Source organism: Dermacentor andersoni, chromosome 2 (assembly GCF_023375885.2).
Source record: "Dermacentor andersoni chromosome 2, qqDerAnde1_hic_scaffold, whole genome shotgun sequence".
Lineage (NCBI taxonomy): Eukaryota > Metazoa > Arthropoda > Arachnida > Ixodida > Ixodidae > Dermacentor > Dermacentor andersoni.
The window spans coordinates 216,709,931-216,782,019 of record NC_092815.1 but is presented as its reverse complement, the minus strand read 5'-3'; positions in this window follow the sequence as shown (position 1 = coordinate 216,782,019).

The window sequence follows — 72,089 nt, the reverse complement described above, 5'->3', positions numbered from 1 at the left end:
TGTTCCACAGTTTACGTTGCCCGCCGTGCCGCAATGGTCGGTGTGGCGACGTGTCATGCGTGGCTGTTCTCGATAAACGCATATACGCCCAACGACCTAGTGAACATCACCTGATCCGTGGCCTTGTTTCTAGGACACTCGGCAGGAATGGATCAGGGAGGTAGAGGCGTCAGCCTACAGCCGGCGGTTGGCGGGGACCAGCCTGTGTACCGGTGCGCTTGTGAAAGGGCGCGCAGGTCGGGTCAGAGCCCGCAGCTGCTTTGACAAGTACTCATCCTTTTTGACGGATTGCGAAATTTTGGTGGCAGCCTCGTTCTTCGTCGCTGCCGTATTCTTTTTTTTTTCAATGTTATTGGCATTGTGTCACATTTTCAGCCACCTTCCTTTGTGCATCTAGTCCCATTGACATGCGCGCTGACCCAAATTGTCCGCTGGCTTCCGGAACTAAGAATGTGTTGGCTGCTATCTTGCTCTGCAGACGATAGGGTTCTCTGAGAATGTGGCTTGTGAGACATCTTGGGAAACATTCAAAGGGACAAGCTCACAATTATTCTGAACACACCTACAATGAAGGCTTACCTCGCCGATTTCAGTGGATCGGCGGCGCATTCTTCTTGCTTACGTTTTGGCCTAAGTTAATGTATAGGTTGTACTGAAGACAGTTGAATACCAGCGTCATGGTGACGACGCAATGAATACCATGGAGCTACCACACGCTGACGTCAACGGCTTGAAACGCGGGTGATGGGGACGCTGTGACGAGATGATCGAACGATGCTGATTCCATACGAAGACCGAAGAAGTTGGGCGCGTCAGAATTCCCAAGTTGCCAATTCTCACCAATGTACCCAATGGCACAAGGTCTATCGGAAGTGGTTTATATCTCAGGCTATTTGTACGACCGCGTTCCACGCCGTGTTCGATTGCCGGCCTTCTGTGCCGCTCATCTTTTTGACGTTTCTTCGTTTGTTCCACAGTTTACGTTGCCCGCCGTGCCGCAATTGTCAGTGTGGCGACGTGTCATGCGTGGCTGTTCGCGATAAACACATATACGCCCAACGACCTCGTGAGCATCACCTGATCCGTGGCCTTGTGTCTAGGACACTGGGCAGGAATGGATCAGGGAGGTAGAGGAGTCAGCCTGCTGCCGGAAGTTGGCGGGGACCAGCTTGTGTAGCGGTGCGCTTGTGAAAGGGCGCGCAGGTCGGGTCAGAGCCCGCAGCTGCTTTGACAAGTACTCATCCTTTTTGACGGATTGCGAAACTTTGGTGGCAGCCTCGTTTTCGTCGCTGCCGTCTTCCTTTTTCAATGTTATTGGCATTGTGCGAAATTTTCAGCGACCTTCCTCTGTGCATCTAGTTCCATTGCCTTTCGCGTTGACCCAAGTTGTCCGCGTGCTTCTGGAACTAAGTGTGTGTTGGCTGCTATCTTGCTCTGCAGACGATAGGGTTCTCTGACAATATAGCTTGTGAGACATCTGGGGAGACATTTTAAGGGACGAACCCACAATTAATGTGAACACACCTACAATGAAGGCTTACCTCGCCGATTTCAATATATCCGCAGGGCATTCTTCTTGCTTACGTTTTGGCCTAGGTTAATGTATAGGTTGTACTGAAGACTGTTGAATACCAGCGTCATGGTGACGACGCGATGAATACCATGGAGCCACCACACGCTGACGTCAACGGCGTGAAACGCGGGTGATGGTGACGCTGTGACGAGAGGATCGAACGATGCTGATTCCATGCGAACACCGAAGAAGTTGGGCGCGTCACAATTTCCAAGTTGCCTATTCTGACCAATGTACCCAATGACACAAGGCCAATCGGAAGTGGTTTATGGCTCAGGCTATTTGTACGACCGCGTGCCACGCCGTGTTCGATTGCCGGCCTTCTGTGCCGCTTATCTTTTGACGTTTCTTCGTTTATTCCACAGTTTACGTTGCCCGCCGTGCCGCAATGGTCAGTGTGGCGACGTGTCATGCGTGGCTGTTCTCGATAAACGCATATACGCCCAACGACCTAGTGAACATCACCTGATCCGTGGCCTTGTTTCTAGGACACTCGGCAGGAATGGATCAGGGAGGTAGAGGCGTCAGCCTACAGCCGGCGGTTGGCGGGGACCAGCCTGTGTACCGGTGCGCTTGTGAAAGGCGCGCAGGTCGGGTCAGAGCCCGCAGCTGCTTTGACAAGTACTCATCCTTTTTGACGGATTGCGAAATTTTGGTGGCAGCCTCGTTCTTCGTCGCTGCCGTATTCTTTTTTTTTTCAATGTTATTGGCATTGTGTCACATTTTCAGCCACCTTCCTTTGTGCATCTAGTCCCATTGACATGCGCGCTGACCCAAATTGTCCGCTGGCTTCCGGAACTAAGAATGTGTTGGCTGCTATCTTGCTCTGCAGACGATAGGGTTCTCTGAGAATGTGGCTTGTGAGACATCTTGGGAAACATTCAAAGGGACAAGCTCACAATTATTCTGAACACACCTACAATGAAGGCTTACCTCGCCGATTTCAGTGGATCGGCGGCGCATTCTTCTTGCTTACGTTTTGGCCTAAGTTAATGTATAGGTTGTACTGAAGACAGTTGAATACCAGCGTCATGGTGACGACGCAATGAATACCATGGAGCTACCACACGCTGACGTCAACGGCTTGAAACGCGGGTGATGGGGACGCTGTGACGAGATGATCGAACGATGCTGATTCCATACGAAGACCGAAGAAGTTGGGCGCGTCAGAATTCCCAAGTTGCCAATTCTCACCAATGTACCCAATGGCACAAGGTCTATCGGAAGTGGTTTATATCTCAGGCTATTTGTACGACCGCGTTCCACGCCGTGTTCGATTGCCGGCCTTCTGTGCCGCTCATCTTTTTGACGTTTCTTCGTTTGTTCCACAGTTTACGTTGCCCGCCGTGCCGCAATTGTCAGTGTGGCGACGTGTCATGCGTGGCTGTTCGCGATAAACACATATACGCCCAACGACCTCGTGAGCATCACCTGATCCGTGGCCTTGTGTCTAGGACACTGGGCAGGAATGGATCAGGGAGGTAGAGGAGTCAGCCTGCTGCCGGAAGTTGGCGGGGACCAGCTTGTGTAGCGGTGCGCTTGTGAAAGGGCGCGCAGGTCGGGTCAGAGCCCGCAGCTGCTTTGACAAGTACTCATCCTTTTTGACGGATTGCGAAACTTTGGTGGCAGCCTCGTTTTCGTCGCTGCCGTCTTCCTTTTTCAATGTTATTGGCATTGTGCGAAATTTTCAGCGACCTTCCTCTGTGCATCTAGTTCCATTGCCTTTCGCGTTGACCCAAGTTGTCCGCGTGCTTCTGGAACTAAGTGTGTGTTGGCTGCTATCTTGCTCTGCAGACGATAGGGTTCTCTGACAATATAGCTTGTGAGACATCTGGGGAGACATTTTAAGGGACGAACCCACAATTAATGTGAACACACCTACAATGAAGGCTTACCTCGCCGATTTCAATATATCCGCAGGGCATTCTTCTTGCTTACGTTTTGGCCTAGGTTAATGTATAGGTTGTACTGAAGACTGTTGAATACCAGCGTCATGGTGACGACGCGATGAATACCATGGAGCCACCACACGCTGACGTCAACGGCGTGAAACGCGGGTGATGGTGACGCTGTGACGAGAGGATCGAACGATGCTGATTCCATGCGAACACCGAAGAAGTTGGGCGCGTCACAATTTCCAAGTTGCCTATTCTGACCAATGTACCCAATGACACAAGGCCAATCGGAAGTGGTTTATGGCTCAGGCTATTTGTACGACCGCGTGCCACGCCGTGTTCGATTGCCGGCCTTCTGTGCCGCTTATCTTTTGACGTTTCTTCGTTTATTCCACAGTTTACGTTGCCCGCCGTGCCGCAATGGTCAGTGTGGCGACGTGTCATGCGTGGCTGTTCTCGATAAACGCATATACGCCCAACGACCTAGTGAACATCACCTGATCCGTGGCCTTGTTTCTAGGACACTCGGCAGGAATGGATCAGGGAGGTAGAGGCGTCAGCCTACAGCCGGCGGTTGGCGGGGACCAGCCTGTGTACCGGTGCGCTTGTGAAAGGGCGCGCAGGTCGGGTCAGAGCCCGCAGCTGCTTTGGCAAGTACTCATCCTTTTTGACGGATTGCGAAATTTTGGTGGCAGCCTCGTTCTTCGTCGCTGCCGTATTCTTTTTTTTTTCAATGTTATTGGCATTGTGTCACATTTTCAGCCACCTTCCTTTGTGCATCTAGTCCCATTGACATGCGCGCTGACCCAAATTGTCCGCTGGCTTCCGGAACTAAGAATGTGTTGGCTGCTATCTTGCTCTGCAGACGATAGGGTTCTCTGAGAATGTGGCTTGTGAGACATCTTGGGAAACATTCAAAGGGACAAGCTCACAATTATTCTGAACACACCTACAATGAAGGCTTACCTCGCCGATTTCAGTGGATCGGCGGCGCATTCTTCTTGCTTACGTTTTGGCCTAAGTTAATGTATAGGTTGTACTGAAGACAGTTGAATACCAGCGTCATGGTGACGACGCAATGAATACCATGGAGCTACCACACGCTGACGTCAACGGCTTGAAACGCGGGTGATGGGGACGCTGTGACGAGATGATCGAACGATGCTGATTCCATACGAAGACCGAAGAAGTTGGGCGCGTCAGAATTCCCAAGTTGCCAATTCTCACCAATGTACCCAATGGCACAAGGTCTATCGGAAGTGGTTTATATCTCAGGCTATTTGTACGACCGCGTTCCACGCCGTGTTCGATTGCCGGCCTTCTGTGCCGCTCATCTTTTTGACGTTTCTTCGTTTGTTCCACAGTTTACGTTGCCCGCCGTGCCGCAATTGTCAGTGTGGCGACGTGTCATGCGTGGCTGTTCGCGATAAACACATATACGCCCAACGACCTCGTGAGCATCACCTGATCCGTGGCCTTGTGTCTAGGACACTGGGCAGGAATGGATCAGGGAGGTAGAGGAGTCAGCCTGCTGCCGGAAGTTGGCGGGGACCAGCTTGTGTAGCGGTGCGCTTGTGAAAGGGCGCGCAGGTCGGGTCAGAGCCCGCAGCTGCTTTGACAAGTACTCATCCTTTTTGACGGATTGCGAAACTTTGGTGGCAGCCTCGTTTTCGTCGCTGCCGTCTTCCTTTTTAAATGTTATTGGCATTGTGCGAAATTTTCAGCGACCTTCCTCTGTGCATCTAGTTCCATTGCCTTTCGCGTTGACCCAAGTTGTCCGCGTGCTTCTGGAACTAAGTGTGTGTTGGCTGCTATCTTGCTCTGCAGACGATAGGGTTCTCTGACAATATAGCTTGTGAGACATCTGGGGAGACATTTTAAGGGACGAACCCACAATTAATGTGAACACACCTACAATGAAGGCTTACCTCGCCGATTTCAATATATCCGCAGGGCATTCTTCTTGCTTACGTTTTGGCCTAGGTTAATGTATAGGTTGTACTGAAGACTGTTGAATACCAGCGTCATGGTGACGACGCGATGAATACCATGGAGCCACCACACGCTGACGTCAACGGCGTGAAACGCGGGTGATGGTGACGCTGTGACGAGAGGATCGAACGATGCTGATTCCATGCGAACACCGAAGAAGTTGGGCGCGTCACAATTTCCAAGTTGCCTATTCTGACCAATGTACCCAATGACACAAGGCCAATCGGAAGTGGTTTATGGCTCAGGCTATTTGTACGACCGCGTGCCACGCCGTGTTCGATTGCCGGCCTTCTGTGCCGCTTATCTTTTGACGTTTCTTCGTTTATTCCACAGTTTACGTTGCCCGCCGTGCCGCAATGGTCAGTGTGGCGACGTGTCATGCGTGGCTGTTCTCGATAAACGCATATACGCCCAACGACCTAGTGAACATCACCTGATCCGTGGCCTTGTTTCTAGGACACTCGGCAGGAATGGATCAGGGAGGTAGAGGCGTCAGCCTACAGCCGGCGGTTGGCGGGGACCAGCCTGTGTACCGGTGCGCTTGTGAAAGGGCGCGCAGGTCGGGTCAGAGCCCGCAGCTGCTTTGACAAGTACTCATCCTTTTTGACGGATTGCGAAATTTTGGTGGCAGCCTCGTTCTTCGTCGCTGCCGTATTCTTTTTTTTTTCAATGTTATTGGCATTGTGTCACATTTTCAGCCACCTTCCTTTGTGCATCTAGTCCCATTGACATGCGCGCTGACCCAAATTGTCCGCTGGCTTCCGGAACTAAGAATGTGTTGGCTGCTATCTTGCTCTGCAGACGATAGGGTTCTCTGAGAATGTGGCTTGTGAGACATCTTGGGAAACATTCAAAGGGACAAGCTCACAATTATTGTGAACACACCTACAATGAAGGCTTACCTCGCCGATTTCAGTGGATCGGCGGCGCATTCTTCTTGCTTACGTTTTGGCCTAAGTTAATGTATAGGTTGTACTGAAGACAGTTGAATACCAGCGTCATGGTGACGACGCAATGAATACCATGGAGCTACCACACGCTGATGTCAACGGCTTGAAACGCGGGTGATGGGGACGCTGTGACGAGATGATCGAACGATGCTGATTCCATACGAAGACCGAAGAAGTTGGGCGCGTCAGAATTCCCAAGTTGCCAATTCTCACCAATGTACCCAATGGCACAAGGTCTATCGGAAGTGGTTTATATCTCAGGCTATTTGTACGACCGCGTTCCACGCCGTGTTCGATTGCCGGCCTTCTGTGCCGCTCATCTTTTTGACGTTTCTTCGTTTGTTCCACAGTTTACGTTGCCTGCCGTGCCGCAATTGTCAGTGTGGCGACGTGTCATGCGTGGCTGTTCGCGATAAACACATATACGCCCAACGACCTCGTGACCATCATATGATCCGTGGCCTTGTGTCTAGGACACTGGGCAGGAATGGATCAGGGAGGTAGAGGAGTCAGCCTGCTGCCGGAAGTTGGCGGGGACCAGCTTGTGTAGCGGTGCGCTTGTGAAAGGGCGCGCAGGTCGGGTCAGAGCCAGCAGCTGCTTTGACAAGTACTCATCCTTTTTGACGGATTGCGAAACTTTGGTGGCAGCCTCGTTTTCGTCGCTGCCGTCTTCCTTTTTCAATGTTATTGGCATTGTGCGACATTTTCAGCGACCTTCCTCTGTGCATCTAGTTCCATTGCCTTTCGCGTTGACCCAAGTTGTCCGCGTGCTTCTGGAACTAAGTGTGTTTTGGCTGCTATCTTGCTCTGCAGACGATAGGGTTCTCTGACAATATAGCTTGTGAGACATCTGGGGAGACATTTTAAGGGACGAACCCACAATTAATGTGAACACACCTACAATGAAGGCTTACCTCGCCGATTTCAATATATCCGCAGGGCATTCTTCTTGCTTACGTTTTGGCCTAGGTTAATGTATAGGTTGTACTGAAGACTGTTGAATACCAGCGTCATGGTGACGACGCGATGAATACCATGGAGCCACCACACGCTGACGTCAACGGCGTGAAACGCGGGTGATGGTGACGCTGTGACGAGAGGATCGAACGATGCTGATTCCATGCGAACACCGAAGAAGTTGGGCGCGTCACAATTTCCAAGTTGCCTATTCTGACCAATGTACCCAATGACACAAGGCCAATCGGAAGTGGTTTATGGCTCAGGCTATTTGTACGACCGCGTGCCACGCCGTGTTCGATTGCCGGCCTTCTGTGCCGCTCATCTTTTTGACGTTTCTTCGTTTGTTCCACAGTTTACGTTGCCCGCCGTGCCGCAGTTGTCAGTGTGACGACGTGTCATGCGTGGCTGTTCTCTATAAACACATATACGCCCAACGACCTAGTGAACATCACCTGATCCGTGGCCTTCCATCTAGGACATTCGGCAGGAATGGATCAGGGAGGTAGAGGCGTCAGCCTGCTGCCGGCGGTTGGCGGGGACCAGCTTGTGTACCGGTGCGCTTGTGAAAGGGCGCACAGGTCGGGTCAGAGCCCGGAAATGCTTTAAAAAGTACTCACCCTTTTCGACGGATTGCGAAACTTTGGTGGCAGCCTCGTTTTCGTCGCTGCCGTCTTCCTTTTTTCAATGTTATTGGCATTGTGTGACATTTTCAGCGACCTTCCTCTGTGCATCTAGTCCCATTCACATGCGCGTTGACCCAAGTTGTCCGCGTGCTTCTGGAACTAAGTGTGTGTTGGCTGCTATCTTGCTCTGCAGACGATAGGGTTCTCTGACAATGTGGCTTGTGAGACATCTGGGGAGACATTTTAAGGGACAAAGCCACAATTACAGTGAACACACCTACAATGAAGGCTTACCTCGCCGATTTCAATGGATCCGCGGCGCATCCTCGTTGCTTAGGTTTTGGCTTATGTTAATGTATGGGTTGTACTGAAGACTGTTGAATACCAGCGTCATGGTGACGACGCGATGAATACCATGGGGCCACCACACGCTGACGTCAACGGCGTGAAACCCGCGTGATGGGGACGCTGTGACGAGACGATCGAACGATGCTGATTCCATGCGAAGACCAAAGAAGTTGGGCGCGTCACAATTCCCAAGTTGCCAATTCTCGCCAATGTACCCAATGGCACAAGGTCTATCGGAAGTGGTTTCTAGCTCAGGCTATTTGTACGACCGCGTGCCACGCCGTATTCGATTGCCGGCCTTCTGTGCCGCTCATCTTTTTGACGTTTCTTCGTTTGTTCCACAGTTTACGTTGCCCGCCGTGCCGCAGTTGTCAGTGTGACGACTAGTCATGCGTGGCTGTTTTCGACAAACACATATACGCCCAACGACCTAGTAAACATCACCTGATCCGTGACCTTGCGTCTAGGACACTCGGCAGGAATGGATCAGGGAGGTAGAGGCGTCAGCCCGCTGCCGGCGGTTGGCGGGGACTAGCCTGTGTACCGGTGCGTTTGTGAAAGGGCGCGCAGGTCGGCTCAGAGCCTGGAACTGCTTTGAAAAGTACTCACCCTTTTTGACGGATTGTGAAATTTTGGTGGCAGCCTCGTTTTCGTCGCTGCCGTCTTCTTTTTTTTTAATGTTATTGGCATTGTGTGACATTTTCAACCACCTTCCTCTGGTATCTAGTCCCATTGACATGCGCGTTGACCCAAGATGTCCGCTGGCTTCTGTAACTAAGTGTGTGTTGGCTGCTATCTTGCTCTGCAGACGATAGGGTTCTCTGACAATATGACTTGTGAGACATCTGGGGAGACATTTTAAGGGACAAACCCACAATTAATGTGAACACACCTACAATGAAGGCTTACCTCGCCGATTTGAATGGATCCGCGGCGCATCCTCGTTGCTTAGGTTTTGGCATATGTTAATGTATAGCTTGTACTGAAGACTGTTGAATACCAGCGTCATGGTGACGACGCAGTGAATACCACGGAGCCACCACACGCTGACGTCAACGGGGTGAAGCGCGGGTGATGGTGACGCTGTGACGAGACGATCGAACGATGCTGATTCCATGCGAAGACCGAAGAAGTTGGGCGCGTCACAATTCCCAAGTTGCCTATTCTGACCAATGTACCTGCTGGCACAAGGCGAATGGGAAATGGTTTATGGCTGAGGCTATTTGTACGACCGCGTTACACGCCGTGTTCGATTGCCGGCCTTCTGTGCCGCGCATCTTTTTGACGTTTCTTCGTTTATTCCACAAATTACGTCGCCCGCCGTGCCCCAATTGGCAGTGTGACGACGTGTCATGCGTGGCTGTTCTCGATAAACACACATGCGCCCAACGACCTAGTGAACACCACCTGATCCGTGGTCTTGCGTCTAGGACACTCGGCAGGAATGGATGAGGCAGGTAGAGGCGTCAGCCTGCTGCCGGCGGTTGGCGGGAAGCAGCTTGTGTACTGGTGCGCTTGTGAAAGGGCGCGCAGGTCGGCTCAGAGCCTGGAACTGCTTTGAAAAGTACTCACCCTTTTTGACGGATTGTGAAATTTTGGTGGCAGCCTCGTTTTCGTCGCTGCCGTCTTCTTTTTTTTTAATGTTATTGGCATTGTGTGACATTTTCAACCACCTTCCTCTGGTATCTAGTCCCATTGACATGCGCGTTGACCCAAGATGTCCGCTGGCTTCTGTAACTAAGTGTGTGTTGGCTGCTATCTTGCTCTGCAGACGATAGGGTTCTCTGACAATATGACTTGTGAGACATCTGGGGAGACATTTTAAGGGACAAACCCACAATTAATGTGAACACACCTACAATGAAGGCTTACCTCGCCGATTTGAATGGATCCGCGGCGCATCCTCGTTGCTTAGGTTTTGGCATATGTTAATGTATAGCTTGTACTGAAGACTGTTGAATACCAGCGTCATGGTGACGACGCAGTGAATACCACGGAGCCACCACACGCTGACGTCAACGGGGTGAAGCGCGGGTGATGGTGACGCTGTGACGAGACGATCGAACGATGCTGATTCCATGCGAAGACCGAAGAAGTTGGGCGCGTCACAATTCCCAAGTTGCCTATTCTGACCAATGTACCTGCTGGCACAAGGCGAATGGGAAATGGTTTATGGCTGAGGCTATTTGTACGACCGCGTTACACGCCGTGTTCGATTGCCGGCCTTCTGTGCCGCGCATCTTTTTGACGTTTCTTCGTTTATTCCACAGTTTACGTCGCCCGCCGTGCCGCAATTGGCAGTGTGACGACGTGTCATGCGTGGCTGTTCTCGATAAACACACATGCGCCCAACGACCTAGTGAACACCACCTGATCCGTGGTCTTGCGTCTAGGACACTCGGCAGGAATGGATGAGGCAGGTAGAGGCGTCAGCCTGCTGCCGGCGGTTGGCGGGAAGCAGCTTGTGTACTGGTGCGCTTGTGAAAGGGCGCGCAGGTCGGGTCAGAGCCCAGAACTGCTTTAAAAAGTACTCACCCTTTTCGACGGATTGTGAAATTTTGGTGGCAGCCTCGTTTTCGTCGCTGCCGTCTTCTTTTTTTTCAGTGTTATTGGCATTGTGTGACACTTTCAACCACCTTCCTCTGTGTATCTAGTCCCATTGGCATGCGCGTTCACCCAAGATGTCCGCTGTCTTCTGGAACTAAGTGTGTGTTGGCTGCTATCTTGCTCTGCAGACGATAGGGTTCTCTGAGAATGTGGCTTGTGAGACATCTTGGGAATCATTTTAAGGGACAAAGCCACAATTAATGTGAACACACCTACAATGAAGGTTTACCTCGCCGATTTCAATGGATGCGCGATGCATTCTACTTGCTTAGGTTTTGGCCTAGGTTAATGTATAGTTTGTACTGAAGACTGTTGAATACCAGCGTCATTGTGACGACGCGATGAATACCATGGAGCCACCACACGCTGACGTCAACGGCGTGAAACGCGGGTGATGGGGACGCTGTGACGAGACGATCGAACGATGCTGCTTCCATGCGAACACCGAAGAAGTTGGGCACGTCACAATTTCCAAGTTGCCTATTCTGACCAATGTACCCAATGACACAAGGCCAATCGGAAGTGGTTTATGGCTCAGGCTATTTGTACGACCGCGTGCCACGCCGTGTTCGATTGCCGGCCTTCTGTGCAGCTCATCTTTTTGAGGTTTCTTCGTTTGTTCCACAGTTTACGTTGCCCGCCGTGCCGCAATTGTCAGTGTGACGACGTGTCATGCGTGGCTGTTCTCTATAAACACATATACGCCCAACGACCTAGTGAACATCACCTGATCCGTGGCCTTGCGTCTAGGACATTCGGCAGGAATGGATCAGGGAGGTAGAGGCGTCAGCCTGCTGCCGGCGGTTGGCGGGGACCAGCTTGTGTACCGGTGCGCTTGTGAAAGGGCGCGCAGGTCGGGTCAGAGCCCGGAACTGCTTTAAAAATTACCCTTTTTGACGGATTGCGAAACTTTGGTGGCAGCCTCGTTTTCGTGGCTGCCGTCTTCCTTTTTTCAATGTTATTGGCATTGTGCGACATTTTCAGCGACCTTCCTCTGTGCATCTAGTCCCATTCACATGCGCGTTGACCCAAGTTGTCCGCGTGCTTCTGGAACTAAGTGTGTGTTGGCTGCTATCTTGCTCTGCAGACGATAGGGTTCTCTGACAATGTGGCTTGTGAGACATCTGGGGAGACATTTTAAGGGACAAAGCCACAATTACAGTGAACACACCTACAATGAAGGCTTACCTCGCCGATTTCAATGGATCCGCGGCGCATCCTCGTTGCTTAGGTTTTGGCTTATGTTAATGTATAGGTTGTACTGAAGACTGTTGAATACCAGCGTCATGGTGACGACGCGATGAATACCATGGGGCCACCACACGCTGACGTCAACGGCGTGAAACGCGCGTGATGGGGACGCTGTGACGAGACGATCGAACGATGCTGATTCCATGCGAAGACCAAAGAAGTTGGGCGCGTCACAATTCCCAAGTTGCCAATTCTCGCCAATGTACCCAATGGAACAAGGTCTATCGGAAGTGGTTTCTAGCTCAGGCTATTTGTACGACCGCGTGCCACGCCGTGTTCGATTGCCGGCCTTCTGTGCCGCTCATCTTTTTGACGTTTCTTCGTTTGTTCCACAGTTTACGTTGCCCGCCGTGCCGCAGTTGTCAGTGTGGCGACGTGTCATGCGTTGCTGTTCTCGATAAACACATATACGCCCAACGACCAAGTGAACATCACCTGATCCGTGGCCTTGTGTCTAGGACACTCGGCAAGAATAGATCAGGGAGGTAGAGGCGTCAGCCTGCTGCCGCCAGTTGGCGGGGACCAGCTCGTGTACCGGTGCGGTTGTGAAAGGGCGCGCAGGTCGGGTCTGAGCCCTGAACTGCTTTGAAAAGTACACATCCTTTTTGACGGATTGCGAAATTTTGGTGACAGTCTCGTTTTCGTCGCTGCCGCCTTCTTTTTTTCAATTTTATTGGCATTGTGTGGCATTTTCAGCCACATTACTCTGTGCATCTAGTCCTATTCACATGCGCGTTGACCGAAGTTGTCCGCTTGCTTCTGGAACTAAGTGTGTGTTGGCTGCTATCTTGCTCTGCAGACGATAGGGTTCTCTGAGAATGTGGCTTGTGAGACATCTTGGGAAATATTCTAAGGGACAAGCTCACAATTAATGTGAACACACCTACAATGAAGGCTTACCTCGCCGATTTCAATGGATCCGCAGGGCATTCTTCTTGCTTACGTTTTGGCCTAGGTTAATGTATAGGTTGTACTGAAGACTGTTGAATACCAGCGTCATGGTGACGACGCGATGAATACCATGGAGCCACCACACGCTGACGTCAACGGCGTGAAACGCGGGTGATGGGGACGCTGTGACGAGACGATCGAACGATGCTGCTTCCATGCGAACACCGAAGAAGTTGGGCGCGTCACAATTTCCAAGTTGCCTATTCTGACCAATGTACCCAATGACACAAGGCCAATCGGAAGTGGTTTATGGCTCAGGCTATTTGTACGACCGCGTGCCACGCCGTGTTCGATTGCCGGCCTTCTGTGCCGCTCATCTTTTTGACGTTTCTTCGTTTGTTCCACAGTTTACGTTGCCCGCCGTGCCGCAGTTGTCAGTGTGACGACTAGTCATGCGTGGCTGTTTTCGACAAACACATATACGTCCAACGACCTAGTAAACATCACCTGATCCTTGACCTTGCGTCTAGGACACTCGGCAGGAATGGATCAGGCAGGTAGAGGCGTCAGCCTGCTGCCGGCGGTTGGCGGGAAGCAGCTTGTGTACTGGTGCGCTTGTGAAAGGGCGCGCAGGTCGGGTCAGAGCCCAGAACTGCTTTAAAAAGTACTCACCCTTTTCGACGGATTGTGAAATTTTGGTGGCAGCCTCGTTTTCGTCGCTGCCGTCTTCTTTTTTTTCAGTGTTATCGGCATTGTGTGACATTTTCAACCACCTTCCTCTGTGTATCTAGTCCCATTGGCATGCGCGTTCACCCAAGATGTCCGCTGTCTTCTGGAACTAAGTGTGTGTTGGCTGCTATGTTGCTCTGCAGACGATAGGGTTCTCTGAGAATGTGGCTTGTGAGACATCTTGGGAATCATTTTAAGGGACAAAGCCACAATTAATGTGAACACACCTACAATGAAGGTTTACCTCGCCGATTTCAATGGATCCGCGGTGCATTCTTCTTGCTTAGGTTTTGGCCTAGGTTAATGTATAGGTTGTACTGAAGACTGTTGAATACCAGCGTCATGGTGACGACGCAATGAATACCATGGAGCCACCACACGCTGACGTCAACGGGGTGAAGCGCGGGTGATGGTGACGCTGTGACGAGACGATCGAACGATGCGGATTGCATGCGAAGACCGAATAAGTTGGGCGCGTCACAATTCCCAAGTTGCCAATTCTCACCAATGTACCCAGTGGCACAAGGCCAATCGGTAATGCTTTATGGCTCAGGCTATTTGTACGACCGCGTGCCACGCCGTGTTCGATTGCCGGCCTTCTGTGCCGCTTATCTTTTTGACGTTTCTTCCTTTGTTCCACAGTTTACGTTGCCGGCCGTGCCGCAATTGTCAGTGTGGCGACGTGTCATGCGTGGCTGTTCGCGATAAACACATATACGCCCAACGACCTAGTGAACATCACCTGATCCGTGCCCTCGTGTCTAGGACACTCGGCAGGAATGGATCAGGGAGGTAGAGGCGTCAGCCTGCTGCCGCCACTTGGCGGGGACCAGCTTGTGTACCGGTGCGCTTGTGAAAGGGCGCGCAGGTCAGGTCAGAGCCCGGAACTGCTTTGAAAGTACTCATCCTTTTTGACGGATTGCGAAATTTTGGTGACAGCCTCGTTTTCGTCGCTGCCGTCTTCTTTTTTTCAATTTTATTGGCATTGTGTGGCATTTTCAGCCACATTACTCTGTGCATCTAGTCCAATTCACATGCGCGTTGACCGAAGTTGTCCGCTTGCTTCTGGAACTAAGTGTGTGTTGGGTGCTATCTTGCTCTGCAGACGATAGGGTTCTCTGCGAATGTGGCTTGTGAGACATCTTGGGAAATATTCTAAGGGACAAGCTCACAATTAATGTGAACACACCTACAATGAAGGCTTACCTCGCCGATTTCAATGGATCCGCGGCGCATTCTTCTTGCTTACGTTTTGGCCTAAGTTAATGTATAGGTTGTACTGAAGACTGTTGAATACCAGCGTCATGCTGACGACGCAATGAATACCATGGAGCCACCACACGTTGATGTCAACGGCGTGAAACGCGGGTGATGGTGACGCTGTGACGAGACGATCGAACGATGCTGATTCCATGCGAAGACCGAAAAAGTTGGGCGCGTCACAATTGCCAAGTTGCCAATTCTGACCAATGTAGCCAATGGCACAAGCCCAATCGGAAATGGTTTATGGCTCAGGCCATTTGTACGACCGCGTGCCACGATGTGTTCGATTGCCGGCCTTCTGTGCCGCTTATCTTTTTGACGTTTCTTCGTTTGTTCCACAGTTTACGTTGCCCGCCGTTCCGCAATTGTCAGTGTGGCGACGTGTCATGCGTGCCTCTTCGCGATAAACACATATACGCCCAACGACCTAGTGAACATCACCTGATCCGTGGCCTTGTGTCTAGGACACTCGGCAGGAATGGATCAGGGAAGTAGAGGCGTGAGCCTGCTGCCGGCAGTTGGCGGGAACCAGCTTGTGTACCGGTGCGCTTGTGAAAGGGCGCGCAGGTTGCGTCAGAGCCCGGAACTGCTTTGAAAAGTACTCTCCCTTTTTGACGGATTGCGAAATTTAGGTGGCAGCCTCGTTTTCGTCGCTGGCGTCTTCTTTTTTTTTTCAATGTTATTGGTATTGGGTGACATTTTCAGCCACCTTACTCTTTGCATCTAGTCCCTTTCACGTGCGCGTTCACCCATGTTTTCCGTTGGCTTATGGAACTAAGAGTGTGTTGGCTGCTATCTTGCTCTGCAGACGAGAGGGTTCTCTGAGAATGTGGCATGTGAGACATCTGGGGAAACATTTTATGGGACAAACCAAAAATTAATGTGAGCACACATACAATGAAGGTTTACCTCGCCGATTTCAATGGATCCACGGCGCATTCTTCTTGCTTACCTTTTGGCATAGGTTAATGTAAAGGTTGTACTGAAGACTGTTGAATACCAGCGCCATGCTGACGACGCAATGCATACTATGGAGCCACCACGCGCTGACGTCAACGGCGTGAAACGCGGGGGATGGTGACGCGCTGACGAGACGATCGAACGATGCTGATTCCATGCGAAGACAGAAAATTTGGGCGCGTCACAATTGCCAACTTGCCAATTCTGACCAATGTACCCAATGGCACAAGCCCAATCGGAAATGGTTTATGGCTCAGGCCATTTGTACGACCACGTGCCACGCCGTGTTCCATTGCCGGCCTTCTGTGCCGCTTATCTTTTTGACGTTTCTTCGTTTGTTCCACAGTTTACGTTGCCCGCCGTGCCGCAATTGTCAGTGTGGCGACGTGTCATGCGTGGCTGTTCTCGATAAACACATATACGCCCAACGACCTAGTGAACATCACCTGATCCCTGGCCTTGTGTCTATGACACTCGGCAGAAATGGATCAGGGAGGCAGAGGCGTCAGCCTGCTGCCGGCGGTTGGCGGGGACCAGCTTGTGGACCAGTGCGCTTGTGAAAGGGCGCGCAGGTCAGGTCAGAGCCCGGAACTGCTTTCAAAAGTACTCATCCTTTTTGATGGATTGCGAAATTTCGGTGGCAGCCTCGTTTTTGGTCGCTGCCGTCTTCTTTTTTTCCAATGTTATTTACATTGTGTAACATTTTCAGCGACCTTCCTCTGTGCATCTAGTCCTATTCACCTGCGCGTTGACCCAAGTTCTCCGCTTGCTTCTGTAACTAAGTGTGTGTTGGCTGCTATCTTGCTCTGCAGACGATAGGGTTCTCTGAGAATGTGGCTTGTGAGACATCTTGGGAAACATTTTAAGGGACAAACCCACAATTAATGTGAACACACCTACAATGAAGGCTCACGTCGCCGATTTCAATGGATCCACGGCGCATTCTTCTTGCATACAATGTGGCCTAGGTTCATGTATAGGTTGCACTGAAGACTGCTGAATACCAGCGTCATGGTGACGACGCAATGAATACCATGGAGCCACCACACGCTGACGTCAACGGCGTGAAACGCGGGTGATGGTGACGCTGCGACGAGACGATCGAACGATGCTGATTCCATGCGAAGACCGAAGAAGTTTGGCGCGTCACAATTTCCAAGTTGCCTATTCTGACCAATGTACCCAATGGCACAAGGCCAATCAGAAATGGTTTATGGCTCAGGCTATTTGTACGACCGCTTGCCACGCCGTGTTCGATTGCCGGCCTTCTGTGCCGCTCATCTTTTTGACGTTTCTTCGTTTGTTCCACAGTTTACGTTACCCGCCGTGCCGCAATTGTCAGTGTGATGACGTGTCATGCGTCGCTGTTCTCGATAAACACATATACGCCCAACGACCTAGATAACATCACCTGATCCGTGGCCTTCCGTCTAGGACACTCGGCTGGAACGGATGAGGGAGGTAGAGGCGTCAGCCTGCTGACGCGGTTGGCGGAGACCAGCTTGTGGATCAGTGCGCTTGTGAAAATGCGCGCAGGTCAGGTCAGAGCCCGGAACTGCTTTCAAAAGTACTCATCCTTTTTGATGGATAGCGAAATTTCGGTGGCAGCCTCGTTTTTGGTCGCTGCCGTCTTCTTTTTTTCCAATGTTATTTACATTGTGTAACATTTCCAGCCACCTTACTCTTTGCATCTAGTCCCATTGACATGCGCGTTGACCCAAGCTGTCCGCTGGCTTCTGCAATTAAGAATGTGTTGGCTGCTATCTTGCTCTGCAGACGATAGGGTTCTCTGACAATGTGGCTTGTGAGACATCTGGGGAAACATTTTAAGGGACAAACCCAAAATTAATGTGAACACACATACAATGAAGGTTTACCTCGCCGATTTCAATGGATCCGCAGCGCATTCTTCTTGCTTACCTTTTGGCCTAGGTTAATGGATAGATTGTACTGAAGATTCTTGAATACCAGCGCCATGCTGACGACGCAATGAATACCATGGAGCCACCACACGCTGACGTCAACGGCGTGAAACGCGGGTGATGGTGACGCTGTAACGAGACGATCGAACGATGCTGATTCCATGCGAAGACCGAAAAAGTTGAGCGCGTCACAATTGCCACTTTTGACCAATGTACCCAATGGCACAAGCCCAATCGGAAATGGTTTATGGCTCAGGCCACTTGTACGACCGCGCGTGTTCGACTGCCGGCGTTCTGGTCCGCTCATCTTTTTGACGTTTCTTCGTTTGTTCCACAGTTTACGTTGCCCGCCGTGCCGCAATTGTCAGTGTGACGACGTGTCATGCGTGGCTGTTCTCGATAAACACATATACGCCCAACGACCTAGTGGACATCACCTGATCCCTGGCCTTGTGTCTATGACACTCGGCAGAAATGGATCAGGGAGGTAGAGGCGTCAGCCTGCTGCCGGCGGTTGGCGGGGACCAGCTTGTGGACCAGTGCGCTTGTGAAAGGGCGCGCAGGTCAGGTCAGAGCCCGGAACTGCTTTCAAAAGTACTCATCCTTTTTGATGGATTGCGAAATTTCGGTGGCAGCCTCGTTTTTGGTCGCTGCCGTCTTCTTTTTTTCCAATGTTATTTACATTGTGTAACATTTTCAGCGACCTTCCTCTGTGCATCTAGTCCTATTCACCTGCGCGTTGACCCAAGTTGACCGCTTGCATCTGTAACTAAGTGTGTGTTGGCTGCTATCTTGCTCTGCAGACGATAGGGTTCTATGAGAATGTGGCTTGTGAGACATCTTGGGAAACATTTTAAGGGACAAACCCACAAACAATGTGAACACACCTACAATGAAGGCTTACGTCGCCGATTTCAATGGATCCGCAGGGCATTCTTCTTGCTTACGTTTTGGCCTAGGTTAATGTATAGGTTCTACTGAAGACTGATTTATACCAGCGTCATGCTGACGACGCAGTGAATACCATGGAGCCACCACACGCTGACGTCAACGGCGTGAAACCCGGGTGATGGTGACGCTGTGAGGAGACGATCGAACGATGCTGATTCCATGCGAAGACCGAAAAAGTTTGGCGTGTCACAATTGCCAAGTTGCCAATTCTGACCAATGTACCCAATGGCACGAGCCCAATCGGAAATGGTTTATGGCCAAGGCCGTTTGTACGACTGCGTGCCACGCCGTGTTCGATTGCCGGCCTCATATGCCGCCTATATTTTTGACGTTTCTTTGTTTGTGCCACAGTTTACGTTGCCCGCCGTGCCACAATGGTCAGTGTGGCGACGTGTCATGCGTGGCTGTTCTCGGTAAACACATATACGCCCAAGGACCTAGTGAACATCACGTGATCCGTGGCCTTGTGTCTAGGACACTCGGCAGGAATGAATCAGGGAGGTGGAGGCGTCAGCCTGCTGCCGGCAGTTGGCGGGGACCAGCTTGTGTACCGGTGCGCTTGTGAAAGGGCGCGCAGGTCAGGTCAGAGCCCTGGACTGCTTTAAAAAGTACTCATTCTTTTTGACGGATAGCGAAATTTCGGTGGCAGCCTCGTTTTTGGTCGCTGCCGTATTCTTTTTTTCCAATGTTATTGGCATTGTGTCACATTTTCAGCCACCTTCCTCTCTGCATCTAGTCCCATTGACATGCGCGCTGACCCAAGTTGTCCGCTGGCTTCTGGAACTAAGAGTGTGTTGGCTGCTATCTTGCTCTGCAGACGATAGGGTTCTCTGACAATGTGGCTTGTGAGAAATCTGGGGAAACATTTTAAAGGACAAACCAAAAATTAATATGAACACACATACAATGAAGGTTTACCTCGCCGATATCAATGGATCCACGGCGCTTTCATCTTGCCTGTGTTTTGGCCTGTGTTAATGTATAGGTTGTACTGAAGACTATGAATACCAGCGTCATGCTGACGACGCAATGTATACCATGGAGCCACTACACACGGACGTTAACGGCGTGAAACGCGGATGATGGTTGCGCTGTGACGAGACGACGGAACGATGCTCATTCCATGCGAAGACCGAAACAGTTGGGCGCGTCACAATTGCCAACTTGCCAATTCTGACCAATGTACCCAATGGCACAAGCCCAATCGGAAATGGTTAATGGCTCAGGCCATTTGTTCGACCGCGTGCCACGATGTTTTCGATTGCCGGCCTTCTCTGCCGCTTATCTTTTTGACGTTTCTTCGTTTGTTCCACAGTTTACGTTGCCCGCCGTTCCGCAATTGTCAGTGTGGCGACGTGTCATGCGTGGCTCTTCGCGATAAACACATATACGCCCAACGACCTAGTGAACATCACCTGATCCGTGGCCTTGTGTCTAGGACACTCGGCAGGAATGGATCAGAGAAGTAGAGGCGTGAGCCTGCTGCCGGCAGTTGGCGGGAACCAGCTTGTGTACCGGTGCGCTTGTGAAAGGGCGCGCAGGTTGCGTCACAGCCCGGAACTGCTTTGAAAAGTACTCACCCTTTTTGACGGATTGCGAAATTTTGGTGGCAGCCTCGTTTTCGTCGCTGCCGTCTTCCTTTTTTCAATGTTATTGGCAATGTGTGACATTTTCAGCGACCTTCCTCTGTGCATCTAGTCCTATTCACCTGCGCGTTGACCCAAGTTGTCCGCTTGCTTCTGTAACTAAGTTTGTGTTGGCTGCTATCTTGCTCTGCAGACGATAGGGTTCTCTGAGAATGTGGCTTGTGAGACATCTTGGGAAACATTTTAAGGGACAAACCCACAATTAATGTGAACACACCTACAATGAAGGCTTACGTCGCCGATTTCAATGGATCCACGGCGCATTCTTCTTACTTACGTTTTGGCCTAGGTTCATGTATAGGTTGTACTGAAGACTGCTGAATACCAGCGTCATGATGACGACGCAATGAATACCATGGAGCCACCACACGCTGACGTCAACGGCGTGAAACGCGGGTGATGGTGACGCTGCGACGAGACGATCGAACAATGCTGACTCCATGCGAAGACCGAAGAAGTTTGGCGGGCACAATTTCCAAGTTGCCTATTCTGACCAATGTACCCAATGGCACAAGGCCAATCGGAAATGGTTTATGGCTCAGGCTATTTGTACGACCGCTTGCCACGCCATGTTCGATTGCCGGCCTTCTGTGCCGCTCATCTTTTTGACGTTTCTTCGTTTGTTCCACAGTTAACGTTGCCCGCCGTGCCGCAATTGTCAGTGTGACGACGTGTCATGCGTGGCTGTTCTCGATAAACACATATACGCCCAACCGCCTAGTGAACATCACCTGATCCGTGGCCTTCCGTCTAGGACACTCGGCAGGAACGGATGAGGGAGGTAGAGGCGTCAGCCTGCTGACGCGGTTGGCGGAGACCAGCTTGTGTACCGGTGCGCTTGTCAAAGGGCGCGCAGGTCGGGTCAGAGCTCGGATCTGCTTTAAAAAGTACTCACGCTTTTTGACGGATTGCGAAATTTTGGTGGCAGCCTCGTTTCCGTCGCTTGCGTCTTCATTTTTTCAATGTTATTTGCATTGTGTGACATTTTCAGCGACCTTCCTCTGTGCATCTAGTCCCATTGACCTGCGCGTTGACCCAAGTTGTCCGCTTGCTTCTGGAACTAAGTCTGTGTTGGCTGCTATCTTGCTCTGCAGACGATAGGGTTCTATGAGAATGTGGCTTGTGAGACATCTTGGGAAACATTTTAAGGGACAAACCCACAAACAATGTGAACACACCTACAATGAAGGCTTACGTCGCCGATTTCAATGGATCCGCAGGGCATTCTTCTTGCTTACGTTTTGGCCTAGGTTAATGTATAGGTTGTACTGAAGACTGTTGAATACCAGCGTCATGCTGACGACGCAATGAATACCATGGAGCCACCACACGCTGACGTCAACGGCGTGAAACGCGGGTGATGGTGACGCTGTGACGAGACGATCGAACGATGCTGATTCCATGCGAAGACCGAGAAAGTTGGGCGCGTCACAATTCCCTAGTTGCCAATTCTGACCAATGTACCCAATAGCGCAAGGCCAATCGGAAATGGTTTATGGCTCAGGCCATTTGCACGACGGCGTGCCACGCCGTGTTCCATTGCCGGCTTTCTGTGCCGCTTATCTTTTTGACGTTTCTTCGTTTGTTCCACAGTTTACGTTGCCCGCCGTGCCGCAATTATCAGTGTGGCGACGTGTCATGCGTGGCTGTTCGCGATAAACACATATACGCCCAACGACCTAGTGAACATCACCTGATCCGTGGCCTTGTGTCTAGGACACTCGGCAGGAATGGATCAGGGAAGTAGAGTCAGCCTGCTGACGGCAGTTGGCGGGGACCAGCTTGCGTACCGGTGCGCTTGCGAAAGGGCGCGCAGGTCAGGTCAGAGCCCCGAACTGCTTTGAATAGTACTCATCCATTTTGACGGATTGCGAAATTTTGGTGGCAGCCTCGTTTTTGGTCGCTACCGTCTTCTATTTTCCAATAATATTGGCATTGTGTGACATTTTCAGCCACCTTTCCTCTGTGTATCTAGTCCCATTGACATGCGCGTTGACCCAGGTTGTCCGCTGGCTTCTGGAACTCATAGTGTGTTGGCTGCTATCTTGCTCTGCAGACGATAGGGTTCTCTGAGAATGTGGCATGTGAGACATCTTGGGAAAAATTTATGGGACAAACCCACAAACACTGTGAACACACCTACGATGAACGCTTACGTCGCTCATTTCAATGGATCCGCGGCGCTTCCTTCTTGCTTACGTTTTGGCCTAGGTTAATGTATAGGTTGTACTGAAGACTGTTGAATACCAGCGTCATGCTGACGACGCAATGAATACCATGGAGCCACCACACGCTGACGTCAACGCCGTGAAACGCGGGTGATGGTGACGCTGTGACGAGACGATCGAACGATGCTGATTCCATGCGAAGACCGAAAAAGTTGGGCGCGTCAAAATTGCCAAGTTGCCAATTCTGACCAATGTACCCAATGGCACAAGAACATCGGAAATGGTTAATGGTTCAGGCCATTTGTACGACCGCGTGCCACGATGTGTTCGATTGCCGGACTTCTGTGCAGCTCATCTTTTTGAGGTTTCTTCGTTTGTTCCACAGTTTACGTTGCCCGCCGTGCCGCAATTGTCAGTGTGACGACGTGTCATGCGTGGCTCTTCGCGATAAACACATATACGCCCAACGACCTAGTGAACATCACCTGATCCGTGGCCTTGCGTCTAGGACATTCGGCAGGAATGGATCAGGGAGGTAGAGGCGTCAGCCTGCTGCCGGCGGTTGGCGGGGACCAGCTTGTGTACCGGTGCGCTTGTGAAAGGGCGCACAGGTCGGGTCAGAGCCCGGAAATGCTTTGAAAAGTACTCACCCTTTTCGACGGATTGCGAAACTTTGGTGGCAGCCTCGTTTTCGTCGCTGCCGTCTTCCTTTTTTCAATGTTATTGGCATTGTGTGACATTTTCAGCGACCTTCCTCTGTGCATCTAGTCCCTTTCACATGCGCGTTGACCCAAGTTGTCAGCGTGCTTCTGGAACTAAGTGTGTGTTGGCTGCTATCTTGCTCTGCAGTCGATAGGGTTCTTTGAGAATGTGGCATGTGAGACATCTTGGGAGTCATTTTATGGGACAAATCCACAATTAATCTGAACACACCTACAATGAAGGCTTACCTCGCCGATTTCAATGGATCCGCAGGGCATTCTTCTTGCTTACGTTTTGGCCTAGGTTAATGTATAGGTTGTACTGAAGACTGTTGAATACCAGCGTCATGGTGACGACGCGATAAATACCATGGAGCCACCACACGCTGACGTCAACGGCGTGAAACGCGGGTGATGGTGACGCTGTGACGAGAGGATCGAACGATGCTGATTCCATGCGAACACCGAAGAAGTTGGGCGCGTCACAATTTCCAAGTTGCCTATTCTGACCAATGTACCCAATGACACAAGGCCAATCGGAAGTGGTTTATGGCTCAGGCTATTTGTACGACCGCGTGCCACGCCGTGTTCGATTGCCGGCCTTCTGTGCAGCTCATCTTTTTGAGGTTTCTTCGTTTGTTCCACAGTTTACGTTGCCCGCCGTGCCGCAATTGTCAGTGTGACGACGTGTCATGCGTGGCTGTTCTCTATAAACACATATACGCCCAACGACCTAGTGAACATCACCTGATCCGTGGCCTTGCGTCTAGGACATTCGGCAGGAATGGATCAGGGAGGTAGAGGCGTCAGCCTGCTGCCGGCGGTTGGCGGGGACCAGCTTGTGTACCGGTGCGCTTGTGAAAGGGCGCGCAGGTCGGGTCAGAGCCCGGAACTGCTTTAAAAATTACCCTTTTTGACGGATTGCGAAACTTTGGTGGCAGCCTCGTTTTCGTAGCTGCCGTCTTCCTTTTTTCAATGTTATTGGCATTGTGCGACATTTTCAGCGACCTTCCTCTGTGCATCTAGTCTCATTGACCTGCGCGTTGACCCAAGTTGTCCGCGTGCTTCTGGAACTAAGTGTGTGTTGGCTGCTATCTTGCTCTGCAGACGATAGGGTTCTCTGACAATGTGGCTTGTGAGACATCTGGGGAGACATTTTAAGGGACAAAGCCACAATTACAGTGAACACACCTACAATGAAGGCTTACCTCGCCGATTTCAATGGATCCGCGGCGCATCCTCGTTGCTTAGGTTTTGGCTTATGTTAATGTATAGGTTGTACTGAAGACTGTTGAATACCAGCGTCATGGTGACGACGCGATGAATACCATGGGGCCACCACACGCTGACGTCAACGGCGTGAAACGCGCGTGATGGGGACGCTGTGACGAGACGATCGAACGATGCTGATTCCATGCGAAGACCAAAGAAGTTGGGCGCGTCACAATTCCCAAGTTGCCAATTCTCGCCAATGTACCCAATGGAACAAGGTCTATCGGAAGTGGTTTCTAGCTCAGGCTATTTGTACGACCGCGTGCCACGCCGTGTTCGATTGCCGGCCTTCTGTGCCGCTCATCTTTTTGACGTTTCTTCGTTTGTTCCACAGTTTACGTTGCCCGCCGTGCCGCAGTTGTCAGTGTGGCGACGTGTCATGCGTTGCTGTTCTCGATAAACACATATACGCCCAACGACGAAGTGAACATCACCTGATCCGTGGCCTTGTGTCTAGGACACTCGGCAAGAATAGATCAGGGAGGTAGAGGCGTCAGCCTGCTGCCGCCAGTTGGCGGGGACCAGCTCGTGTACCGGTGCGGTTGTGAAAGGGCGCGCAGGTCGGGTCTGAGCCCTGAACTGCTTTGAAAAGTACACATCCTTTTTGACGGATTGCGAAATTTTGGTGACAGTCTCGTTTTCGTCGCTGCCGCCTTCTTTTTTTCAATTTTATTGGCATTGTGTGGCATTTTCAGCCACATTACTCTGTGCATCTAGTCCTATTCACATGCGCGTTGACCGAAGTTGTCCGCTTGCTTCTGGAACTAAGTGTGTGTTGGCTGCTATCTTGCTCTGCAGACGGTAGGGTTCTCTGAGAATGTGGCTTGTGAGACATCTTGGGAAATATTCTAAGGGACAAGCTCACAATTAATGTGAACACACCTACAATGAAGGCTTACCTCGCCGATTTCAATGGATCCGCAGGGCATTCTTCTTGCTTACGTTTTGGCCTAGGTTAATGTATAGGTTGTACTGAAGACTGTTGAATACCAGCGTCATGGTGACGACGCGATGAATACCATGGAGCCACCACACGCTGACGTCAACGGCGTGAAACGCGGGTGATGGGGACGCTGTGACGAGACGATCGAACGATGCTGATTCCATGCGAAGACCAAAGAAGTTGGGCGCGTCACAATTCCCAAGTTGCCAATTCTCGCCAATGTACCCAATGGCACAAGGTCTATCGGAAGTGGTTTCTAGCTCAGGCTATTTGTACGACCGCGTGCCACGCCGTGTTCGATTGCCGGCCTTCTGTGCCGCTCATCTTTTTGACGTTTCTTCGTTTGTTCCACAGTTTACGTTGCCCGCCGTGCCGCAGTTGTCAGTGTGACGACTAGTCATGCGTGGCTGTTTTCGACAAACACATATACGTCCAACGACCTAGTAAACATCACCTGATCCGTGACCTTGCGTCTAGGACACTCGGCAGGAATGGATCAGGCAGGTAGAGGCGTGAGCCTGCTGCCGGCGGTTGGCGGGAAGCAGCTTGTGTACTGGTGCGCTTGTGAAAGGGCGCGCAGGTCGGGTCAGAGCCCAGAACTGCTTTAAAAAGTACTCACCCTTTTCGACGGATTGTGAAATTTTGGTGGCAGCCTCGTTTTCGTCGCTGCCGTCTTCTTTTTTTTCAGTGTTATCGGCATTGTGTGACATTTTCAACCACCTTCCTCTGTGTATCTAGTCCCATTGGCATGCGCGTTCACCCAAGATGTCCGCTGTCTTCTGGAACTAAGTGTGTGTTGGCTGCTATGTTGCTCTGCAGACGATAGGGTTCTCTGAGAATGTGGCTTGTGAGACATCTTGGGAATCATTTTAAGGGACAAAGCCACAATTAATGTGAACACACCTACAATGAAGGTTTACCTCGCCGATTTCAATGGATCCGCGGTGCATTCTTCTTGCTTAGGTTTTGGCCTAGGTTAATGTATAGGTTGTACTGAAGACTGTTGAATACCAGCGTCATGGTGACGACGCAATGAATACCATGGAGCCACCACACGCTGACGTCAACGGGGTGAAGCGCGGGTGATGGTGACGCTGTGACGAGACGATCGAACGATGCGGATTGCATGCGAAGACCGAAGAAGTTGGGCGCGTCACAATTCCCAAGTTGCCAATTCTCACCAATGTACCCAGTGGCACAAGGCCAATCGGTAATGCTTTATGGCTCAGGCTATTTGTACGACCGCGTGCCACGCCGTGTTCGATTGCCGGCCTTCTGTGCCGCCTATCTTTTTGACGTTTCTTCCTTTGTTCCACAGTTTACGTTGCCGGCCGTGCCGCAATTGTCAGTGTGGCGACGTGTCATGCGTGGCTGTTCGCGATAAACACATATACGCCCAACGACCTAGTGAACATCACCTGATCCGTGCCCTCGTGTCTAGGACACTCGGCAGGAATGGATCAGGGAGGTAGAGGCGTCAGCCTGCTGCCGCCACTTGGCGGGGACCAGCTTGTGTACCGGTGCGCTTGTGAAAGGGCGCGCAAGTCAGGTCAGAGCCCGGAACTGCTTTGAAAGTACTCATCCTTTTTGACGGATTGCGAAATTTTGGTGGCAGCCTCGTTTTCGTCGCTGCCGTCTTCTTTTTTTCAATTTTATTGGCATTGTGTGGCATTTTCAGCCACATTACTCTGTGCATCTAGTCCAATTCACATGCGCGTTGACCGAAGTTGTTTGTCCGCTTGCTTCTGGAACTAATTGTGTGTTGGCTGCTATCTTGCTCTGCAGACGATAGGGTTCTCTGCGAATGTGGCTTGTGAGACATCTTGGGAAATATTCTAAGGGACAAGCTCACAATTAATGTGAACACACCTACAATGAAGGCTTACCTCGCCGATTTCAATGGATCCGCGGCGCATTCTTCTTGCTTACGTTTTGGCCTAAGTTAATGTATAGGTTGTACTGAAGACTGTTGAATACCAGCGTCATGCTGACGACGCAATGAATACCATGGAGCCACCACACGTTGATGTCAACGGCGTGAAACGCGGGTGATGGTGACGCTGTGACGAGACGATCGAACGATGCTGATTCCATGCGAAGACCGAAAAAGTTGGGCGCGTCACAATTGCCAAGTTGCCAATTCTGACCAATGTAGCCAATGGCACAAGCCCAATCGGAAATGGTTTATGGCTCAGGCCGTTTGTACGACCGCGTCCCACGCCGTGTTCGATTGGCGGCCTCGTGTGCCGCGTATCTTTTTGAGGTTTCTTCGTTTGTTCCACAGTTTACGTTGCCCGCCGTTCCGCAATTGTCAGTGTGGCGACGTGTCATTCGTGGCTCTTCGCGATAAACACATATGCCCAACGACCTAGTGAACATCACCTGATCCGTGGCCTTGTGTCTAGGACACTCGGCAGGAATGGTTCAGGGAAGTAGAGGCGTCAGCCTGCTGCCGGCAGTTGGCGGTAACCAGCTTGTGTACCGGTGCGCTTGTGAAAGGGCGCGCAGGTTGCGTCAGAGCCCGGAACTGCTTTGAAAAGTACTCACCAATTTTGACGGATTGCGAAATTTAGGTGGCAGCCTCGTTTTCGTCGCTGCCGTCTTCTTTTTTTTTCAATGTTATTGGCATTGTGTGACATTTTCAGCCACCTTCCTCTGTGTATCTTGTCCCATTGACATGCGCGTTAACCCAAGTTGTCCGCTGGCTTCTGGAACTAAGAGTGTGTTGGTTGCTATCGTGCTCTGCAGACGATAGGGTTCTCTGACAATGTGGCTTGTGAGACATCTGGGGAAACATTTTAAAGGACAAACCAAAAATTAATGTGAACACACATACAATGAAGGTTTACCTCGCCGATTTCAATGTATCCGCGGCGCATTCTTCTTGCTTACCTTTTGGCCTAGGTTAATGTATAGGTTGTACGGAAGATTGTTGAATACGAGCGTCATGCTGACGACGCAATGAATACCATGGAGCCACCACACGCTGACGTCAACGGCGTGAAACGCGGGTGATGGTGACGCTGTGACGAGACGATCGAACGATGCTGATTCCATGCGAAGACCGAAACAGTTGGGCGCGTCACAATTGCCAACTTGCCAATTCTGACCAATGTACCCAATGGCTCAAGCCCAATCGGAAATGGTTAATGGCTCAGGCCATTTGTACGACCGCGTGCCACGATGTGTTCGATTGCCGGCCTTCTGTGCCGCTTATCTTTTTGACGTTTCTTCGTTTGTTCCACAGTTTACGTTGCCCGCCGTTCCGCAATTGTCAGTGTGGCGACGTGTCATGCGTGGCTCTTCGCGATAAACACATATACGCCCAACGACCTAGTGAACATCACCTGATCCGTGGCCTTGTGTCTAGGACACTCGGCAGGAATGGATCAGGGAAGTAGAGGCGTGAGCCTGCTGCCGGCAGTTGGCGGGAACCAGCTTGTGTACCGGTGCGCTTGTGAAAGGGCGCGCAGGTTGCGTCAGAGCCCGGAACTGCTTTGAAAAGTACTCTCCCTTTTTGACGGATTGCGAAATTTAGGTGGCAGCCTCGTTTTCGTCGCTGGCGTCTTCTTTTTTTTTTCAATGTTATTGGTATTGGGTGACATTTTCAGCCACCTTACTCTTTGCATCTAGCCCCTTTCACGTACGCGTTCACCCATGTTTTCCGTTGGCCTATGGAACTAAGAGTGTGTTGGCTGCTATCTTGCTCTGCAGACGAGAGGGTTCTCTGAGAATGTGGCATGTGAGACATCTGGGGGAACATTTTATGGGACAAACCAAAAATTAATGTGAGCACACATACAATGAAGGTTTACCTCGCCGATTTCAATGGATCCACGGCGCATTCTTCTTGCTTACCTTTTGGCATAGGTTAATGTAAAGGTTGTACTGAAGACTGTTGAATACCAGCGCCATGCTGACGACGCAATGCATACCATGGAGCCACCACGCGCTGACGTCAACGGCGTGAAACGCGGGGGATGGTGACGCGCTGACGAGACGATCGAACGATGCTGATTCCATGCGAAGACAGAAAATTTGGGCGCGTCACAATTGCCAACTTGCCAATTCTGACCAATGTACCCAATGGCACAAGCCCAATCGGAAATGGTTTATGGCTCAGGCCATTTGTACGACCACGTGCCACGCCGTGTTCCATTGCCGGCCTTCTGTGCCGCTTATCTTTTTGACGTTTCTTCGTTTGTTCCACAGTTTACGTTGCCCGCCGTGCCGCAATTGTCAGTGTGGCGACGTGTCATGCGTGGCTGTTCTCGATAAACACATATACGCCCAACGACCTAGTGAACATCACCTGATCCCTGGCCTTGTGTCTATGACACTCGGCAGAAATGGATCAGGGAGGTAGAGGCGTCAGCCTGCTGCCGGCGGTTGGCGGGGACCAGCTTGTGGACCAGTGCGCTTGTGAAAGGGCGCGCAGGTCAGGTCAGAGCCCGGAACTGCTTTCAAAAGTACTCATCCTTTTTGATGGATTGCGAAATTTCGGTGGCAGCCTCGTTTTTGGTCGCTGCCGTCTTCTTTTTTTCCAATGTTATTTACATTGTGTAACATTTTCAGCGACCTTCCTCTGTGCATCTAGTCCTATTCACCTGCGCGTTGACCCAAGTTGACCGCTTGCATCTGTAACTAAGTGTGTGTTGGCTGCTATCTTGCTCTGCAGACGATAGGGTTCTATGAGAATGTGGCTTGTGAGACATCTTGGGAAACATTTTAAGGGACAAACCCAAAAACAATGTGAACACACCTACAATGAAGGCTTACGTCGCCGATTTCAATGGATCCGCAGGGCATTCTTCTTGCTTACGTTTTGGCCTAGGTTAATGTATAGGTTCTACTGAAGACTGATTTATACCAGCGTCATGCTGACGACGCAGTGAATACCATGGAGCCACCACCGGCTGACGTCAACGGCGTGAAACCCGGGTGATGGTGACCCTGTGACGAGACGATCGAACGATGCTGATTCCATGCGAAGACCGAAAAAGTGTGGCGTGTCACAATTGCCAAGTTGCCAATTCTGACCAATGTACCCAATGGCACGAGCCCAATCGGAAATGGTTTATGGCCAAGGCCGTTTGTACGACTGCGTGCCACGCCGTGTTCGATTGCCGGCCTCATATGCCGCCTATATTTTTGACGTTTCTTTGTTTGTGCCACAGTTTACGTTGCCCGCCGTGCCACAATGGTCAGTGTGGCGACGTGTCATGCGTGGCTGTTCTCGGTAAACACATATACGCCCAAGGACCTAGTGAACATCACGTGATCCGTGGCCTTGTGTCTGGGACACTCGGCAGGAATGAATCAGGGAGGTGGAGGCGTCAGCCTGCTGCCGGCAGTTGGCGGGGACCAGCTTGTGTACCGGTGCGCTTGTGAAAGGGCGCGCAGGTCAGGTCAGAGCCCTGGACTGCTTTAAAAAGTACTCATTCTTTTTGACGGATAGCGAAATTTCGGTGGCAGCCTCGTTTTTGGTCGCTGCCGTATTCTTTTTTTCCAATGTTATTGGCATTGTGTCACATTTTCAGCCACCTTCCTCTCTGCATCTAGTCCCATTGACATGCGCGCTGACCCAAGTTGTCCGCTGGCTTCTGGAACTAAGAGTGTGTTGGCTGCTATCTTGCTCTGCAGACGATAGGGTTCTCTGACAATGTGGCTTGTGAGAAATCTGGGGAAACATTTTAAAGGACAAACCAAAAATTAATGTGAACACACATACAATGAAGGTTTACCTCGCCGATATCAATGGATCCACGGCGCTTTCATCTTGCTTGTGTTTTGGCCTGTGTTAATGTATAGGTTGTACTGAAGACTATGAATACCAGCGTCATGCTGACGACGCAATGTATACCATGGAGCCACTACACACGGACGTTAACGGCGTGAAACGCGGATGATGGTTGCGCTGTGACGAGACGACGGAACGATGCTCATTCCATGCGAAGACCGAAACAGTTGGGCGCGTCACAATTGCCAACTTGCCAATTCTGACCAATGTACCCAATGGCACAAGCCCAATCGGAAATGGTTAATGGCTCAGGCCATTTGTTCGACCGCGTGCCACGATGTTTTCGATTGCCGGCCTTCTCTGCCGCTTATCTTTTTGACGTTTCTTCGTTTGTTCCACAGTTTACGTTGCCCGCCGTTCCGCAATTGTCAGTGTGGCGACGTGTCATGCGTGGCTCTTCGCGATAAACACATATACGCCCAACGACCTAGTGAACATCACCTGATCCGTGGCCTTGTGTCTAGGACACTCGGCAGGAATGGATCAGAGAAGTAGAGGCGTGAGCCTGCTGCCGGCAGTTGGCGGGAACCAGCTTGTGTACCGGTGCGCTTGTGAAAGGGCGCGCAGGTTGCGTCACAGCCCGGAACTGCTTTGAAAAGTACTCACCCTTTTTGACGGATTGCGAAATTTTGGTGGCAGCCTCGTTTTCGTCGCTGCCGTCTTCCTTTTTTCAATGTTATTGGCAATGTGTGACATTTTCAGCGACCTTCCTCTGTGCATCTAGTCCTATTCACCTGCGCGTTGACCCAAGTTGTCCGCTTGCTTCTGTAACTAAGTTTGTGTTGGCTGCTATCTTGCTCTGCAGACGATAGGGTTCTCTGAGAATGTGGCTTGTGAGACATCTTGGGAAACATTTTAAGGGACAAACCCACAATTAATGTGAACACACCTACAATGAAGGCTTACGTCGCCGATTTCAATGGATCCACGGCGCATTCTTCTTACTTACGTTTTGGCCTAGGTTCATGTATAGGTTGTACTGAAGACTGCTGAATACCAGCGTCATGATGACGACGCAATGAATACCATGGAGCCACCACACGCTGACGTCAACGGCGTGAAACGCGGGTGATGGTGACGCTGCGACGAGACGATCGAACAATGCTGACTCCATGCGAAGACCGAAGAAGTTTGGCGGGCACAATTTCCAAGTTGCCTATTCTGACCAATGTACCCAATGGCACAAGGCCAATCGGAAATGGTTTATGGCTCAGGCTATTTGTACGACCGCTTGCCACGCCATGTTCGATTGCCGGCCTTCTGTGCCGCTCATCTTTTTGACGTTTCTTCGTTTGTTCCACAGTTAACGTTGCCCGCCGTGCCGCAATTGTCAGTGTGACGACGTGTCATGCGTGGCTGTTCTCGATAAACACATATACGCCCAACCGCCTAGTGAACATCACCTGATCCGTGGCCTTCCGTCTAGGACACTCGGCAGGAACGGATGAGGGAGGTAGAGGCGTCAGCCTGCTGACGCGGTTGGCGGAGACCAGCTTGTGTACCGGTGCGCTTGTCAAAGGGCGCGCAGGTCGGGTCAGAGCTCGGATCTGCTTTAAAAAGTACTCACGCTTTTTGACGGATTGCGAAATTTTGGTGGCAGCCTCGTTTCCGTCGCTTGCGTCTTCATTTTTTCAATGTTATTTGCATTGTGTGACATTTTCAGCGACCTTCCTCTGTGCATCTAGTCCCATTGACCTGCGCGTTGACCCAAGTTGTCCGCTTGCTTCTGGAACTAAGTCTGTGTTGGCTGCTATCTTGCTCTGCAGACGATAGGGTTCTATGAGAATGTGGCTTGTGAGACATCTTGGGAAACATTTTAAGGGACAAACCCACAAACAATGTGAACACACCTACAATGAAGGCTTACGTCGCCGATTTCAATGGATCCGCAGGGCATTCTTCTTGCTTACGTTTTGGCCTAGGTTAATGTATAGGTTGTACTGAAGACTGTTGAATACCAGCGTCATGCTGACGACGCAATGAATACCATGGAGCCACCACACGCTGACGTCAACGGCGTGAAACGCGGGTGATGGTGACGCTGTGACGAGACGATCGAACGATGCTGATTCCATGCGAAGACCGAGAAAGTTGGGCGCGTCACAATTCCCTAGTTGCCAATTCTGACCAATGTACCCAATAGCGCAAGGCCAATCGGAAATGGTTTATGGCTCAGGCCATTTGCACGACCGCGTGCCACGCCGTGTTCCATTGCCGGCTTTCTGTGCCGCTTATCTTTTTGACGTTTCTTCGTTTGTTCCACAGTTTACGTTGCCCGCCGTGCCGCAATTATCAGTGTGGCGACGTGTCATGCGTGGCTGTTCGCGATAAACACATATACGCCCAACGACCTAGTGAACATCACCTGATCCGTGGCCTTGTGTCTAGGACACTCGGCAGGAATGGATCAGGGAAGTAGAGTCAGCCTGCTGACGGCAGTTGGCGGGGACCAGCTTGCGTACCGGTGCGCTTGCGAAAGGGCGCGCAGGTCAGGTCAGAGCCCGGAACTGCTTTGAATAGTACTCATCCATTTTGACGGATTGCGAAATTTTGGTGGCAGCCTCGTTTTTGGTCGCTACCGTCTTCTATTTTCCAATAATATTGGCATTGTGTGACATTTTCAGCCACCTTCCTCTGTGTATCTAGTCCCATTGACATGCGCGTTGACCCAGGTTGTCCGCTGGCTTCTGGAACTCATAGTGTGTTGGCTGCTATCTTGCTCTGCAGACGATAGGGTTCTCTGAGAATGTGGCATGTGAGACATCTTGGGAAAAATTTATGGGACAAACCCACAAACACTGTGAACACACCTACGATGAACGCTTACGTCGCTCATTTCAATGGATCCGCGGCACTTCCTTCTTGCTTACGTTTTGGCCTAGGTTAATGTATAGGTTGTACTGAAGACTGTTGAATACCAGCGTCATGCTGACGACGCAATGAATACCATGGAGCCACCACACGCTGACGTCAACGCCGTGAAACGCGGGTGATGGTGACGCTGTGACGAGACGATCGAACGATGCTGATTCCATGCGAAGACCGAAAAAGTTGGGCGCGTCACAATTGCCAAGTTGCCAATTCTGACCAATGTACCCAATGGCACAAGCCCATCGGAAATGGTTAATGGTTCAGGCCATTTGTACGACCGCGTGCCACGATGTGTTCGATTGCCGGCCTTCTGTGCAGCTCATCTTTTTGAGGTTTCTTCGTTTGTTCCACAGTTTACGTTGCCCGCCGTGCCGCAATTGTCAGTGTGACGACGTGTCATGCGTGGCTCTTCGCGATAAACACATATACGCGCAACGACCTAGTGAACATCACCTGATCCGTGGCCTTGCGTCTAGGACATTCGGCAGGAATGGATCAGGGAGGTAGAGGCGTCAGCCTGCTGCCGGCGGTTGGCGGGGACCAGCTTGTGTACCGGTGCGCTTGTGAAAGGGCGCACAGGTCGGGTCAGAGCCCGGAAATGCTTTGAGAAGTACTCACCCTTTTCGACGGATTGCGAAACTTTGGTGGCAGCCTCGTTTTCGTCGCTGCCGTCTTCCTTTTTTCAATGTTATTGGCATTGTGTGACATTTTCAGCGACCTTCCTCTGTGCATCTAGTCCCTTTCACATGCGCGTCATGGACGCGGCCGTTTGTACGACCGCGTCCCACGCCGTGTTCGATTGGCGGCCTCGTGTGCCGCGTATCTTTTTGAGGTTTCTTCGTTTGTTCCACAGTTTACGTTGCCCGCCGTTCCGCAATTGTCAGTGTGGCGACGTGTCATTCGTGGCTCTTCGCGATAAACACATATGCCCAACGACCTAGTGAACATCACCTGATCCGTGGCCTTGTGTCTAGGACACTCGGCAGGAATGGTTCAGGGAAGTAGAGGCGTCAGCCTGCTGCCGGCAGTTGGCGGTAACCAGCTTGTGTACCGGTGCGCTTGTGAAAGGGCGCGCAGGTTGCGTCAGAGCCCGGAACTGCTTTGAAAAGTACTCACCAATTTTGACGGATTGCGAAATTTAGGTGGCAGCCTCGTTTTCGTCGCTGCCGTCTTCTTTTTTTTTCAATGTTATTGGCATTGTGTGACATTTTCAGCCACCTTCCTCTGTGTATCTTGTCCCATTGACATGCGCGTTAACCCAAGTTGTCCGCTGGCTTCTGGAACTAAGAGTGTGTTGGTTGCTATCGTGCTCTGCAGAGGATAGGGTTCTCTGACAATGTGGCTTGTGAGACATCTGGGGAAACATTTTAAAGGACAAACCAAAAATTAATGTGAACACACATACAATGAAGGTTTACCTCGCCGATTTCAATGTATCCGCGGCGCATTCTTCTTGCTTACCTTTTGGCCTAGGTTAATGTATAGGTTGTACGGAAGATTGTTGAATACGAGCGTCATGCTGACGACGCAATGAATACCATGGAGCCACCACACGCTGACGTCAACGGCGTGAAACGCGGGTGATGGTGACGCTGTGACGAGACGATCGAACGATGCTGATTCCATGCGAAGACCGAAACAGTTGGGCGCGTCACAATTGCCAACTTGCCAATTCTGACCAATGTACCCAATGGCTCAAGCCCAATCGGAAATGGTTAATGGCTCAGGCCATTTGTACGACCGCGTGCCACGATGTGTTCGATTGCCGGCCTTCTGTGCCGCTTATCTTTTTGACGTTTCTTCGTTTGTTCCACAGTTTACGTTGCCCGCCGTTCCGCAATTGTCAGTGTGGCGACGTGTCATGCGTGGCTCTTCGCGATAAACACATATACGCCCAACGACCTAGTGAACATCACCTGATCCGTGGCCTTGTGTCTAGGACACTCGGCAGGAATGGATCAGGGAAGTAGAGGCGTGAGCCTGCTGCCGGCAGTTGGCGGGAACCAGCTTGTGTACCGGTGCGCTTGTGAAAGGGCGCGCAGGTTGCGTCAGAGCCCGGAACTGCTTTGAAAAGTACTCTCCCTTTTTGACGGATTGCGAAATTTAGGTGGCAGCCTCGTTTTCGTCGCTGGCGTCTTCTTTTTTTTTTCAATGTTATTGGTATTGGGTGACATTTTCAGCCACCTTACTCTTTGCATCTAGTCCCTTTCACGTACGCGTTCACCCATGTTTTCCGTTGGCCTATGGAACTAAGAGTGTGTTGGCTGCTATCTTGCTCTGCAGACGAGAGGGTTCTCTGAGAATGTGGCATGTGAGACATCTGGGGGAACATTTTATGGGACAAACCAAAAATTAATGTGAGCACACATACAATGAAGGTTTACCTCGCCGATTTCAATGGATCCACGGCGCATTCTTCTTGCTTACCTTTTGGCATAGGTTAATGTAAAGGTTGTACTGAAGACTGTTGAATACCAGCGCCATGCTGACGACGCAATGCATACCATGGAGCCACCACGCGCTGACGTCAACGGCGTGAAACGCGGGGGATGGTGACGCGCTGACGAGACGATCGAACGATGCTGATTCCATGCGAAGACAGAAAATTTGGGCGCGTCACAATTGCCAACTTGCCAATTCTGACCAATGTACCCAATGGCACAAGCCCAATCGGAAATGGTTTATGGCTCAGGCCATTTGTACGACCACGTGCCACGCCGTGTTCCATTGCCGGCCTTCTGTGCCGCTTATCTTTTTGACGTTTCTTCGTTTGTTCCACAGTTTACGTTGCCCGCCGTGCCGCAATTGTCAGTGTGGCGACGTGTCATGCGTGGCTGTTCTCGATAAACACATATACGCCCAACGACCTAGTGAACATCACCTGATCCCTGGCCTTGTGTCTATGACACTCGGCAGAAATGGATCAGGGAGGTAGAGGCGTCAGCCTGCTGCCGGCGGTTGGCGGGGACCAGCTTGTGGACCAGTGCGCTTGTGAAAGGGCGCGCAGGTCAGGTCAGAGCCCGGAACTGCTTTCAAAAGTACTCATCCTTTTTGATGGATTGCGAAATTTCGGTGGCAGCCTCGTTTTTGGTCGCTGCCGTCTTCTTTTTTTCCAATGTTATTTACATTGTGTAACATTTTCAGCGACCTTCCTCTGTGCATCTAGTCCTATTCACCTGCGCGTTGACCCAAGTTGACCGCTTGCATCTGTAACTAAGTGTGTGTTGGCTGCTATCTTGCTCTGCAGACGATAGGGTTCTATGAGAATGTGGCTTGTGAGACATCTTGGGAAACATTTTAAGGGACAAACCCAAAAACAATGTGAACACACCTACAATGAAGGCTTACGTCGCCGATTTCAATGGATCCGCAGGGCATTCTTCTTGCTTACGTTTTGGCCTAGGTTAATGTATAGGTTCTACTGAAGACTGATTTATACCAGCGTCATGCTGACGACGCAGTGAATACCATGGAGCCACCACCGGCTGACGTCAACGGCGTGAAACCCGGGTGATGGTGACGCTGTGACGAGACGATCGAACGATGCTGATTCCATGCGAAGACCGAAAAAGTGTGGCGTGTCACAATTGCCAAGTTGCCAATTCTGACCAATGTACCCAATGGCACGAGCCCAATCGGAAATGGTTTATGGCCAAGGCCGTTTGTACGACTGCGTGCCACGCCGTGTTCGATTGCCGGCCTCATATGCCGCCTATATTTTTGACGTTTCTTTGTTTGTGCCACAGTTTACGTTGCCCGCCGTGCCACAATGGTCAGTGTGGCGACGTGTCATGCGTGGCTGTTCTCGGTAAACACATATACGCCCAAGGACCTAGTGAACATCACGTGATCCGTGGCCTTGTGTCTGGGACACTCGGCAGGAATGAATCAGGGAGGTGGAGGCGTCAGCCTGCTGCCGGCAGTTGGCGGGGACCAGCTTGTGTACCGGTGCGCTTGTGAAAGGGCGCGCAGGTCAGGTCAGAGCCCTGGACTGCTTTAAAAAGTACTCATTCTTTTTGACGGATAGCGAAATTTCGGTGGCAGCCTCGTTTTTGGTCGCTGCCGTATTCTTTTTTTCCAATGTTATTGGCATTGTGTCACATTTTCAGCCACCTTCCTCTCTGCATCTAGTCCCATTGACATGCGCGCTGACCCAAGTTGTCCGCTGGCTTCTGGAACTAAGAGTGTGTTGGCTGCTATCTTGCTCTGCAGACGATAGGGTTCTCTGACAATGTGGCTTGTGAGAAATCTGGGGAAACATTTTAAAGGACAAACCAAAAATTAATGTGAACACACATACAATGAAGGTTTACCTCGCCGATATCAATGGATCCACGGCGCTTTCATCTTGCTTGTGTTTTGGCCTGTGTTAATGTATAGGTTGTACTGAAGACTATGAATACCAGCGTCATGCTGACGACGCAATGTATACCATGGAGCCACTACACACGGACGTTAACGGCGTGAAACGCGGATGATGGTTGCGCTGTGACGAGACGACGGAACGATGCTCATTCCATGCGAAGACCGAAACAGTTGGGCGCGTCACAATTGCCAACTTGCCAATTCTGACCAATGTACCCAATGGCACAAGCCCAATCGGAAATGGTTAATGGCTCAGGCCATTTGTTCGACCGCGTGCCACGATGTTTTCGATTGCCGGCCTTCTCTGCCGCTTATCTTTTTGACGTTTCTTCGTTTGTTCCACAGTTTACGTTGCCCGCCGTTCCGCAATTGTCAGTGTGGCGACGTGTCATGCGTGGCTCTTCGCGATAAACACATATACGCCCAACGACCTAGTGAACATCACCTGATCCGTGGCCTTGTGTCTAGGACACTCGGCAGGAATGGATCAGAGAAGTAGAGGCGTGAGCCTGCTGCCGGCAGTTGGCGGGAACCAGCTTGTGTACCGGTGCGCTTGTGAAAGCGCGCGCAGGTTGCGTCACAGCCCGGAACTGCTTTGAAAAGTACTCACCCTTTTTGACGGATTGCGAAATTTTGGTGGCAGCCTCGTTTTCGTCGCTGCCGTCTTCCTTTTTTCAATGTTATTGGCAATGTGTGACATTTTCAGCGACCTTCCTCTGTGCATCTAGTCCTATTCACCTGCGCGTTGACCCAAGTTGTCCGCTTGCTTCTGTAACTAAGTTTGTGTTGGCTGCTATCTTGCTCTGCAGACGATAGGGTTCTCTGAGAATGTGGCTTGTGAGACATCTTGGGAAACATTTTAAGGGACAAACCCACAATTAATGTGAACACACCTACAATGAAGGCTTACGTCGCCGATTTCAATGGATCCACGGCGCATTCTTCTTACTTACGTTTTGGCCTAGGTTCATGTATAGGTTGTACTGAAGACTGCTGAATACCAGCGTCATGATGACGACGCAATGAATACCATGGAGCCACCACACGCTGACGTCAACGGCGTGAAACGCGGGTGATGGTGACGCTGCGACGAGACGATCGAACAATGCTGACTCCATGCGAAGACCGAAGAAGTTTGGCGGGCACAATTTCCAAGTTGCCTATTCTGACCAATGTACCCAATGGCACAAGGCCAATCGGAAATGGTTTATGGCTCAGGCTATTTGTACGACCGCTTGCCACGCCATGTTCGATTGCCGGCCTTCTGTGCCGCTCATCTTTTTGACGTTTCTTCGTTTGTTCCACAGTTAACGTTGCCCGCCGTGCCGCAATTGTCAGTGTGACGACGTGTCATGCGTGGCTGTTCTCGATAAACACATATACGCCCAACCGCCTAGTGAACATCACCTGATCCGTGGCCTTCCGTCTAGGACACTCGGCAGGAACGGATGAGGGAGGTAGAGGCGTCAGCCTGCTGACGCGGTTGGCGGAGACCAGCTTGTGTACCGGTGCGCTTGTCAAAGGGCGCGCAGGTCGGGTCAGAGCTCGGATCTGCTTTAAAAAGTACTCACGCTTTTTGACGGATTGCGAAATTTTGGTGGCAGCCTCGTTTCCGTCGCTTGCGTCTTCATTTTTTCAATGTTATTTGCATTGTGTGACATTTTCAGCGACCTTCCTCTGTGCATCTAGTCCCATTGACCTGCGCGTTGACCCAAGTTGTCCGCTTGCTTCTGGAACTAAGTCTGTGTTGGCTGCTATCTTGCTCTGCAGACGATAGGGTTCTATGAGAATGTGGCTTGTGAGACATCTTGGGAAACATTTTAAGGGACAAACCCACAAACAATGTGAACACACCTACAATGAAGGCTTACGTCGCCGATTTCAATGGATCCGCAGGGCATTCTTCTTGCTTACGTTTTGGCCTAGGTTAATGTATAGGTTGTACTGAAGACTGTTGAATACCAGCGTCATGCTGACGACGCAATGAATACCATGGAGCCACCACACGCTGACGTCAACGGCGTGAAACGCGGGTGATGGTGACGCTGTGACGAGACGATCGAACGATGCTGATTCCATGCGAAGACCGAGAAAGTTGGGCGCGTCACAATTCCCTAGTTGCCAATTCTGACCAATGTACCCAATAGCGCAAGGCCAATCGGAAATGGTTTATGGCTCAGGCCATTTGCACGACCGCGTGCCACGCCGTGTTCCATTGCCGGCTTTCTGTGCCGCTTATCTTTTTGACGTTTCTTCGTTTGTTCCACAGTTTACGTTGCCCGCCGTGCCGCAATTATCAGTGTGGCGACGTGTCATGCGTGGCTGTTCGCGATAAACACATATACGCCCAACGACCTAGTGAACATCACCTGATCCGTGGCCTTGTGTCTAGGACACTCGGCAGGAATGGATCAGGGAAGTAGAGTCAGCCTGCTGACGGCAGTTGGCGGGGACCAGCTTGCGTACCGGTGCGCTTGCGAAAGGGCGCGCAGGTCAGGTCAGAGCCCGGAACTGCTTTGAATAGTACTCATCCATTTTGACGGATTGCGAAATTTTGGTGGCAGCCTCGTTTTTGGTCGCTACCGTCTTCTATTTTCCAATAATATTGGCATTGTGTGACATTTTCAGCCACCTTCCTCTGTGTATCTAGTCCCATTGACATGCGCGTTGACCCAGGTTGTCCGCTGGCTTCTGGAACTCATAGTGTGTTGGCTGCTATCTTGCTCTGCAGACGATAGGGTTCTCTGAGAATGTGGCATGTGAGACATCTTGGGAAAAATTTATGGGACAAACCCACAAACACTGTGAACACACCTACGATGAACGCTTACGTCGCTCATTTCAATGGATCCGCGGCACTTCCTTCTTGCTTACGTTTTGGCCTAGGTTAATGTATAGGTTGTACTGAAGACTGTTGAATACCAGCGTCATGCTGACGACGCAATGAATACCATGGAGCCACCACACGCTGACGTCAACGCCGTGAAACGCGGGTGATGGTGACGCTGTGACGAGACGATCGAACGATGCTGATTCCATGCGAAGACCGAAAAAGTTGGGCGCGTCACAATTGCCAAGTTGCCAATTCTGACCAATGTACCCAATGGCACAAGCCCATCGGAAATGGTTAATGGTTCAGGCCATTTGTACGACCGCGTGCCACGATGTGTTCGATTGCCGGCCTTCTGTGCAGCTCATCTTTTTGAGGTTTCTTCGTTTGTTCCACAGTTTACGTTGCCCGCCGTGCCGCAATTGTCAGTGTGACGACGTGTCATGCGTGGCTCTTCGCGATAAACACATATACGCGCAACGACCTAGTGAACATCACCTGATCCGTGGCCTTGCGTCTAGGACATTCGGCAGGAATGGATCAGGGAGGTAGAGACGTCAGCCTGCTGCCGGCGGTTGGCGGGGACCAGCTTGTGTACCGGTGCGCTTGTGAAAGGGCGCACAGGTCGGGTCAGAGCCCGGAAATGCTTTGAGAAGTACTCACCCTTTTCGACGGATTGCGAAACTTTGGTGGCAGCCTCGTTTTCGTCGCTGCCGTCTTCCTTTTTTCAATGTTATTGGCATTGTGTGACATTTTCAGCGACCTTCCTCTGTGCATCTAGTCCCTTTCACATGCGCGTTGACCCAAGTTGTCAGCGTGCTTCTGGAACTAAGTGTGTGTTGGCTGCTATCTTGCTCTGCAGTCGATAGGGTTCTTTGAGAATGTGGCATGTGAGACATCTTGGGAGTCATTTTATGGGACAAATCCACAATTAATGTGAACACACCTACAATGAAGGCTTACCTCGCCGATTTCAATGGATCCGCAGGGCATTCTTCTTGCTTACGTTTTGGCCTAGGTTAATGTATAGGTTGTACTGAAGACTGTTGAATACCAGCGTCATGGTGACGACGCGATAAATACCATGGAGCCACCACACGCTGACGTCAACGGCGTGAAACGCGGGTGATGGTGACGCTGTGACGAGAGGATCGAACGATGCTGATTCCATGCGAACACCGAAGAAGTTGGGCGCGTCACAATTTCCAAGTTGCCTATTCTGACCAATGTACCCAATGACACAAGGCCAATCGGAAGTGGTTTATGGCTCAGGCTATTTGTACGACCGCGTGCCACGCCGTGTTCGATTGCCGGCCTTCTGTGCAGCTCATCTTTTTGAGGTTTCTTCGTTTGTTCCACAGTTTACGTTGCCCGCCGTGCCGCAATTGTCAGTGTGACGACGTGCCATGCGTGGCTGTTCTCTATAAACACATATACGCCCAACGACCTAGTGAACATCACCTGATCCGTGGCCTTGCGTCTAGGACATTCGGCAGGAATGGATCAGGGAGGTAGAGGCGTCAGCCTGCTGCCGGCGGTTGGCGGGGACCAGCTTGTGTACCGGTGCGCTTGTGAAAGGGCGCACAGGTCGGGTCAGAGCCCAGAAATGCTTTGAAAAGTACTCAGCCTTTTCGACGGATTGCGAAACTTTGGTGGCAGCCTCGTTTTCGTCGCTGCCGTCTTCCATTTTTCAATGTTATTGGCATTGTGTGACATTTTCAGCGACCTTCCTCTGTGCATCTAGTCCCATTCACATGCGCGTTGACCCAAGTTGTCAGCGTGCTTCTGGAACTAAGTGTGTGTTGGCTGCTATCTTGCTCTGCAGTCGATAGGGTTCATTGAGAATGTGGCATGTCAGACATCTTGGGAATCATTTTAAGGGACAAATCCACAATTAATGTGAACAAACCTACAATGAAGGCTTACGTCGCCGATTTCGATGCATCCGCAGGGCAGTCTTCTTGCTTACGTTTTAGCTTATGTTATTGTGTAGGTTGTACTGAAGACTGTTGAATACCAGCGTCATGGTGACGACGCAATGAATACCATGGAGCCACCACACGCTGACGTCAACGGCGTGAAACGCGGGAGATGGTGACGCTGTGACGAGAGGATCGAACGATGCTGATTCCATGTGAACACCGAAGAAGTTGGGCGCGTCACAATTTCCAAGTTGCCTATTCTGACCAATGTACCCAATGACACAACGCCAATCGGAAGTGGTTTATGGCTCAGGCTATTTGTACGACCGCTTGCCACGCCGTGTTCGATTGCCGGCCTTCTGTGCCGCTCATCTTTTTGAGGTTTCTTCGTTTGTTCCACAGTTTACGTCGCCCGCCGTGCGGCAATTGGCAGTGTGACGACGTGTCATGCGTGGCTGTTCTCGATGAACACATATGCGCCCAACGACCTAGTGAACACCACCTGATCCGTGGTGTTGCGTCTAGGACACTCGGCAGGAATGGATCAGGCAGGTAGAGGCGTCAGCCTGCTGCCGGCGGTTGGCGGGAAGCAGCTTGTGTACTGGTGCGCTTGTGAAAGGGCGCGCAGGTCGAGTCAGAGCCCAGAACTGCTTTAAAAAGTACTCACCCTTTTCGACGGATTGTGAAATTTTGGTGGCAGCCTCGTTTTCGTCGCTGCCGTCTTCTTTTTTTTCAGTGTTATTGGCATTGTGTGACATTTTCAACCACCTTCCTCTGTGCATCTAGTCCCATTCACATGCGCGTTGACCCAAGTTGTCAGCGTGCTTCTGGAACTAAGTGTGTGTTGGCTGCTATCTTGCTCTGCAGTCGATAGGGTTCATTGAGAATGTGGCATGTGAGACATCTTGGGAATCATTTTAAGGGACAAATCCACAATTAATGTGAACACACCTACAATGAAGGCTTACGTCGCCGATTTCGATGGATCCGCAGGGCATTCTTCTTGCTTACGTTTTAGCTTATGTTATTGTGTAGGTTGTACTGAAGACTGTTGAATTCCAGCGTCATGGTGACGACGCAATGCATACCATGGAGCCACCACACGCTGACGTCAACGGCGTGAAACGCGGGAGATGGTGACGCTGTGACGAGAGGATCGAACGATGCTGATTCCATGCGAACACCGAAGAAGTTGGGCGCGTCACAATTCCCAAGTTGCCAATTCTCACCAATGTACCCAGTGGCACAAGGCCAATCGGTAATGCTTTATGGCTCAGGCTATTTGTACGACCGCGTGCCACGCCGTGTTCGATTGCCGGCCTTCTGTGCCGCTTATCTTTTTGACCTTTCTTCCTTTGTTCCACAGTTTACGTTGCCCGCCGTGCCGCAATTGTCAGTGTGGCGACGTGTCATGCCTGGCTGTTCGCGATAAACACATATACGCCGAACGACCTAGTGAACATCACCTGATCCGTGCCCTCGTGTCTAGGACACTCGGCAGGAATGGATCAGGGAGGTAGAGGCGTCAGCCTGCTGCCGCCAGTTGGCGGGGACCAGCTTGTGTACCGGTGCGCTTGTGAAAGGGCGCGCAGGTCAGGTCAGAACCCGGAACTGCTTTGAAAGTACACATCCTTTTTGACGGATTGCGAAATTTTGGTGACAGTCTCGTTTTCGTCGCTGCCGTCTTCTTTTTTTCAATTTTATTGGCATTGTGTGGCATTTTCAGGCACATTACTCTGTGCATCTAGTCCTATTCACATGCGCGTTGACTGAAGTTGTCCGCTTGCTTCTGGAACTAAGTGTGTGTTGGCTGCTATCTTGCTCTGCAGACGATAGGGTTCTCTGAGAATGTGGCTTGTGAGACATCTTGGGAAACATTCTAAGGGACAAGCTCACAATTAATTTGAACACACCTACAATGAAGGCTTACCTCGCCGATTTCAATGGATCCGCGGCGCATTCTTCTTGCTTACGTTTTCGCCTAGGTTAATGTATAGGTTGTACTGAAGACTGTTGAATACCAGCGTCATGCTGACGACGCAATGAATACCATGGAGCCACCACACGTTGATGTCAATGGCGTGAAACGCGGGTGATGGTGACGCTGTAAAGAGACGATCGAACGATGCTGATTCCATGCGAAGACCGAAAAAGTTGGGCGCGTCACAATTGCCAAGTTGCCAATTCTGACCAATGTACCCAATGGCACAAGCCCAATCGGAAATGGTTAATGGTTCAGGCCATTTGTACGACCGCGTGCCACGCCGTGTTCGATTGCCGGCCTTCTGCGCCGCTTATCTTTTTGACGTTTCTTCGTTTGTTCCACAGTTTACGTTGCCCGCCGTTCCGCAATTGTCAGTGTGGCGACGTGTCATTCGTGGCTCTTCGCGATAAACACATATACGCCCAACGACCTAGTGAACATCACCTGATCCGTGGCCTTGTGTCTAGGACACTCGGCAGGAATGGTTCAGGGAAGTAGAGGCGTCAGCCTGCTGCCGGCAGTTGGCGGTAACCAGCTTGTGTACCGGTGCGCTTGTGAAAGGGCGCGCAGGTTGCGTCAGAGCCCGGAACTGCTTTGAAAAGTACTCACCATTTTTGACGGATTGCGAAATTTAGGTGGCAGCCTCGTTTTCGTCGCTGCCGTCTTCTTTTTTTTTCAATGTTATTGGCATTGTGTGACATTTTCAGCCACCTCACTATTTGCATCTAGTCCCTTTCACGTGCGCGTTGACCCATGTTTTCCGCTGGCTTCTGGAACTAGGAGTGTGTTGGCTGCTATCTTGCTCTGCAGACGATAGCGTTCTCTGAGAGTGTGGCATGTTAGACATCTGGGGAAACATTTTAAGGGACAAACCAAAAATTAATGTGAACACACATACAATGAAGGTTTACCTCGCCGATTTCAATGGATCCGCGGCGCATTCTTCTTGCTTACCTTTTGGCCTAGGTTAATGTATAGGTTGTACTGAAGATTGTTGAATACCAGCGTCCTGCTGACGACGCAATGAATACCATGGAGCCACCACACGCTGACGTCAGCGGCGTGAAACGCGGGTGATGGTGACGCTGTAAAGAGACGATCGAACGATGCTGATTCCATGCGAAGACCGAAAAAGTTGGGCGCGTCACAATTGCCAAGTTGCCAATTCTGACCAATGTACCCAATGGCACAAGCCCAATCGGAAATGGTTAATGGTTCAGGCCATTTGTACGACCGCGTGCCACGCCGTGTTCGATTGCCGGCCTTCTGCGCCGCTTATCTTTTTGACGTTTCTTCGTTTGTTCCACTGTTTACGTTGCCCGCCGTGCCGCAATTATCAGTGTGGCGACGTGTCATGCGTGGCTGTTCGCGATAAACACATATACGCCCAACGACCTAGTGAACATCACCTGATCCGTGGCCTTGTGTCTAGGACACTCGGCAGGAATGAATCAGGGAGGTAGAGGCGTCAGCCTGCTGCCGGCGGTTGGCGGGGACCAGTTTGCGTACCGGTGCGCTTGTGAAAGGGCATGCAGGTCAGGTCAGAGCCCGGAACCGCTTTGAAAAGTACTCATCCTTTTTGACGGATTGCTAAATTTTGGTGGCAGCTTCGTTTTTGGTCGCTGCCGTCTCGCTTTTTTCAATGTTATTGCCATTGTGTGACATTTTCAGCCACCTTCCTCTGTGTATCTAGTCCCATTGACATGCGCGTTGACCCAGGTTGTCCGCTGGCTTCTGGAACTCATAGTGTGTTGGCTGCTATCTTGCTCTGCAGACGATAGGCTTCTCCGAGAATGTGGCATGTGAGACATCTTGGGAAAAATTTATGGGACAAACCCACAAACACTGTGAACACACCTACGATGAAGGCTTACGTCGCTCATTTCAATGGATCCGCGGCGCTTCCTTTTTGCTTATGTTTTGGCCTAGGTTAATGTATAGGTTGTACTGAAGACTGTTAAATACCAGCGTCATGCTGACGACGCAATGAATACCATGGAACCACCACACGCTGACGCCAACAGCGTGAAACGCGGGTGATGGTCACGCTGTGACGAGACGATCGAACGATGCTGATTCCATGCGAAGACCGAAAAAATTGGGCGCGTCACAATTGCCAAGCTGCCAATTCTGACCAATGTGCCCAATGGCACAAGCCCAATCGGAAATTGTTTATGGCTCAGGCCATTTGTACGACCGCGCGCCACGGCGTGTTCGATTGCCGGCCTTCTTTGCCGCTTATCTTTTTGACGTTTCTTCGTTTGTTCCACAGTTTACGTTGCCCGCCGTGCCGCAATTGTCAGTGAGGCAACGTGTCACGCGTGGCTGTTCTCGATAAACACATATACGCCCAACGACCTCGTGAACATCACCTCATCCGTGGCCTTGTGTCTAGGACACTCGGCAGGAATGGATCAGGGAGGTAGAGTCAGCCTGCTGACAGCAGTTGGCGGGGACCAGCTTGCGTACCGGTGCGCTTGCGAAAGGGCGCGCAGGTCAGGTCAGAGCCCGGAACTGCTTTGAAAAGTACTCATCCTTTTTGACGGATTGCGAAATTTTGGTGGCAGCTTCGTTTTTGGTCGCTGCCGTCTCGCTTTTTTCAATGTTATTGCCATTGTGTGATATTTTCAGCCACCTTCCTCTGTGTATCTAGTCCCATTAACATGCGCGTTGACCCAGGTTGTCCGCTGGCTTCTGGAACTCATAGTGTGTTGGCTGCTATCTTGCTCTGCAGACGATAGGGTTCTCTGAGCATGTGGCTTGTGAGACATCTTGGGAAACATTCTAAGGGACAAGCTCACAATTAATGTGAACACACCTACAATGAAGGCTTACCTCGCCGATTTCAATGGATCCGCGGCGCTTTCTTCTTGCTTACGTTTTGGCCTAAGTTAATGTATAGGTTGTACTGAAGACTGTTGAATACGAGCGTCATGCTGACGACGCAATGAATACCATGGAGCCACCACACGCTGACGTCAACGGCGTGAAACGCGGGTGATGGTGACGCTGTGACGAGACGATCGAACGATGCTGATTCCATGCGAAGACCGAAAAAGTTGGGCGCGTCACAATTGCCAAGTTGCCAATTCTGACCAATGTACCCAATGACACAAGCCCATCGGAAATGGTTAATGGTTCAGGCCATTTGTACGACCGCGTGCCACGATGTGTTCGATTGCCGGCCTTCTGTGCCGCTTATCCTTTTGACGTTTCTTCGTTTGTTCCACAGTTTACGTTGCCCGCCGTTCCGCAATTGTCAGTGTGGCGACGTGTCATTCGTGGCTCTTCGCGATAAACACATATACGCCCAACGACCTAGTGAACATCACCTGATCCGTGGCCTTGTGTCTAGGACACTCGGCAGGAATGGATCAGGGAAGTAGAGGCGTGAGCCTGCTGCCAGCAGTTGGCGGGCACCAGCTTGTGTACCGGTGCGCTTGTGAAAGGGCGCGCAGGTTGCGTCAGAGCCCGGAACTGCTTTGAAAAGTACTCACCCTTTTTGACGGATTGCGAAATTTAGGTGGCAGCCTCGTTTTCGTCGCTGCCGTCTTCTTTTTTTTTCAATGTTATTGGTATTGGGTGACATTTTCAGCCACCTTACTCTTTGCATCTAGTCCCTTTCACGTGCGCGTTCACCCATGTTTTCCGTTGGCTTATGGACCTAAGAGTGTGTTGGCTGCTATCTTGCTCTGCAGACGAGAGGGTTCTCTGAGAATGTGGCATGTGAGACATCTGGGGAAACATTTTAAGGGACAAACCAAAAATTAATGTGAACACACATGCAATGAAGGTTTACCTCGCCGATTTCAATGTATCCGCGCCGCATTCTTCTTGCTTACCTATTGGCCTAGGTTAATGTATAGGTTGTACTGAAGATTGTTGAATACCAGCGTCCTGCTGACGACGCAATGAATACCATGGAGCCACCACACGCTGACGTCAGCGGCGTGAAACGCGGGTGATGGTGACGCTGTAAAGAGACGATCGAACGATGCTGATTCCGTGCGAAGACCGAAAAAGTTGGGCGCGTCACAATTGCCAAGTTGCCAATTCTGACCAATGTACCCAATGGCACAAGCCCAATCGGAAATGGTTAATGGTTCAGGCCATTTGTACGACCGCGTGCCACGCCGTGTTCGATTGCTGGCCTTCTGTGCCGCTTATCTTTTTGACGTTTCTTCGTTTGTTCCACAGTTTACGTTGCCCGCCGTGCCGCAATTGTCAGTGTGGCGACGTGTCATGCGTGGCTCTTCGCGATAAACACATATACGCCCAACGACCTAGTGAACATCACCTGATCCGTGGCCTTGAGTCTAGGACACTCGGCAGGAATGGATCAGGGAAGTAGAGGCGTCAGCCTGCTGCCGGCAGTTGGCGGGGACCAGCTTGTGTACCGGTGCGCTTGTGAAAGGGCGCGCAGGTTGCGTCAGAGCTTGGAACTGCTTTGAAAAGAACTCACCCTTTTTGACGGATTGCGAAATTTAGGTGGCAGCCTCGTTTTCGTCGCTGCCGTCTTCTTCTTTTTCAATGTTAGTGGCATTGTGTGACATTTTGAGACACCTTACTCATTGCATCTAATCCCTTTCACGTGCGCGTTGACCCATGTTTTCCGCTGGCTTCTTGAACTAAGAGTGTGTTGGCTGCTATCTTGCTCTGCAGACGATAGCGTTCTCTGAGAATGTGGCATGTCAGACATCTGGGGAAACATTTTAAGGGACAAGCCAAAAATTAATGTGAACACACATAAATGAAGGTTTACCTCGCCGATTTCAATGGATCCGCGGCGCATTGCTCTTGCTTACCTTTTGGCATAGGTTAATGTATAGGTTGTACTGAAGATTGTTAAATACCAGCGTCATGCTGACGACGCAATGAATACCATGGAGCCACCACACGCTGACGTCAACGGCGTGAAACGCGGGTGATGGTGACGCTGTGACGAGACGATCGAACGATGCTGATTCCATGCGAAGACCGAAACAGTTGGGCGCGTCACAATTGCCAACTTGCGAATTCTGACCAATGTACCCAATGGCACAAGCCCAACCGGAAATGGTTAATGGCTCGGGCCATTTGTACGACCGCGTGCCACGATGTGTTCGATTGCCGGCCTTCTGTGCCGCTTATCTTTTTGACGTTTCTTCGTTTGTTCCACAGTTTACGTTGCCCGCCGTTCCGCAATTGTCAGTGTGGCGACGTGTCATGCGTGGCTCTTCGCGATAAACACATATACGCCCAACGACCTAGTGAACATCACCTGATCCGTGGCCTTGTTTCTAGGACACTCGGCAGGAATGGATCAGGGAAGTAGAGGCGTGAGCCTGGTGGTGGCCGTTGGCGGGAACCAGCTTGTGTACCGGTGCGCTTGTGAAAGGGCGCGCAGGTTGCGTCAGAGCCCGGAACTGCTTTGAAAAGTACTCACCCTTTCTGACGGATTGCGAAATTTTGGTGGCAGCCTCGTTTTCGTCGCTGCCGTCTTCCTTTTTTCAATGTTATTGGCAATGTGTGACATTTTCAGCGACCTTCCTCTGTGCATCTAGTCCTATTCACCTGCGCGTTGACCCAAGTTGTCCGCTTGATTCTGTAACTAAGTGTGTGTTGGCTGCTATCTTGCTCTGCAGACGATAGGGTTCTCTGAGAATGTGGCTTGGGAGACATCTTGGGAAACATTTTAAGGGACAAACCCACAATTAATGTGAACACACCTACAATGAAGGCTTACGTCGCCGATTTCAATGGATCCACGGCGCATTCTTCTTACTTACGTTTTGGCCTAGGTTAATGTATAGGTTGTACTGAAGACTGTTGAATACCAGCGTCATGCTGACGACGCAATGAATACCATGGAGCCACCACACGCTGACGTCAACGGCGTGAAACGCGGGTGATGGTGACGCTGTGACGAGACGATCGAACGATGCTGATTCCAAGCGAAGACCGAGAAAGTTGGGCGCGTCACAATTCCCTAGTTGCTAATTCTGACCAATGTGCCCAATGGCACAAGCCCAATCGGAAATTGTTTATGGCTCAGGCCATTTGTACGACCGCGCGCCACGGCGTGTTCGATTGCCGGCCTTCTTTGCCGCTTATCTTTTTGACGTTTCTCCGTTTGTTCCAAAGTTTACGTTGCCCGCCGTGCCGCAATTGTCAGTGAGGCAACATGTCACGCGTGGCTGTTCTCGATAAACACATATACGCCCAACGACCTCATGAACATCACCTCATCCGTGGCCTTGTGTCTAGGACACTCGGCAGGAATGGATCAGGGAGGTAGAGTCAGCCTGCTCACGGCAGTTGGCGGGGACCAGCTTGCGTACCGGTGCGCTTGCGAAAGGGCGCGCAGGTCAGGTCAGAGCCCGGAACTGCTTTGAAGAATACTCATCCTTTTTGACGGATTGCGAAATTTTGGTGACAGCCTCGTTTTTGGTCCCTACCGTCTTCTATTTTCCAATGTTATTAGCATTGTGTGACATTTTCAGCCACCTTCCTCTGTGTATCTAGTGCCATTGACATGCGCGTTGACCCAGGTTGTCCGCTGGCTTCTGGAACTCATAGTGTGTTGGCTGCTATCTTACTCTGCAGACGATAGGGTTCTCTGAGAATGTGGCATGTGAGACATCTTGGGAAAAATTTATGAGACAAACCCACAAACACTGTGAACACACCTACGATGAACGCTTACGTCGCTCATTTCAATGGATCCGCGGCGCTTCCTTCTTGCTTACGTTTTGGCCTAGGTTAACGTATAGGTTGTACTGAAGACTGTTGAATACCAGCGTCATGCTGACGACGCAATGAATACCATGGAACCACCACACGCTGACGCCAACAGCGTGAAACGCGGGTGATGGTCACGCTGTGACGAGACGATCGAACGATGCTGATTCCATGCGAAGACCGAAGAAGTTGGGCGCGTCACAATTCCCAAGTTGCCAATTCTGACCAATGTACCCAATTACGCAAGGCCAATCGGAAACGGTTTCCGGCTCAGGCCGTTTGTACGACCGCGTCCCACGCCGTATTCGATTGGCGGCCTCGTGTGCCGCTTATCTTTTTGACGTTTCTTCGTTTGTTCCACAGTTTACCTTGCCCGTCTTGCCGCAATTGTCAGTGTGGCGACGTGTCATGCGTTGCTGTTCTCGATAAACACATATACGCCCAACGACCAAGTGAACATCACCTGATCCGTGGCCTTGTGTCTAGGACACTCGGCAGGAATAGATCAGGGAGGTAGAGGCGTCAGCCTGCTGCCGCCAGTTGGCGGGGACCAGCTCGTGTACCGGTGCACTTGTGAAAGGGCGCGCAGGACGGGTCTGAGCCCTGAACTGCTTTGAAAAGTACACATCCTTTTTCACGGATTGCGAAATTTTGGTGACAGTCTCGTTTTCGTCGCTGCCGTCTTCTTTTTTTGAATTTTATTGGCATTGTGTGACATTTTCAGCGACCTTCCTCGGTGCATCTAGTCCCATTCACATGCGCGTTGACCCAAGTTGTCAGCGTGCTTCTGGAACTAAGTGTGTGTTGGCTGCTATCTTGCTCTGCAGTCGATAGGGTTCTTTGAGAATGTGGCATGTGAGACATCTTGGGAATCATTTTAAGGGACAAATCCACAATTAATGTGAACACACCTACAATGAAGGCTTACCTCGCCGATTTCAATGGATCCGCAGGGCATTCTTCTTGCTTACGTTTTGGCCTAGGTTAATGTATAGGTTGTACTGAAGACTGTTGAATACCAGCGTCATGCTGACGACGCAATGAATACCATGGAACCACCACACGCTGACGCCAACAGCGTGAAACGCGGGTGATGGTCACGCTGTGACGAGACGATCGAACGATGCTGATTCCATGCGAAGACCGAAGAAGTTGGGCGCGTCACAATTCCCAAGTTGCCAATTCTGACCAATGTACCCAATTACGCAAGGCCAATCGGAAACGGTTTCCGGCTCAGGCTATTTGTACGACCGCGTGCCACGCCGTGTTCGATTGCCGGCCTTCTGTGCCGCTCATCTTTTTGAGGTTTCTTCGTTTGTTCCACAGTTTACGTTGCCCGCCGTGCCGCAATTGTCAGTGTGGCGATGTGTCATTCGTGGCTCTTCGCGATAAACACATATACGCCCAACGACCTAGTGAACATCACCTGATCCGTGGCCTTGTGTCTAGGACACTCGGCAGGAATGGTTCAGGGAGGTAGAGGCGTCCGCCTGCTGCCGGCGGTTGGCGGGGACCAGCTTGTGTACCGGTGCGCTTGTGAAAGGGCGCGCAGGTCGGGTCAGAGCCCAGAACTGCTTTAAAAAGAACTCACCCTTTTCGACGGATGTGAAATTTTGGTGGCAGCCTCGTTTTCGTCGCTGCCGTCTTCTTTTTTTTCAGTGTTATTGGCATTGTGACATTTTCAACCACCTTCCTCTGTGTATCTAGTCCCATTGGCATGCGCGTTCACCCAAGATGTCCGCTGTCTTCTGGAACTAAGTGTGTGTTGGCTGCTATCTTGCTCTGCAGACGATAGGGTTCTCTGAGAATGTGGCTTGTGAGACATCTTGGGAATCATTTTAAGGGACAAAGCCACAATTATTGTGAACACACCTACAATGCAGGTTTACCTCGCCGATTTCAATGGATCCGCGATGCATTCTTCTTGCTTAGGTTTTGGCCTAGGTTAATGTATAGGTTGTACTGAAGACTTGAATACCAGCGTCATGGTGACGACGCAATGAATACCATGGAGCCACCACACGCTGACGTCAACGGGGTGAAGCGCGGGTGATGGTGACGCTGTGACGAGACGATCGAACGATGCGGATTCCATGCGAAGACCGAAGAAGTTGGGCGCGTCACAATTCCCAAGTTGCCAATTCTCACCAATGTACCCAGTGGCACAAGGCCAATCGGTAATGCTTTATGGCTCAGGCTATTTGTACGACCGCGTGCCACGCCGTGTTCGATTGCCGGCCTTCTGTGCCGCTTATCTTTTTGACGTTTCTTCCTTTGTTGCACAGTTTACGTTGCCCGCCGTGCCGCAATTGTCAGTGTGGCGACGTGTCATGCGTGGCTGTTCGCGATAAACACTTACACGCCCAACGACCTAGTGAACATCACCTGATCCGTGCCCTCGTGTCTAGGACACTCGGCAGGAATGGATCAGGGAGGTAGAGGCGTCAGCCTGCTGCCGCCAGTTGGCGGGGACCAGCTTGTGTACCGCTGCGCTTGTGAAAGGGCGCGCAGGTCAGGTCAGAGCCCGGAACTGCTTTGAAAGTACTCATCCTTTTTGACGGATTGCGAAATTTTGGTGACAGCCTCGTTTTCGTCGCTGCCATGTTCTTTTTCTTTCAAAGTTATTGGCATTATGTGACATTTTCAGCCACCTTACTCGTTGCATCTAGTCCCTTTCACGTGCGCGTTGACCCAAGTTGTCCGCTGGTTTCTGGAACTAAGTGTGTGTTGGCTGTTATCTTGCTCTTCTAGATGATAGGGTTCTCTGACAATGTGGCTTGTGAGACATCTGGGGAAACATTTTAAGGGACAAACCCACAATAATGTGAACACACCTACAATGAACGTTTACCTCGCCGATTTCAATGGATCCGCGGCGCATTCTTCTTGTTTACGTTTTGGCCTAGGTTAATGTATAGGTTGTACTGAACACTGTTGAATACCAGCGTAATGCTGACGACGCAATGAATACCATTTATCCACCACACGCTGACGTCAACGGCGTTAAACGCGGGTGATGGTGACGCTGTGACGAGATGATCGAACGATGCTGATTCCATGCGAAGACCGAAGAAGTTGGGCGCGTCACAATTCCCAAGTTGCCAATTCTGACCAATGTACCCAATTGCGCAAGGCCAATCGGAAACGGTTTATGGCTCAGGCCGTTTGTACGACCGCGTCCCACGCCGTGTTCGATTGGCGGCCTCGTGTGCCGCTTATCTTTTTGACGTTTCTTCGTTTGTTCCACAGTTTACCTTCCCCGTCTTGCCGCAATTGTCAGTGTGGCGACGTGTCATGCGTTGCTGTTCTCGATAAACACATATACGCCCAACGACCAAGTGAACATCACCTGATCCGTGGCCTTGTGTCTAGGACACTCGGCAGGAATAGATCAGGGAGGTAGAGGCGTCAGCCTGCTGCCGCCAGTTGGCGGGGACCAGCTCGTGTACCGGTGCGCTTGTGAAAGGGCGCGCAGGACGGGTCTGAGCCCTGAACTGCTTTGAAAAGTACACATCCTTTTTGACGGATTGCGAAATTTTGGCGACAGTCTCGTTTTCGTCCCTGCCGTCTTCTTTTTTTCAATTTTATTGGCATTGTGTGGCATTTTCAGCCACATTACTCTGTGCATCTAGTCCTATTCACATGCGCGTTGACCGAAGTTGTCCGCTTGCTTCTGGAACTAAGTGTGTGTTGGCTGCTATCTTGCTCTGCAGACGATAGGGTTCTCTGAGAATGTGGCTTGTGAGACATCTTGGGAAACATTCTAAGGGACAAGCTCACAATTAATGTGAACACACCTACAATGAAGGCATGCCTCGCCGATTTCAATGGATCCGCGGCGCTTTCTTCTTGCTTACGTTTTGGCCTAAGTTAATGTATAGGTTGTATTCAAGACTGTTGAATACCAGCGTCATGCTGACGACGCAATGAATACCATGGAGCCACCACACGCTGACGTCAACGGCGTGAAACGCGGGTGATGGTGACGCTGTGACGAGACGATCGAACGATGCTGATTCCATGCGAAGACCGAAAAAGTTGGGCGCGTCACAATTGCCAAGTTGCCAATTCTGACCAATGTACCCAATGGCACAAGCCCATCGGAAATGGTTAATGGTTCAGGCCATTTGTACGACCGCGTGCCACGATGTGTTCGATTGCCGGCCTTCTGTGCCGCTTATCCTTTTGACGTTTCTTCGTTTGTTCCACAGTTTACGTTGCCCGCCGTTCCGCAATTGTCAGTGTGGCGATGTGTCATTCGTGGCTCTTCGCGATAAACACATATACGCCCAACGACCTAGTGAACATCACCTGATCCGTGGCCTTGTGTCTAGGACACTCGGCAGGAATGGTTCAGGGAAGTAGAGGCGTCAGCCTGCTGCCGGCAGTTGGCGGTAACCAGCTTGTGTACCGGTGCGCTTGTGAAAGGGCGCGCAGGTTGCGTGAGAGCCCGGAACTGCTTTGAAAAGTACTCACCATTTTTGACGGATTGCGAAATTTAGGTGGCAGCCTCGTTTTCGTCGCTGCCGTCTTCTTTTTTTTTTTCAATGTTATTGGCATTGTGTGACATTTTCAGCCACCTCGCTATTTGCATCTAGTCCCTTTCACGTGCGCGTTGACCCATGTTTTCCGCTGGCTTCTGGAACTAAGAGTGTGTTGGCTGCTATCTTGCTCTGCAGACGATAGCGTTCTCTGAGAATGTGGCATGTGAGACATCTGGGGAAACATTTTAAGGGACAAACCAAAAATTAATGTGAACACACATACAATGAAGGTTTACCTCGCCGATTTCAATGGATCCGCGGCGCATTCTTCTTGCTTACCTTTTGGCCTAGGTTAATGTATAGGTTGTACTGAAGATTGTTGAATACCAGCGTCCTGCTGACGACGCAATGAATGCTATGGAGCCACCACACGCTGACGTCAGTTGCGTGAAACGCGGGTGATGGTGAAGCTGTGACGAGACGATCGAACGATGCTGATTCCATGCGAAGACCGAAAAAGTTGGGCGCGTCACAATTGCCAAGTTGCCAATTCTGACCAATGTACCCAATGGCACAAGCCGAATCGGAAATGGTTAGTGGTTCAGGCCATTTGCACGACCGCGTGCCACGCCGTGTTCGAATGCCGGCCTTCTGTGCCACTTATCTTTTGACGTTTCTTCGTTTGTTCCACAGTTTACGTTGCCCGCCGTGCCGCAATGGTCAGTGTGGCGACGTGTCATGCGTGGCTGTTCTCGATAAACACATATACGCCCAACGACCTAGTGAACATCACCTGATCCGTGGCCTTGTTTCTAGGACACTCGGCAGGAATGGATCAGGGAGGTAGAGGCGTCAGCCTACAGCCGGCGGTTGGCGGGGACCAGCCTGTGTACCGGTGCGCTTGTGAAAGGGCGCGCAGGTCGGGTCAGAGCCCGCAGCTGCTTTGACAAGTACTCATCCTTTTTGACGGATTGCGAAATTTTGGTGGCAGCCTCGTTCTTCGTCGCTGCCGTATTCTTTTTTTTTCAATGTTATTGGCATTGTGTCACATTTTCAGCCACCTTCCTTTGTGCATCTAGTCCCATTGACATGCGCGCTGACCCAAATTGTCCGCTGGCTTCCGGAACTAAGAATGTGTTGGCTGCTATCTTGCTCTGCAGACGATAGGGTTCTCTGAGAATGTGGCTTGTGAGACATCTTGGGAAACATTCAAAGGGACAAGCTCACAATTATTGTGAACACACCTACAATGAAGGCTTACCTCGCCGATTTCAGTGGATCGGCGGCGCATTCTTCTTGCTTACGTTTTGGCCTAAGTTAATGTATAGGTTGTACTGAAGACAGTTGAATACCAGCGTCATGGTGACGACGCAATGAATACCATGGAGCTACCACACGCTGACGTCAACGGCTTGGAACGCGGGTGATGGGGACGCTGTGACGAGATGATCGAACGATGCTGATTCCATACGAAGACCGAAGAAGTTGGGCGCGTCACAATTCCCAAGTTGCCAATTCTCACCAATGTACCCAATGGCACAAGGTCTATCGGAAGTGGTTTATATCTCAGGCTATTTGTACGACCGCGTTCCACGCCGTGTTCGATTTCCGGCCTTCTGTGCCGCTCATCTTTTTGACGTTTCTTCGTTTGTTCCACAGTTTACGTTGCCCGCCGTGCCGCAATTGTCAGTGTGGCGACGTGTCATGCGTGGCTGTTCGCGATAAACACATATACGCCCAACGACCTCGTGAGCATCACCTGATCCGTGGCCTTGTGTCTAGGACACTGGGCAGGAATGGATCAGGGAGGTAGAGGAGTCAGCCTGCTGCCGGAAGTTGGCGGGGACCAGCTTGTGTAGCGGTGCGCTTGTGAGAGGGCGCGCAGGTCGGGTCAGAGCCCGCAGCTGCTTTGACAAGTACTCATCCTTTTTGACGGATTGCGAAACTTTGGTGGCAGCCTCGTTTTCGTCGCTGCCGTCTTCCTTTTTCAATGTTATTGGCATTGTGCGACATTTTCAGCGACCTTCCTCTGTGCATCTAGTTCCATTGCCTTTCGCGTTGACCCAAGTTGTCCGCGTGCTTCTGGAACTAAGTGTGTCTTGGCTGCTATCTTGCTCTGCAGACGATAGGGTTCTCTGACAATATAGCTTGTGAGACATCTGGGGAGACATTTTAAGGGACGAACCCACAATTAATGTGAACACACCTACAATGAAGGCTTACCTCGCCGATTTCAATATATCCGCAGGGCATTCTTCTTGCTTACGTTTTGGCCTAGGTTAATGTATAGGTTGTACTGAAGACTGTTGAATACCAGCGTCATGGTGACGACGCGATGAATACCATGGAGCCACCACACGCTGACGTCAACGGCGTGAAACGCGGGTGATGGTGACGCTGTGACGAGAGGATCGAACGATGCTGATTCCATGCGAACACCGAAGAAGTTGGCCGCGTCACAATTTCCAAGTTGCCTATTCTGACCAATGTACCCAATGACACAAGGCCAATCGGAAGTGGTTTATGGCTCAGGCTATTTGTACGACCGCGTGCCACGCCGTGTTCGATTGCCGGCCTTCTGTGCAGCTCATCTTTTTGAGGTTTCTTCGTTTGTTCCACAGTTTACGTTGCCCGCCGTGCCGCAATTGTCAGTGTGACGACGTGTCATGCGTGGCTGTTCTCTATAAACACATATACGCCCAACGACCTAGTGAACATCACCTGATCCGTGGCCTTCCATCTAGGACATTCGGCAGGAATGGATCAGGGAGGTAGAGGCGTCAGCCTGCTGCCGGCGGTTGGCGGGGACCAGCTTGTGTACCGGTGCGCTTGTGAAAGGGCGCACAGGTCGGGTCAGAGCCCGGAAATGCTTTGAAAAGTACTCACCCTTTTCGACGGATTGCGAAACTTTGGTGGCAGCCTCGTTTTCGTCGCTGCCGTCTTCCTTTTTTCAATGTTATTGGCATTGTGTGACATTTTCAGCGACCTTCCTCTGTGCATCTAGTCCCATTCACATGCGCGTTGACCCAAGTTGTCAGCGTGCTTCTGGAACTAAGTGTGTGTTGGCTGCTATCTTGCTCTGCAGTCGATAGGGTTCTTTGAGAATGTGGCATGTGAGACATCTTGATCATCATTTTAAGGGACAAATCCACAATTAATGTGAACACACCTACAATGAAGGCTTACCTCGCCGATTTCAATGGATCCGCAGGGCATTCTTCTTGCTTACGTTTTGGCCTAGGTTAATGTATAGGTTGTACTGAAGACTGTTGAATACCAGCGTCATGGTGACGACGCGATGAATACCATGGAGCCACCACACGCTGACGTCAACGGCGTGAAAAGCGGGTGATGGTGACGCTGTGACGAGAGGATCGAACGATGCTGATTCCATGCGAACACCGAAGAAGTTGGGCGCGTCACAATTTCCAAGTTGCCTATTCTGACCAATGTACCCAATGACACAAGGCCAATCGGAAGTGGTTTATGGCTCAGGCTATTTGTACGACCGCGTGCCACGCCGTGTTCGATTGCCGGCCTTCTGTGCAGCTCATCTTTTTGAGGTTTCTTCGTTTGTTCCACAGTTTACGTTGCCCGCCGTGCCGCAATTGTCAGTGTGACGACGTGTCATGCGTGGCTGTTCTCTATAAACACATATACGCCCAACGACCTAGTGAACATCACCTGATCCGTAGCCTTGCGTCTAGGACATTCGGCAGGAATGGATCAGGGAGGTAGAGGCGTCAGCCTGCTGCCGGCGGTTGGCGGGGACCAGCTTGTGTACCGGTGCGCTTGTGAAAGGGCGCACAGGTCGGGTCAGAGCCCAGAAATGCTTTGAAAAGTACTCAGCCTTTTCGACGGATTGCGAAACTTTGGTGGCAGCCTCGTTTTCGTCGCTGCCGTCTTCCTTTTTTCAATGTTATTGGCATTGTGTGACATTTTCAGCGACCTTCCTCTGTGCACCTAATCCCATTCACATGCGCGTTGACCCAAGTTGTCAGCGTGCTTCTGGAACTAAGTGTGTGTTGGCTGCTATCTTGCTCTGCAGTCGATAGGGTTCATTGAGAATGTGGCATGTGAGACATCTTGGGAATCATTTTAAGGGACAAATCCACAAATAATGTGAACACACCTACAATGAAGGCTTACGTCGCCGATTTCGATGGATCCGCAGGGCATTCTTCTTGCTTACGTTTTAGCTTATATTATTGTGTAGGTTGTACTGAAGACTGTTGAATACCAGCGTCATGGTGACGACGCAATGAATACCATGAAGCCACCACACGCTGACGTCAACGGCCTGAAACGCGGGAGATGGTGACGCTGTGACGAGAGGATCGAACGAAGCTGATTCCATGTGAACGCCGAAGAAGTTGGGCGCGTCACAATTTCCAAGTTGCCTATTCTGACCAATGTACCCAATGACACAAGGCCAATCGGAAGTGGTTTATGGCTCAGGCTATTTGTACGACCGCGTGCCACGCCGTGTTCGATTGCCGGCCTTCTGTGCCGCTCATCTTTTTGAGGTTTCTTCGTTTGTTCCACAGTTCACGTTGCCCGCCGTGCCGCAATTATCAGTGTGGCGACGTGTCATGCGTGGCTGTTCGCGATAAACACATATACGCCCAACGACCTAGTGAACATCACCTGATCCGTGGCCTTGTGTCTAGGACACTCGGCAGGAATGAATCAGGGAGGTAGAGGCGTCAGCCTGCTGCCGGCGGTTGGCGGGGACCAGCTTGCGTACCGGTGCGCTTGTGAAAGGGCGTGCAGGTCAGGTCAGAGCCCGGAACCGCTTTGAAAAGTACTCATCCTTTTTGACGGATTGCTAAATTTTGGTGGCAGCTTCGTTTTTGGTCGCTGCCGTCTCGCTTTTTTCAATGTTATTGCCATTGTGTGACATTTTCAGCCACCTTCCTCTGTGTATCTAGTCCCATTGACATGCGCGTTGACCCAGGTTGTCCGCTGGCTTCTGGAACTCATAGTGTGTTGGCTGCTATCTTGCTCTGCAGACGATAGGCTTCTCTGAGAATGTGGCATGTGAGACATCTTGGGAAAAATTTATGGGACAAACCCACAAATACTGTGAACACACCTACGATGAAGGCTTACGTCGCTCATTTCAATGGATCCGCGGCGCTTCCTTCTTGCTTATGTTTTGGCCTAGGTTAATGTATAGGTTGTACTGAAGACTGTTAAATACCAGCGTCATGCTGACGACGCAATGAATACCATGGAACCACCACACGCTGACGCCAACAGCGTGAAACGCGGGTGATGGTCACGCTGTGACGAGACGATCGAACGATGCTGATTCCATGCGAAGACCGAAAAAATTGGGCGCGTCACAATTGCCAAGCTGCCAATTCTGACCAATGTGCGCAATGGCACAAGCCCAATCGGAAATTGTTTATGGCTCAGGCCATTTGTACGACCGCGCGCCACGGCGTGTTCCATTGCCGGCTTTCTGTGCCGCTTATCTTTTTGACGTTTCTTCGTTTGTTCCACAGTTTACGTTGCCCGCCGTGCCGCAATTGCCAGTGAGGCAACGTGTCACGCGTGGCTGTTCTCGATAAACACATATACGCCCAACGACCTCGTGAACATCACCTCATCCGTGGCCTTGTGTCTAGGACACTCGGCAGGAATGGATCAGGGAGGTAGAGTCAGCCTGCTGACGGCAGTTGGCGGGGACCAGCTTGCGTACCGGTGCGCTTGCGAAAGGGCGCGCAGCTCAGGTCAGAGCCCGGAACTGCTTTGAAAAGTACTCATCCTTTTTGACGGATTGCGAAATTTTGGTGGCAGCCTCGTTTTTGGTCGCTACCGTCTTCTATTTTCCAATAATATTGGCATTGTGTGACATTTTCAGCCACCTTCCTCTGTGTATCTAGTCCCATTGACATGCGCGTTGACCCAGGTTGTCCGCTGGCTTCTGGAACTCATAGTGTGTTGGCTGCTATCTTGCTCTGCAGACGATAGGGTTCTCTGAGAATGTGGCATGTGAGACATCTTGGGAAAAATTTATGGGACAAACCCACAAACACTGTGAACACACCTACGATGAACGCTTACGTCGCTCATTTCAATGGATCCGCGGCGCTTCCTTCTTGCTTACGTTTTGGCCTAGGTTAATGTATAGGTTGTACTGAAGACTGTTGAATACCAGCGTCATGCTGACGACGCAATGAATACCATGGAGCCACCACACGCTGACGTCAACGGCGTGAAACGCGGGTGATGGTGACGCTGTGACGAGACGATCGAACGATGCTGATTCCATGCGAAGACCGAAAAAGTTGGGCGCGTCACAATTGCCAAGTTGCCAATTCTGACCAATGTACCCAATGGCACAAGCCCATCGGAAATGGTTAATGGTTCAGGCCATTTGTACGACCGCGTGCCACGATGTGTTCGATTGCCGGCCTTCTGTGCCGCTTATCCTTTTGACGTTTCTTCGTTTGTTCCACAGTTTACGTTGCCCGCCGTTCCGCAATTGTCAGTGTGGCGACGTGTCATTCGTGGCTCTTCGCGATAAACACATATACGCCCAACGACCTAGTGAACATCACCTGATCCTTGGCCTTGTGTGTAGGACACTCGGCAGGAATGGTTCAGGGAAGCAGAGGCGTCAGCCTGCTGCCGGCAGTTGGCGGTAACCAGCTTGTGTACCGGTGCGCTTGTGAAAGGGCTCGCAGGTTGCGTCAGAGCCCGGAACTGCTTTGAAAAGTACTCACCATTTTTGACGGATTGCGAAATTTAGGTGGCAGCCTCGTTTTCGTCGCTGCCGTCTTCTTTTTTTTTCAATGTTATTGGCATTGTGTGACATTTTCAGCCACCTCACTATTTGCATCTAGTCCCTTTCACGTGCGCGTTGACCCATGTTTTCCGCTGGCTTCTGGAACTAAGAGTGTGTTGGCTGCTATCTTGCTCTGCAGACGATAGCGTTCTCTGAGAATGTGGCATGTGAGACATCTGGGGAAACATTTTAAGGGACGAACCCACAATTAATGTGAACACACCTACAATGAAGGCTTACCTCGCCGATTTCAATATATCCGCAGGGCATTCTTTTTGCTTACGTTTTGGCCTAGGTTAATGTATAGGTTGTACTGAAGACTGTTGAATACCAGCGTCATGGTGACGACGCGATGAATACCATGGAGCCACCACACGCTGACGTCAACGGCGTGAAACGCGGGTGATGGTGACGCTGTGACGAGAGGATCGAAAGATGCTGATTCCATGCGAACACCGAAGAAGTTGGGCGCGTCACAATTTCCAAGTTGCCTATTCTGACCAATGTACCGAATGACACAAGGCCAATCGGAAGTGGTTTATGGCTCAGGCTATTTGTACGACCGCGTGCCACGCCGTGTTCGATTGCCGGCCTTCTGTGCAGCTCATCTTTTTGAGGTTTCTTCGTTTGTTCCACAGTTTACGTTGCCCGCCGTGCCGCAATTGTCAGTGTGACGACGTGTCATGCGTGGCTGTTCTCTATAAACACATATACGCCCAACGACCTAGTGAACATCACCTGATCCGTGGCCTTGCGTCTAGGACATTCGGCAGGAATGGATCAGGGAGAAAGAGGCGTCAGCCTGCTGCCGGCGGTTGGCGGGGACCAGCTTGTGTACCGGTGCGCTTGTGAAAGGGCGCACAGGTCGGGTCAGAGCCCGGAAATGCTTTGAAAAGTACTCACCCTTTTCGACGGATTGCGAAACTTTGGTGGCAGCATCGTTTTCGTCGCTGCCGTCTTCCTTTTTTCAATGTTATTGGCATTGTGTGACATTTTCAGCGACCTTCCTCTGTGCATCTAGTCCCTTTCACATGCGCGTTGACCCAAGTTGTCAGCGTGCTTCTGGAACTAAGTGTGTGTTGGCTGCTATCTTGCTCTGCAGTCGATAGGGTTCTTTGAGAATGTGGCATGTGAGACATCTTGGGAGTCATTTTATGGGACAAATCCAGAATTAATATGAACACACCTACAATGAAGGCTTACCTCGCCGATTTCAATGGATCCGCAGGGCATTCTTCTTGCTTACGTTTTGGCCTAGGTTAATGTATAGGTTGTACTGAAGACTGTTGAATACCAGCGTCATGGTGACGACGCGATAAATACCATGGAGCCACCACACGCTGACGTCAACGGCGTGAAACGCGGGTGATGGTGACGCTGTGACGAGAGGATCGAACGATGCTGATTCCATGCGAAGACCAAAGAAGTTGGGCGCGTCACAATTCCCAAGTTGCCAATTCTCGCCAATGTACCCAATGGCACAAGGTCTATCGGAAGTGGTTTCTAGCTCAGGCTATTTGTACGACCGCGTGCCACGCCGTGTTCGATTGCCGGCCTTCTGTGCCGCTCATCTTTTTGACGTTTCTTCGTTTGTTCCACAGTTTACGTTGCCCGCCGTGCCGCAGTTGTCAGTGTGACGACTAGTCATGCGTGGCTGTTTTCGACAAACACATTTACGCCCAACGGCCTAGTAAACATCACCTGATCCGTGACCTTGCGTCTAGGACACTCCGCAGGAATGGATCAGGAGGGTAGAGGCGTCAGCCCGCTGCAGGCGGTTGGCGGGGACTAGCCTGTTTACCGGTGCGTTTGTGAAAGGGCGCGCAGGTAGGGTCAGAGCCCAGAAATGCTTTGAAAAGTACTCAGCCTTTTCGACGGATTGCGAAACTTTGGTGGCAGCCTCGTTTTCGTCGCTGCCGTCTTCCTTTTTTCAATGTTATTGGCATTGTGTGACATTTTCAGCGACCTTCCTCTGTGCATCTAGTCCCATTCACATGCGCGTTGACCCAAGTGGTCAGCGTGCTTCTGGAACTAAGTGTGTGTTGGCTGCTATCTTGCTCTGCATTCGATAGGGTTCATTGAGAATGTGGCATGTGAGACATCTTGGGAATCATTTTAAGGGACAAATCCACAATTAATGTGAACACACCTACAATGAAGGCTTACGTCGCCGATTTCGATGGATCCGCAGGGCATTCTTCTTGCTTACGTTTTAGCTTATGTTATTGTGTAGGTTGTACTGAAGACTGTTGAATTTCAGCGTCATGGTGACGACGTAATGAATACCATGGAGCCACCACACGCTGACGTCAACGGCGTGAAACGCGGGAGATGGTGACGCTGTGACGAGAGGATCGAACGATGCTGATTCCATGTGAACACCGAAGAAGTTGGGCGCGTCACAATTTCCAAGTTGCCTATTCTGACCAATGTACCCAATGACACAAGGCAAATTGGAAGTGGTTTATGGCTCAGGCTATTTGTACGACCGCGTGCCACGCCGTGTTCGATTGCCGGCCTTCTGTGCCGCTCATCTTTTTGAGGTTTCTTCGTTTGTTCCACAGTTTACGTCGCCCGCCGTGCCGCAATTGGCAGTGTGACGACGTGTCATGCGTGGCTGTTCTCGATGAACACATATGCGCCCAACGACCTAGTGAACACCACCTGATCCGTGGTCTTGCGTCTAGGACACTCGGCAGGAATGGATCATGCAGGTAGAGGCGTCAGCCTGCTGCCGGCGGTTGGCGGGAAGCAGCTTGTGTACTGGTGCGCTTGTGAAAGGGCGCGCAGGTCGGGTCAGAGCCCAGAACTGCTTTAAAAAGTACTCACCCTTTTCGACGGATTGTGAAATTTTGGTGGCAGCCTCGTTTTCGTCGCTGCCGTCTTCTTTTTTTTCAGTGTTATTGGCATTGTGTGACATTTTCAACCACCTTCCTCTGTGCATCTAGTCCCATTCACATGCGCGTTGACCCAAGTTGTCAGCGTGCTTCTGGAACTAAGTGGGTGTTGGCTGCTATCTTGCTCAGCAGTCGATAGGGTTCATTGAGAATGTGGCATGTGAGACATCTTGGGAATCATTTTAAGGGACAAATCCACAATTAATGTGAACACACCTACAATGAAGGCTTACGTCGCCGATTTCGATGGATCCGCAGGGCATTCTTCTTGCTTTCGTTTTAGCTTATGTTATTGTGTAGGTTGTACTGAAGACTGTTGAATTCCAGCGTCATGGTGACGACGCAATGCATACCATGGAGCCACCACACGCTGACGTCAACGGCGTGAAACGCGGGAGATGGTGACGCTGTGACGAGAGGATCGAACGATGCTCATTCCATGCGAACACCGAAGAAGTTGGGCGCGTCACAATTCCCAAGTTGCCAATTCTCACCAATGTACCCAGTGGCACAAGGCCAATCGGTAATGCTTTATGGCTCAGGCTATTTGTACGACCGCGTGCCACGCCGTGTTCGATTGCCGGCCTTCTGTGCCGCTTATCTTTTTGACGTTTCTTCCTTTGTTCCACAGTTTACGTTGCCCGCCGTGCCGCAATTGTCAGTGTGGCGACGTGTCATGCGTGGCTGTTCGCGATAAACACATATACGCCCAACGACCTAGTGAACATCACCTGATCCGTGCCCTCGTGTCTAGGACACTCGGCAGGAATGGATCAGGGAGGTAGAGGCGTCAGCCCGCTGCCGCCAGTTGGCGGGGACCAGCTTGTGTACCGGTGTGCTTGTGAAAGGGCGCGCAGGTCAGGTCAGAGCCCGGAACTGCTTTGAAAGTACACATCCTTTTTGACGGATTGCGAAATTTTGGTGACAGTCTCGTTTTCGTCACTGCCGTCTTCTTTTTTTCAATTTTATTGGCATTGTGTGGCATTTTCAGGCACATTACTCTGTGCATCTAGTCCTATTCACATGCGCGTTGACCGAAGTTCTCCGCTTGCTTCTGGAACTAAATGTGTGTTGGCTGCTATCTTGCTCTGCAGACGATAGGGTTCTCTGAGAATGTGGCTTGTGAGACATCTTGGGAAACATTCTAAGGGACAAGCTCACAATTAATTTGAACACACCTACAATGAAGGCTTACCTCGCCGATTTCAATGGATCCGCGGCGCATTCTTCTTGCTTACGTTTTGGCCTAAGTTAATGTATAGGTTGTACTGAAGACTGTTGAATACCAGCGTCATGCTGACGACGCAATGAATACCATGGAGCCACCACACGTTGATGTCAACGGCGTGAAACGCGGGTGATGGTGACGCTGTGACGAGACGATCGAACGATGCTGATTCCATGCGAAGACCGAAAAAGTTGGGCGCGTCACAATTGCCAAGTTGCCAATTCTGACCAATGTACCCAATGGCACAAGCCCAATCCTAAATGGTTTATGGCTCAGGCCGTTTGTACGACCGCGTCCCACGCCGTGTTCGATTGGCGGCCTGGTGTGCCGCTTATCTTTTTGACGTTTCTTCGTTTGTTCCACAGTTTACGTTGCCCGCCGTTCCGCAATTGTCAGTGTGGCGACGTGTCATTCGTGGCTCTTCGCGATAAACACATATATGCCCAACGACCTAGTGAACATCACCTGATCCGTGGCCTTGTGTCTAGGACACTCGGCAGGAATGGTTCAGGAAAGTAGAGGTGTCAGCCTGCTGCCGGCAGTTGGCGGTAACCAGCTTGTGTACCGGTGCGCGTGTGAAAGGGCGCGCAGGTTGCGTCAGAGCCCGGAACTGCTTTGAAAAGTACTCACCATTTTTGACGGATTGCGAAATTTAGGTGGCAGCCTCGTTTTCGTCGCTGCCGTCTTCTTTTTTTTTCAATGTTATTGGCATTGTGTGACATTTTCAGCCACCTCACTATTTGCATCTAGTCCCTTTCACGTGCGCGTTGACCCATGTTTTCCGCTGGCTTCTTGAACTAAGAGTGTGTTGGCTGCTATCTTGCTCTGCAGACGATAGCGTTCTCTGAGAGTGTGGCATGTTAGACATCTGGGGAAACATTTTAAGGGACAAACCAAAAATTAATGTGAACACACATAAATGAAGGTTTACCTCGCCGATTTCAATGGATCCGCGGCGCATTGCTCTTGCTTACCTTTTAGCCTAGGTTAATGCATAGGTTGTACTGAAGATTGTTGAATACCAGCGTCATGCTGACGACGCAATGAATACCATGGAGCCACCACACGCTGACGTCAACGGCGTGAAACGCGGGTGATGGTGACGCTGTGACGAGACGATGGAACGATGCTGATTCCATGCGAAGACCGAAAAATTTGGGCGCGTCACAATTGCCAACTTGCCCATTCTGACCAATGTACCCAATGGCACAAGGCCAATCGGAAATGGTGTATAGCTCAGGCCATTTGTACGACCGCGTGCCACGCCGTCTTTGATTGCCGGCCTTCTGCGCCGCTTATCTTTTTGACGTTTCTTCGTTTGTTCCACTGTTTACGTTGCCCGCCGTGCCGCAATTGTCAGTGTGGCGACGTGTAACGCGTGGATGTTCGCGATAAACACATATACGCCCAACGACCTAGTGCACATCACCTGATCCGTGGCCTTGTGTCTAGGACACAAGGCAGGAATGGATCAGGGAGGTAGAGGCGTCAGCCTGCTGCAGGCAGTTGGCGGGGACCAGCTTGTGTACCGGTGCGCTTGTGAAAGGGCGCGCAGATCAGGTCAGAGTCCGGAACTGCTTTGAAAGGTACTCATCCTTTTCGACGGATTGCGAAATTTTGGTGTCAGCCTCTTTTTTGGTCGCTGCCGTCTTCTTTTTTTCCAATGTTATTGGCATTGTGTGACATTTTCAGCCACCTTCCTCTGTGTATCTAGTCCCATTGATATGCGCGTTAATCCAAGTTGTCCGCTGGCTTCTGGAACTAAGAGTGTGTTGGCTGCTATCTTGCTCTGCAGACGATAGGATTCTCTGACGATGTGGCTTGTGAGACATCTGGGGAAACATTTTAAAGGACAAACCAAAAATTAATGTGAACACACATACAATGAAGGTTTACCTCGCCGATTTCAATGTATCCGCGGCGCATTCTTCTTGCTTACCCTTTGGCCTAGGTTAATGTATAGGTTGTACGGAAGATTGTTGAATACGAGCGTCATGCTGACGACGCAATGAATACCATGGAGCCACCACACGCTGACGTCAACGGCGTGAAACGCGGGTGATGGTGACGCTGTGACGAGACGATAGAACGATGCTGATTCCATGCGAAGACCGAAACAGTTGGGCGCGTCACAATTGCCAACTTGCCAATTCTGACCAATGTACCCAATGGCACAAGCCCAATCGGAAATGGTTAATGGCTCAGGCCATTTGTACGACGGCGTGCCACGATGTGTTCGATTGCCGGCCTTCTGTGCCGCTTATCTTTTTGACGTTTCTTCGTTTGTTCCACAGTTTACGTTGCCCGCCGTTCCGCAATTGTCAGTGTGGCGACGTGTCATGCGTGGCTCTTCGCGATAAACACATATACGCCCAACGACCTAGTGAACATCACCTGATCCGTGGCCTTGTGTCTAGGACACTCGGCAGGAATGGATCAGGGAAGTAGAGGCGTGAGCCTGCTGCCGGCAGTTGGCGGGAACCAGCTTGTGTACCGGTGCGCTTGTGAAAGGGCGCGCAGGTTGCGTCAGAGCCCGGAACTGCTTTGAAAAGTACTCACCCTTTTTGACGGATTGCGAAATTTAGGTGGCAGCCTCGTTTTCGTCGCTGCCGTCTTCTTTTTTTTTCAATGTTATTGGTATTGGGTGACATTTTCAGCCACCTTACTCTTTGCATCTAGTCCCTTTCACGTGCGCGTTCGCCCATGTTTTCCGTTGGCTTATGGAACTAAGAGTGTGTTGGCTGCTATCTTGCTCTGCAGACGAGAGGGTTCTCTGAGAATGTGGCATGTGAGACATCTGGGGAAACATTTTAAGGGACAAACCAAAAATTAATGTGAGCACACATACAATGAAGGTTTACCTCGCCGATTTCAATGGATCCACGGCGCATTCTTCTTGCTTACCTTTTGGCATAGGTTAATGTAAAGGTTGTACTGAAGACTGTTGAATACCAGCGCCATGCTGACGACGCAATGCATACCATGGAGCCACCACGCGCTGACGTCAACGGCGTGAAACGCGGGGGATGGTGACGCGCTGACGAGACGATCGAACGATGCTGATTCCATGCGAAGACAGAAAAAGTTGGGCGCGTCACAATTGCCAACTTGCCAATTCTGACCAATGTACCCAATGGCACAAGCCCAATCGGAAATAGTTTATGGCTCAGGCCATTTGTACAACCGCGTGCCACGCCGTGTTCCATTGCCGGCCTTCTGTGCCGCGTATCTTTTTGACGTTTCTTAGTTTGTTCCACAGTTTACGTTGCCCGCCGTGCCGCAATTGTCAGTGTGGCGACGTGTCATGCGTGGCTGTTCTCGATAAACACATATACGCCCAACGACCTAGTGAACATCACCTGATCCCTGGCCTTGTGTCTATGACACTCGGCAGAAATGGATCAGGGAGGTAGAGGCGTCAGCCTGCTGCCGGCGGTTGGCGGGGACCAGCTTGTGGACCAGTGCGCTTGTGAAAGGGCGCGCAGGTCAGGTCAGAGCCCGGAACTGCTTTCAAAAGTACTCATCCTTTTTGATGGATTGGGAAATTTCGGTGGCAGCCTCGGTTTCGGTCGCTGCCGTCTTCTTTTTTTCCAATGTTATTTACATTGTGTAACATTTTCAGCGACCTTCCTCTGTGCATCTAGTCCTATTCACCTGCGCGTTGACCCAAGTTGTCCGCTTGCCTCTGTAACTAAGTGTGTGTTGGCTGCTATCTTGCTCTGCAGACGATAGGGTTCTCTGAGAATGTGGCTTGTGAGACATCTTGGGAAACATTTTAAGGGACAAACCCACAATTAATGTGAACACACCTACAATGAAGGCTTACGTCGCCGATTTCAATGGATCCACGGCGCATTCTTCTTACATACAATTTGGCCTAGGTTCATGTATAGGTTGCACTGAAGACTGCTGAATACTAGCGTCATGGTGACGACGCAATGAATACCATGGAGCCACCACACGCTGACGTCAACGGCGTGAAACGCGGGTGATGGTGACGCTGCGACGAGACGATCGAACGATGCTAATTCCATGCGAAGACCGAAGAAGTTTGGCGCGTCACGATTTCCAAGTTGCCTATTCTGACCAATGTACCCAATGGCACAAGGCCAATCAGAAATGGTTTATGGCTCAGGCTATTTGTACGACCGCTTGCCACGCCGTGTTCGATTGCCGGCCTTCTGTGCCACTCATCTTTTTGACGTTTCTTCGTTTGTTCCACAGTTTACGTTACCCGCCGTGCCACAATTGTCAGTGTGACGACGTGTCATGCGTGGCTGTTCTCGATAAACACATATACGCCCAACGATCTAGATAACATCACCTGATCCGTGGCCTTCCGTCTAGGACACTCGGCTGGAACGGATGAGGGAGGTAGAGGCGTCAGCCTGCTGACGCGGTTGGCGGAGACCAGCTTGTGGACCAGTGCGCTTGTGAAAATGCGCGCAGGTCAGGTCAGAGCCCGGAACTGCTTTCAAAAGTACTCACCATTTTTGATGGATAGCGAAATTTAGGTGGCAGCCTCGTTTTCGTTGCTGCCGTCTTCT